The following is a 72,089-nucleotide window of genomic DNA, read 5'->3' on the forward strand; positions in this document are numbered from 1 at the left end:
AACATGTTGCCAAACAAATGTGTTATCAGCTATTTGCCGTTACTGAACTCGATTTGCACGACATCCGTGATCACAATGCCTAAGGCCTCCGTTTCATATCAAAGATGCCAAACTTCAGAGGATGTTACTGAAGAAAACATCACACATGTTTAAGATCTGTCCCTGCAGCAGGCCATATGTGCCGCAGCATACAGACGCATATCTAGACAGGAAATTGAGAGGCAGATGAGAAATCCTGCCATTTCTGTGAATGTGTATGATTATGGCCACAGACAAACACAGCGATGGATGTGGCTGACTAAATAGCTTCTTCCATTTTTAGATCTAGCCACAAAAATGTTGCAAAGTAGATGAATGTGAAAATGAACTGGGCTATAGAATGTGACTTAAAATAGCATTGTGTGGGCAGAAATTCTCCCACCCAATGTAATTAAGACTCAAATTATGTAACATTTCTAGAGGTCTAAACACACCAATTGAATAAAAAAAGAAAACTTTTAGAACATTGGTTTTTACAATCAAATATTTTCCAATGTCCATGGTTCTTACTCTTAAATTGCTAATCAGAAGCTAATCTTGCTAATACACTTATGCGTCTCAATCAGCTCCCTAGTTCAACAGTCGGGGCACTAATCAGGGAGTCGGACATTTTAAGGCCGGTCTAAACGGCAAAATCCGTACAGTGAGCGGATACATTCGCTCCCTTAAAAATCTCACAATCCACCCTAAAAATGAGAGAGTAGATGCTCACTATGTTCCCTTAACTGAAATTCTGAAGTACAAAACAAATCAAGTGAACCAACTCAAAAGGTAGTGTAACTAAAATGTATAATTAATTTACAGCTGACATATTGCAGGGATATGTAACAACCAAATTATTTATCAATGTACTTTAATTAGCTTTTTTTTTTTTTTTTTTTTTATGTGAGAAAGATATAAGTGCTGCTGTTGTTCATAAATACCAGCTGTACATCAAAGGTGTTGTAAAGGTGCTGAAAATAGTCATCAGTGTCCCAGTGTGTAGAGATCCAGGGTCCTTACGAGTGCCTAAATATGTGTGTACATGATATACGATTCACAACCTAGCTAGTGAGCTGATTGAGATGCGCCCTAATCATTTAGCAGTGTGGGATGCTTTAAAGTGCTGCGTAAAATCTGTGGTATGCTGGTTTCTCCATCACTCATTGTTTTGAGAAAGGCAGAGGCTTGGTTACAAGCTAATAACCAGCAGACCACCTGCACAGTGAAGACACATGGGCAAAGGTCACCAGAACACCATGAAAGGCCTCTGTGCATGCTCATGTCAGCGTCAGTGAAATATATAACCCTGAGATAAGAATCCAAGAACAAAAAAGAGCTGTATTGTTGACAACCAGCCAGAGGAGGTGGGGTTACACAGGCATACACTGGAGAAAAATCTAGTTTAAGATGATGTTGTTTTGGAACATGGTAGCTAGTTTCTAACGGGTCTAAGATGGTAATTTGCTAGTTGTTAACAAGCGGACCATTGACCACATTCCAAAAATACAGCTTGACCACCTTAAGTTGGTCTAGGAAACCAGCTATCATGTTCCAAATCTTAGGATTCCCAGCAGTGTAAATACTGACACAAGTACCTGAGTTTACCGCTCATCTAAACACATAGTAGCACCTCTAACGGCATCAACATCAGTGATTATTCAGTCATCAACAATATAAGTGGGCACTGGGGAGATCACACTAGAAGATGTCCCTAAACAGTACAGAGGAAACATGACAAACAGGATGGCAGTAGAGGAGGACCACTGCTGCGTGTTGAGTCTATATGTAGACTTCCTATCGGATAGAGAGTTTCCTGTGGGATGAGGCAGTCAGAGAATGGCACATCGCTCCATGTCTTCTCACAGAGGCAGAGACCAAATGTCAAACAATTTCAAAAATCTTCAAAGGAAATAGTTTAATCTTTTTTTGCTTGTAAATTCATAAAACCAAATAGAATGGCAAAAATAATGATTGTTCGTAACAGGTCTTAAACACTTTATCTTGTCTTCCACTAGTTGAACAAAGTAATTTGACTATTTTTTAAAGTCACTATGCAGAATTTCCCCTCAAATCAGCAAAGAAAATGTGTATTAAATTAATAGATGATTTCTGGACCTACTCATAACTCGAAATACAAAAAGCACAATAATTTAGAAGCATTTTCTACAAGGTTGGAAGCCAGTTTCACTATTGCAGAACTGAAAGCCACATTACAAAATTTAAGGTATGAGATATAGTAGTATTTGATGTATAAAGTTGTAAGCAATAAAGTCACAATTGCAAAATTGAAAGCCACATTATATAAAGTTACATAATGAGCACTGCAATTCTGAGATTATTAATTCATTAATTTCTGAGATTATAAATCACAATTATTTTAGGCAAAAATAGCATACCTTAAAGAGTGTTTTTTTTTTTTTTAGCACACACTGACTTTCAGTTGCAAATAACGCATCATCAGACTAATAATTTCCTGGCTTGAAGGCTACTATTGAGAGTGAGTCACTCTTTCTCTGGTCTGTTGAGGGGGCTGCGCAGGGCAGGGGCTCAAGTGAACACAATATTCCAACAGGCACTTGCTCAAATGTTCCGTTGACTTTGGCTGTTTGTTTCCTAAAGACACTGGGCTCAACAGGCATTCCAGTGCAGCCGGCACAAAGAGTTCTTTTCACCGTTTAATCCTTGCAGAGGAGTGGCGAAGGGGCCTGGCTCTCCTCCACAGGGGACCACAGGACCCAAACTCCAAATTCATAGACACAAGCACCTACGCAGAGCAAAAAGCATACAGAAAAGCCCTGTTTAACAGGGTCAGTGTTCAAGACCTAATTCTGTATTTTCATACTCAAAATAATTGCTTTACCTTTGTAGAGATGTTGATTTTGATCTTAAGCAATGAAGCTAGCACATTACACATGCTTGTATCCTAAACAGAAGCTCCAAAGCCATGATCAGCTCTTCAAAATATCCAATGCCTAGTCCAAAGCCTAATGCCACCCAATCCAGTTCAAAAGCTTTGTTTTGTACTTGTATCATTTAAAATCCTTGGATCAGAAAGAGATTCACATGACTATAATGTCAGACCTTGATCAGGTGCGTGAGGCATTGCCAATGCCCTCGGTGCCAGTGTCCAGCCCTAAACTCCTTGGCAAAACTGCTCAGATCACCTCTTTAATCTCCATCCAAAAATGTGAGAAGCTCAAAGCCAAGAATTTCACCTCAGCTGGAAAGTGGCAGAAAGTGGCTAACATGCAGGGCCTCAATGCTTCAAGGCAGAAGGAGAATGACGTCAACACCTCCTTTTGCTGTGCTATTAAAAGCTGTTGAGATACAATGGGTTGCTGCCAAAGCAAGCGTCCCAGACTCACCCCTCTCCTCCTGACTCTGGGTCCCGTCTCTCCACACTCTCCCAGACATCAGATGATCTATGCACAAGAACTATGCATAGAAACCGTGATGTCAACCAAAGCTGGTCTACAGTGTGTATTCCCAGAGTTCTTTCCAGAGAGTAACTGAAGGAGGGCTGTGAGTTAGTGAATGGGAGGAGGTGGACGTAGAGTAAAAGGAAACAGCTATGGAAATCTCTTGGCCTAATGGAAATATTGTCAACAACCTCCTTCCTCCAGTCCTTCTTTTGTCTCAGACTCACTATATCTCAATAAGAATGGAATACACTAGTTGCTGAAAGTCCAAGCCAATCTGCAGATAATGGATAGTCAGAGTTGACCAATTTTGCAGAAAATATCGTAGTCTATTGCTTGCCTGATTTTGCTGAGTTAGACGCGTTCCTGGGTCAACATATTTTGCTAGAACATTCCTGTCTGGAAATGTAGTCCTACCCCTAAACCTAACACTACCCATAACTTATCTCTAAAATCAGAGGGAAATAATAACTAAATAACAATGATATAGAAGCACCTAACCCTGGTTGTAAGCCTAAACTTGACATAAACTGTAAACTTGTCCCTCAAATCTGATTTGTTGATTGGAATGTTGTTCCTGGATCAACAAAGATGTTGATCCAGGATCATGTTGTACTTGGTGAAATCAGGTTCTGCTAGTGTATGATGGGCACAGACTCAGATTTTTTAGCTTCAGCTTAGATTTTAAAAGTTGTGAGGTGTATTCCAGCCTTAAAGGGATAGTTCGGCCAAAAATGATATTTAACCCATGATTTACTCACCCTCAAGCCGTTCGAGATGCATATGTCAATCTTTTTTCAGACGAACACATTTTCAGTTATTTTAGAAAATGTCTTAGATCTTTCAGTGGTTATAGTGTGAAGCTATGGGGTCCACCTCCTTCAAGTCCCAAAATGTGCATGCATCCTTCACAAAAGTAATCCATCCGGCTCCAGGGGGATAAACGAAGGCCTTCTGAGGGTAATCCGTGCGGTTTTGTCGTAAAAATATACATATTTAAAACTTTATAAATGAAAATAACTGGCTTCCGGTAGCGGTCGACGCGCGTTCACGGAGATGGATGCTGGCGTATGACGTAGCACGAACGTAGAGTTTTGTTTTGCTCTGCTCTCTGGCTGTGCTATCACGTTCGTTCTACGTCACGACGCTTCCTACGTATATTTTTACGACAAAACCGCACGGATTACCCTCGGAAGGCCTTCGTTTATCCCCCTGGAGCCGGATGGATTACTTTTGTGAAGGATGCATGCACATTTTGGGACTTGAAGGAGGTGGACCCCATAGCTTCACACTATAACCACTGAAAGATCTAAGACATTTTCTAAAATAACTGAAAATGTGTTCGTCTGAAAAAAGATTTACATATGCATCTCGAACGGCTTGAGGGTGAGTAAATCATGGGTTAAATATCATTTTTGGCCGAACTATCCCTTTAAGTCACAATTTTGCTGTTTTAGTGTAAATGCATGAGGTAGACAGTGAGAAAAAAGGATGACATCACCCAAATTACACAGCTTTTCCAGCCACCACCTTTTAACCGCAGCTGGAGCCATTCTTACTCTTATTCTGACCTGCTCCGATAACAAATACATTTCACAAAATGACCCTGGCTCCATCTCCATGAGAGCTCTTTCAAATCCCAAATGAAATTCCACACAGGGCTGCTGAGCACAGGAGTGTTAGCAGTGAATAATGATGCTCAGGAAAATGTGTTTAAGTGTCTGGAGGATATCTCAGACAGAGAGAGGAAGAGCGAGAGCAGGACATGGGAAAGAACATCTTGGAAAATCGATCATGAAGTGCAGATGTTGTCGTGGGGCCACACGCATGCACATGCGGCTGCTACAGTGCTCTGAGATATTTCTAAGCGGTTGATTACCTGTTCTGAAAGTAATACCACACAGTGTTGTGCTGCAGACATGATGATGCACAATTTGATGTAACCTATAATTTACAATTAAAGGGTCGTTCACAGAGCACGCTTTGCATTCCATTGTGCTGCTATTCTATAGTTTTTCTATGTAAAAATGCTTAGATTAACACACGGCAAGCGCCAAGTGCAAGTAGAAATCGGCGTTGGCGAGTATTTGAAACCAATCACCAGTTGGCCAGTAACATTTTTATGAATTCTAACAATGCAATGTTATTGGAACATGAACAACGCTGGGACAGTTGACGAGCCAGTGCTGTGTCGTCAAGAAACGTTTGAGCCTTGATCATTTAAATATTCAAGCGCAAGAAGACACGAAAGGGAACTCAATCGGTTACTCGCTCACTGTGGGAAGTTTTCTGTGCGCAAACATCTGAGCACGTGCCGAGAAAGCTATGACTCAGACGGCGCGTGAATATTAAATTTAGCTCTCTTTCACGTCTTCTTGTGCTCGAAAGAACAAATTCACACAAGGTAGTTACCATAGTCGGTTATGTCTTAAGTGAACGTAAATAGTTGAGAAAGAAAACGTGTTAAGTATCAGTTTATTGGATCCATACAAGTCTTAAAGTGACAGCAGCCTAATATTCCTACTGCTGTCTGTGTCGCTAATGTTAATAAAACAACAAAAGACAGATAAAATCACTCGTCTGAATAACTTTTTGAACTTTAATAACAATTAATCTATGTTTAATTTATACAGTGAAGACTATGCAGTGTGATTTTACATTTGATTACTTTATTACATTTCTGTACCTAAAAACTACTGTGCTATTACTGACTGTTTATTGGTCTTTAATAATGTTTTAAATGTATAGTAGTTTTAGCTGTGGTATCAAAATTGGAATAGAGAGTTGTGAATTATCACTGGTATCTAAAAATTGGGTGTCATTACTGTCTGTTTTTGCCAAATCATGCATGTTTCATGGTCTGTAAATTCACCAGCCACTGGCAGGTGTGGCAAAAAAGTTAGTTTATAGGCCCTGGCTAGGAGGACATGTTTAACTGTTGTGCTCACGTCTTGTGTCTTTTCCAGTATTTTGCTAATGACACAGCGCTCAAGATAAAAGAAATATATATATTTTTTAAATCTCGCGTTTTCTGTGTGAATGGCCCCTTATGTGCTTCAGTTAAATAAGCAAGCCCCTAACCGTAGTGAGCAATAGCAATAGTTCTGCTTGCCTTAGCAAACACGACTAATGAACGTGTCTGTATTCCACTTCCAAGCAAATCAATTCCAATAAAACACACGGTCAATGACAGGGACTGTGATTTCAGCCCTCATTTTCATTTTTTTTTTTTGGAAACAGAGATGACCTGGACAACAGAGGCTTGATTATCAAAACCAGTGAAGCATTTTTCACTCACCACTGACCCTCTAAAGTGATCATGGAAAGACCCCACTCTCCCCCTCTGCCTGTGTCTCTGTGGCTCAATGGACTGCTCTGTTTTGGGTGGGAGATCAGGATGAGAGAGAGCTACTAACGTGGCACTTCCAGTGTGGTGCCTCTGGACTCTTTCTATCTGTTTTCCTCTTAGTAAATGAAAGGTCAGGCACAGTTCTTGTCACCTCCTTGTTTTCTTACTATTTCTGTTGTTTTCCCGAGGCCAGTGGCTATAGTCTTGAGATTCTCACAATGTGGGCTACGTTGTGTCTTCAGCTCTGATAAAAACAAGGACACGGCTCATTTCTTTTGCCTGCATTTGGCAGTGAAAAACTTTCAGGACCTCATGCTATATCTGCTATGCAAAACATCATTCAACATGGACTGATAATTTTATTTTTATTTTTAAACGGCAATGATTTCTAAAACTAACAACCTATGTTTGGATCACAGCTGATTTGACTGGACCAGATTTCTGGATCAGAATCTCACAAATCCTGCCAAGAACATTTCCAGGTCATTTCAACTCAACATTAGGACAAAATTAGTAATTATATCACTCTTAAAAAATGCTGGGTTATTTGAAATATGGACAAACCAACAGTTACATTTTTAAACCCAACGATTGTGTTTGTCCATATTTGACACATTATGTATACAATCACCCAAAAGTGATTGTATACATAAAATGAAGCCTATATTTTAAGATTTTGTTTGCATTAAGACATTATTTTAATGACAGCTATTCAAATGTCCCCTGCCATTTTAAATTGTCATTCCTGTAATGTCAAAAATACTTATTATTAAAATGCAAATTTAACTGAGAATATTACTACTTAATGTTAGTATTTGCTGATGTCTTTAGTTCAATGTCTTTAGTAATTAAATAAAAAAACATTGCATTACAGTATCTCTTATTGCAATACAGGAAAAAATGTATGATATTAAAATGTCCACTAAGAATAATGAAAATAACAACAACAAAAAAATTATAAAAAAATTAGTATTTGCTGAAAATTGAAGGAAAAATGTAAATAAAAATGTGATAAGTTGAACTCTTCACTAAAAAAACCCGTCTTAACAGGCCTAAAATATCAGCTTATTTTTAATAAATAAAAAAACAATATATAACAAATAATAATAATAATAATAATAATAATATTTATATATATATATATATATACATACATTTATTTCTTTTTCCTTTTGACTGTGGAGAAATTGGACTTTGCATATGTTATTGACAGGTTTCATAAGATTCAACATTTTTAATATCTTGAAAAAGTAGATTGTGTTACATGGACACAAGTTCTTAATATCCAACAACAGACACATTTTGAAGTTCAAAACATTAAAAAAATAAACAAAATAGTTGCACTTGAGCAGTTATTATAAAGCTGTCATCCACCAAGTAAACTTATTTAAACAGTCTAAAAAGTAAAGTTTCTTATAAGTCGTACAGGAGACCTTACCTGTAAGAACTTTCTGGCAGCCTATGAAACAAGACCCTCAGTAGGCAAACACATGGTTCCTCATGGACAAGACATTATGAAGATGGATAGAGTCTTGAGGATAGTAGAGGGCTGTGAGGTTCTTCCTGACACACCAACATCACAGACACACAGCAGATTCTCCTTCCCAGCACGGGACAAAAGTCGTCTCCCTCAGTGACTGTCTCTCTTCCCCTCTCACTCGTTCTCTGCCTTCCTGTTCTGCCAACCACTCCTAGCCTGACACAAGGCACTCATTCTTTCAGTCAAAGAACTTCTCACTTGTTCACTAACCTTGCAGAGACCCCTGCTGCAGAAATAAGTCCATTTCAGGAAAGGCTGAAACTCACTTTTCTGCAGAAGGTGCACAAAAAGACAGTGGCATCCGTCCACAATGCTGTTCCTCTTTCTGAGGGTTTCTTGGGAAGGTGCCAGAGCACTGGAGACCTGAGGTCAGTCCGGCTTTTGTCACTGTTTGTATAGTCCTGTGTCAGTCCTGACTCTTACTGGCACTACACCAAAGAAAAGCATGCTCTTGCAGGATCAGGTGCTTCTCTCCAATGGGACACACTAGTCCTCTTCCAGCTGATGTCTCTAACTGAGTGCGCTCTATTTCTCATCGGTTTGAATTTGTAAGCTTGACTCTATTCCTTTCTCTGTTTCGATTCACAGCATAATTTATCCCCTTTGCAATAGGAGGGGCACGTCAAGTGTTTTGAAGTGGTCTGCTGGCTCTAAGCCAGCCAATAAGAGCTTGATGTTTAAAGATTATGAGGAATGCTTTTGTCTCACTTGTTTATTTATCACTTTGGATGAAGATTAAGTAATTCAAATGTATGGGTTTTGTTGTGTCATCTGAATTTACTCTGAACTTCTGAAGAGTTCTTGAAAATGACTTTTCATGCTTTCATAATTCTTTATGGTGTTCTAATTATAATTATGAGATAAAAAGTTGAAATTATGACATATAAAGACAATTATGACAAAAAAATGAAATATAGCCTAGTCATAATAATGCAAGTCATGATGACTTAGTATATGATCATTTTAACTTTTAATCTTTGGCTAATTATGACTTAGTATCTCATAATTTCTACATTTATGTCATAATTATGATTTATCCAGATTTCTTTTTTCTTATGTGGTGTACTAAATTGGCTTTTAGGCTAACCTACACAACAGCATATATTTACAAATTAAGAAATATTATATGCGGTAAGGTCCCTGGGGAAACAATATTTATTTGAACTTAGGTACTGTGAAAGTGAACTTATTAGGAGGAGGAGGAGGAGGAGGAGGGGGTTAATTAGGCTAAGGCTTGAAATATCCAAATGTAAAGTGTTTTTCTTTTCTTTTCTTTTTTGGTAAAAAGTAGGCTAATCGTTAACTGCATTTGCAAACATTTCAATAAACACGAAAGTTAGATAAAAAAAAGAAAAAAAAGATGCTCACAGATAATGGTAGGTAGACTAAGTCGGATAATTGGAAAAACACACGAGTAGTTATTTTGTCAGTTCTGATAGATTTAGAAATCTTCACAAAAACGTCTTTAACATAGGCTATTAGTTGGCGGTTAGCTAACTGCTTGGAAAGAAATTTGACAGAAAAGGTAAGCCTTTTGAAAGTCACTGAATGAAACTGTTGATGTAGCCTACCAAGAAAAGTACCGCGCTAAAAAGATCTTAACAATTGACAAATCAGCAGGTTAAGTTGCTTATATTTGATAAGAACACGAAAACTTGAAAGAGATTGACTGTTACGCAGAAAAACAATTTCGCTTTTGAGCAATTTTAGGCCTATTGAGTTCACTAATAAACATCTGTGAGACTCATTTTGAGCAATTTCCCTTTGAGACTTAGATTGTTTTTAATTAGTGAAATAATATGAGACACTCTGCCCTAGATGATTGAACAATTCAAAATACACATTTTCACAATCAAAAGCGATGCAAACTGTGTCAGCATACAATTTTGAATGATGTGACAACAGTGCCCTCTAGTGACTGATCACCTATAAATCACATAATACCAATACATGGACCTGGTAAGTACAACATATCTCTTATCAAATCCATACGGAAATCTTAATGCAAGTAATCTAGAAAGTAACATTAGCCTATTCTGAACTTTTAAATACAGCTTAAATGTGGGCCAACTTTACTCTTCCCCCTATCCTTACATAACATGTAAGTGTCAAATAAACCTGTAAGAGAAGCACCCATGCAACTCCTAGGACAGTAAGACTGCTGTTTGTTCTGTTTCTTCCTAAGGAAATTCCTCATGCTCACTCAGAATGCATCTAATTTCCTCCTGTGTTTCACATGTTAAAGGTCCAGCTCAAAGGCTTGTCACCACGGTGGGGGGAAAGCAGGGCAGCTGGAGGGTCTTATGACAGGTGTGGAAGATTTTAACTCTCGCTCTCACTTTTACTGCGGGAAAACATCCCTGAGATGGCCTCTGTAAGAATGGGATTATTTAGTCAGCACCTTAAGGCCCTAAAAACTGTAAATCAGCTTCTGGCTTTTAAAGTATTTTTCAGCAGAAGACACTATTGTGAATAGTGACAAATTATGCTGTTAATTATAATGCTAATGTAAGGTTACACTTTATTTTAGTGCTTACTCAAATAAGTACAGAGTAATATTAATTAACTACATGTACTTACTGTAGAGTTAGGGTTTGGTTTAGGGTTAGTTACTTGTAATTATGCAAAAATCATGCATTTAATATTATTACTATAGTAAGTAGTACATGTAGTAACAACTACTTCACCTTAAAATAAAGTGTAAATTAATGTAATAATAATAATAGTTATATATAAGTATACATTAGTTATATTTTTATGTATTATATAATTTGTAATATATTTATGTATATTACATAAAATGCAAATACACATATATATATACATACATATACACACACACACACACACATATATATATATATATATATATATATATATATATATACACACATGCATACATACACACAAACACATATATATACATATATATATATATATATATATATATATATATATATATATATATATATATATATATGTATATATACACACACACACACACACATACACACATTTTTGTATTCAGATTTTAAGCCGGGACAGTTACCCGGAATGACATTTTGGGACATTTGAGCTCAATAGTTCCTTAAAGATTAATTATTTATAATGAATTCTCACATGAGTAATTAAAGAGGGGGAAGTTGAGTCACTTTATGAAGTGCATTTTTAATATTATGAATATGCTTTGGACACCAGAATTGACACGCCATGTCATTGACCCATACACATATATATACACATACATATATATACACACACATATATGTGTGTTTATGCATATGTATGTATATATATATATATATATATATAGGCAAATCACATCACTTCATTATCCTGTCTGAAATTCCAAATATATAAATATTTAAAGATGCTAGAAATTGAGGAAACCATACTTTAACTAGATCTAGAAAACAGAAACCACGCATTCAGATTCACACATCACATCATACATAAACCTAAAAGCACGTGTCCGGGTATTGACATCACTGTTAAGAGTTTGTGACTAGGTTTCAGAAATATAATGGAACTAACCTGAAATCGGACCTTCTTGAGCAACATGTTAGAATCCTGGATGGTGAAGGCTTTACTGCTGTCTGTTGGGATCCTGAACGTTCAGAACATGTCGTATTCCATATTAGCCAACCTGGAAGAATGGCCTATTTCAGACCGAGACAAATCACCAACCCCCAGAAAACTCATAAATCATTAACTCCAAAAACTTAATCCTTTGTAAATAATTAAAATAAAGTTTTTAATGAATCTCAGATTGATAGCAAAATCCCATGTGACCATGTAAGTTCTTCACCCATGCTAGTCCCTCTGCCCCCACTCACTCTTTCATGTGACCCTTTAACAAAGCCTGGCTCAGTACTTATCTGTTTGTTCATTCATCCGAAATAAAGACCCGCCCTCTTTTATGACCGGGATAGTGGTCATTAACACCCCTCCTCTTTTTTCTCTACCCCAAACAGGGATACACCCCCTCTTCTCCTCTCAAGGAAACCATATGGTCACCTACTGATTTAACTGTGACAGTGTGAGAACTACTGTCTGTATATCAACCTTTACTCCCTCCTCCATCACAATCACTGTCCACGCATCTCTCCCCCCAGACTTCACCTCGTTTTTTTTCCTCCATTGCGAGCAATCATATAGGAAATTAGGTCAGCACAGATATGATCCCTATTCTTTGAGCCTACACCCTTCCTTCAGTCCCTTCATCAAACCCACAAATCAGATGTTAAATCTGCTTTCTCAGCCTGCCCTAAACTTTCCTCGTGGATTAGAGTCAACATCAAACATAGAGGCAGATTCTACCAGATAAGACTGTGTTTCACATTCAGATCATCCCCTGTAGATATGGGTCACATATTTCACGGACTTAAGCTGTGGTCAGTGACCATGACTTTGCCTTTGTAAAGTAAAAATGATTCTGACCCCTTGTAAATGTTACATGTTTTTATCTGGTTAATTTCGCTGAATATAATGTGTTATTTAATCCTACTTATTTTTTATTATTAATTTTCAAATTCACTGCTCTTGTTTAAAACAAGTTAATTTCATTCAATTAAAAGTAATTAGAAAAAAATAAGTTTAATTTAATTTCCATATTCACTGTAAAATGAATACGCTATATCTACTCAATAAAATTGTGCAGATTACAAGCAATATTATTAATTAAATTTAACACATTAGAATTGAGTAATAATATCTGTATAACAGACAGACGTCAAAGATGAATTAAGAACTCTTTATTTTTTATTGCCAACATTTGAGAAACCTGATGGTAACAAGCAGAATCACTGAAGGAGAAACTGTAATGTTACAACCGTAATTTTAAGTTACCATCATGGGAATCAGTGGGTGTTTAAGTTGGGCTCTTTACCCTGAAACCAATAACTTAACACTTTGTTCGACGACTGCACGTGAGTTGTAACAGTCAGTTGAACTAATGTGTAAGGAGATCTGATGATATTGGTTTTGTTTAACATAATCATTGTTTCACAATCATCTGACCTGATACAGATCACCTTCGAGCATAAGCTCATTATTTATTCATGCAGCAATGCATAGTGGGAGCAATGAATGAGTTTTGATTGGTGGCACCCAGAATTCACTGCAACATGCTTTATAATTGTCACCATTATTGAGATTCACAGGCTGGTTCTTGAAAAAATTTAGTAAATTCAACTTAAAATAGTTTAGCTAAAATTATGAATATTATTAATCTGAAATTACTTATAAAATATAAGTACAACCAATTTACAAAATATAAGTACACTCAACTTAAAAAATATATCTGGATTTAGATAAATTTATTTCGTGCAACCCCTTGACGTAATAAAATTAAGTAAATTCAACATAACATTTTTTTCAGTGCAGAGAGACAAATTTATGATAGTCAACAAGGAAAGATTGTATAAAGTCATACATTTAAAGACATTATAAAAGCAACAAAGAACAGTTAACCTGGCGCTATCATAGGGATGCACCGATATTCGAAGTCTGTTGTTGCAAAGTTTTTTTTTTACCAATAAATATATTAAAATTCTCTACTATTTTGTCTAAATAAACTAATATAAATTAAACAATATCAAGGGTTTAAATGCTACAAAGGAAAGTGTCACAACCATTGTTATTCTATTATTTATTTAATTTTATAGTTCCGGATTCATTTAAAAAAAAAAATATATATATATATATATATATATATATTTGGTTTCTCATTTTTATTAGATTGTTTTCTATTTAGCTTTATTTTTATTTCAGTTTTTAGTCATTTTAGTTTGACTGCTCATCATCCCTCTCAATACACAATTACCTAAAATATAAATACATGAACATAAAAAAGATTATGTTGAAATTATTTAAAGGGACATGGTAATAGGAAAAAATATGAGATGGGAGGAAAAATATACGGAGGAAAAATTGTATGTCAATGCTTTAGCGTTCTCTCTAGGGCTGTCAAATCGATTAATCGCATCTAACACAAATGTTTGTGTTTTTATATTACACACACAATATACACAGTGTGTGTGTGTGTATTATATATATATATATATATATATATATATATATATATATATATATAATACACACACATTCTCCAAAACACGTCAGCCACAATTATTGGCACCCCTAGAATTTTTTATGAGAAAAATATCTCTGAAGTATATTCTCATTAATATTTACCTTTATTTAGCACACCAGGGTGACTAGGAACATGAAATTGTCCAGCTATAACTTCTTGTTTGACAGGAGTTTAAATATGTAAAAGTATACAACCCCTACATCACCACATGTTGTTTGGGAGGGTTTCAAGAAAAATCCTCCTCGATCCTCCAAAAATAAACTCCAGCATATTCAGTTGTCAGACACGACTGGATCTTCAAAAGGGACTGGATTCTGTGGTAAGATGAAACAAAAAAAAGGGCTTTTTGGCAGCAAACCCAGCAGATGTGTTTGGTGCAAACATGGATGAAGAGTACCCCATGCCTACGGTTAAATATACTGCTGGATCTTATATGTTGTGGGCCTATTATTTTGCTGGAGGTCCTGGACATCTTGTTCAGATACATGGTATTATGGATTCTAGCAAATACCAACAAAATCTGCCTCTGCTAGAAATCTTATAATGGGCCGTGGTTGGATCTTCCATCAGGACAACAGTCCAAAACAAACATCAAAATCAACACAAAAATGGGTAACTTCTGCCATGACCGTCCCAGTCCCCTAAACTGAACCATATAGAAAATGAGTGGGCTGAACTGAAGAGAAGAATCCCCAACATGAAATTGTGAATCTGAAGGATCTGGAGAGATTCTGTATGGAGGAATGGTCTCTGATCTCTTGTCAGTTATTCTCCAAACTCATCAGGCATTATAGGAGAAAACTCAGAGCTGTTATCTTGGCAAAAGGAGGTTGCAAAAAGTATTTAATAACAGGGTGCCAACAACTGTGGCGTGTTTTGGAGTTTTTTTTTTTATATATATATAATGTGATTTACCCCCCACTTTCAATTCTTTTACTTCAATGAAAGGTTTGATTTTTGCGAATTTTTTGAATGAAAGATCAAAAGGACAAACAATGCAGGTTTACTTTTTACAGCCATTTTTTATATTTACCAGGGGTGCCATTAATTCTGACCACCACTGTACGTATATATATATATACACACACAAACATTATATTAACACAAACTGTTAGATGCTATTATTTGATTTGACAGCACTCTCTCACAAATATTTTGCGTTCCCCAGAGAAACTTTGCATTTGCTCTCAAAACTTTTCGCGTTACCCAGAGAAACTCTTCATTCACTTGCAAAGAACTTACAAGTTTTGCGAGCGAACGTAAATTTTCACGGTGGAATGCAAACATTTTGCTGACAAACTCAAGTTTCTCAGGGGAACGCAAAATATTTTTGAGATAACGCAATAGCTTTGACATAAATTTTTTCCTCCCATCTCATATTTTTGTCCATCATCGTGTCACTTTAGGGGCTCCATAACTACAAAGCTATGAAGTTTTAAGTCTCTCAAAGCACAAAGTAAAATATACAGTTTAGCATCATTATATCCAAAAATATTAGTCAGAGTCAAGTATTAAAAAAAGCCACGTCAGACTCAGAGCAGATGGAAATGATTTCTCTTAATCGTAATTCTCGTAATTTGCTGAGGAAGTGATTCATTGGCAGGAATCTCCTCTACTCAAGCATACCTAATGCATTATCAATGCTGAATGCCATTGCCTTGTCTCTGAGATTCCTCACATGCTTGTATAATCCAGAACAAACTCCCAGTCCACTAGCTAATGAAGTCCACCAAGCCAGGGCTGGGCAGTCAATTTATCATTACAAATAATACTCACAAATCTTACACCAAAACAATCAACCATCTGAGAGGTTTTGAATTGTTTCTTGCTATTCGGTTGCTGGGGTGTTCTAGGTGCTTAAACACACCACTACTCAACAAGTCACATGATTTGAGGCATAATTCATGTCTGGTGCGGGTTGATTTAAATGTAATACAAAGGGTTAGGGATTTAAACAAAGCTTAACTCTAAGCATAAGCAATAGTGAAGCCTGCCTTAGCATGAACCACCAATACATATACCATGCACAGTATTCAAAAACACATATTGAGGCAGGAAGAGCTCAGAAAATACACTTTAATTTAAATTTGACTTTATTATTGATTAAAGGTATTCATAAGTATCTTACAGCAGAATGGAATGTCGCAATCCTCCCCTTGGCGTTCCGTAATCATCACTGAGTGTGCGCTGATAAATGTATTTTACGTTATGGAAATACAAAAAAAATAAATCTGTTCTTAATAACATCTGGGAAGCCAGGGAGAATATATTTTCCTGTTTAGCCAAATAAATGCAGCAATGAATAAAAAGCCAGACACATTTAAACAGATTATGTGTAACATTACTTACAAAACAACCGAGAATGAAAAATCTTCCTGTTTAAGATTAATATTCAAACTAATGATTACATAAATATAACAGAACAAAAAAAAGGGCAGATACTAAAAGGCAAATAGCGTTTGCGCTTTGCGTTGATGTACAGTTAAATCAATGCCATTTTAAAGAGATGAATTGTGTGAATTTGGAGTATGCACATTTAATGCAGTGTCAGTTCTAATTGCACAAGCACAGCTATGATCATCATCCACATATTTTTGGGTACTACAATATTAGGTCTGTTTCCATATTAGAAAACCTTGATAATTAGAAATAAATCCAAATTGCTAATGGGCAGATCACATGGTTTGAAAAAAAGAAAAAAGAAAAGTCAATTATATCGCAATTCTATACAAAACCTATGCGACAAGTACGTAATTTTCCAATTTCATTCTGTTTCTTTGAAGGGTCAGAAGGGTTCATATGGGCTTATAATACATCTGCTGTAGGATGACACTGATCTTCCCTTGATGTCTTCAGGTGCAGTGCTGCATTTTACTCTTTTGTCTTTCCTGGCAGGTGTGTCTGACTGCACTCAGTACTGAGCAGCTGAAAGTCCAGTTTATATAAAAGTAGATTATTTTCTTTTAAGACAAACAAACACAGAAGTACTGCAGCCCATGTCAGAGAATGTTTTGAGCGCTCTGTTAACGTACGGCACGCTCTCTGATCCGTTAAAACGATCCTCCACCAGGAAACATTTACAGGATCTCATACTTATCCACAACAAATGATGTCTCTAAGGAGAATTTGACTGGACTGCCTCCCCCTACGTATGTCACCTTGGCCACCTGTGGAAACAATCGATATGTAGTCATTTCCTTTCTCACTAGGACTCAATTTTTGTTGCATTATTTCATAGATAAACCAGCATAACTTGCCTGAATGTCACAAAAGTTACGCTTGGAGACAAAAGACACGTTGATTGGGAAGAAGTCGTTGGGTTTTCCATCTATACTGAACTCCAGGCTGCCACTCTTGTTCTTCTCATCGATAACGGGCAGTGACCATTCCAATAAGTTTTTCCTGCTGTCGTGGTTATACTGCCCATCCAGATCACCGACCACAGGAGCACCAACACCTGACCTGCATAATCGCAGGAGCCAGAGTTTATGGTAGATAGAATGACATCCTTTTACAAAGTTGACGTCCTAAATCAGTCTAAAATAGATTATATTTTAAATATATTCTAAAATATATTTTTATTATTATGCATAGCTTTAATAAATAAATAAAATAAATAAAGAGATGCACCAATACTAAATTTCTCCGCCGATAGCGATATCCGATTATTCATATTTCATAAGTAGGTTTCATAAACACTTCTTCATGACAAATTTATTCAAACACACATATATTATTAACATTAAAAAACCTCCTCTCTTGCTAAATAATCAACTGTAAACACCGGATAACTTTAAATAATCAACTGTAAACACCGGATAACTTTACTGAGACAAATGCAGCATTAAGTGACAAACTGTTTTATTGACTTCTTTCTGCGGTTGAAACACAGCTTGAGCGATTACATGAGACATTATACATTTTGATAAGTTGTACCTGTTGATATTTTTGCATGTTTTTTCAGGCTATGACTCCTATTAAAGTGGAAGAAAAGAACTGAGGCGCTACAGTGATCTGTCATGTCACATTTAAGAGCGTCAAAACACCATTTATGTTTTGAATTTTGTGATAAAATGGAAAGAATTTGAAAGCTGAGACTTTGTTTCTTATGAGAAGTAACAAAGCACAAAGCTCTTAGTGATTATTGGATAGAAGGCATTAGGCCTGGCGGTATGACGATATATATCGTTACCGTGGTATAAAATGTCTATCGTTAAAGATTTTGCTGTATCGTGTATATCACGGTATGTAAATATATAGCACTATTTACACTTCAGAGAGATGAAATACGTTTGCAATTTGCTTCTTTTTTCAGAAACAGAAATTAGATAAAATAACTAAATCGTGATATACATCTCATATCGTGAAACAAGAATTTGGTCATATCGCCCCATGGGAGGCGTGCTACAAATAATGTTTGGTATATGGAAAAAAAGCGGACCTGGCTTGAACTTACCATAGGGTCAAATATAGCCTGCTTTAACTTTTTTTTTTTTTTTTTTTAAGGTCCTATGACATGCTGCTTTTTGGATGCTTTTATATAGGCCTTAGTCGTCCCCTAATACTGTATCTGAAGTCTCTTTCCCGAAATTCATCCTCGGTGCAGAATTACAGCCACTACGAGCCAATCCCACAATGAGCTTTCCTTAGGACGTGCCATTTCTGTGTCTGTAGCTTTAAATGCTAATGATGAGGAGAGAGGCGGGCAAGGTGGAGGGTGTGGGTGTGGGCTTGACCAGCTTGCCCAGGGTACCATGCGCTAATGTTTACAGTGGATGTATCGCAATGGCTCGTAGACACGCTCATTTTGACCCAGAATCTGATCCGGATGGAGAAGCACCTGAAGAAGTTGCAACTCAGCGGCTACAGAGGGACGTCTCCGAATGGTTAGTTTAAAATATTGTGTCTGGATACGGTACTTTAGTTGGTTTATGTTTATGCTGTTACAGTTATTATCATGTAGCTAACGCTAGCCTACGTTGTTGGCTTTTCATGTTGCTCTGATTTGCTATCGTTCTAAGGCTGTATTAGCATCTATATCAGTCATCTTTGCAGTTTAGAGAAGACTACTCTGGCTATTTTTTTTAATGACAAAGTTCTCCATGTCCACGTATATTGAAGTCATGTTACACATAACCCATGATTTACTCCTGAAGATTAACCTCTACTCGACACCTACTTGTCCACTCTGTCATGTATGTATGTATGTATACATGATGATATAATGATATAAAATATCAGCTATAGATACTAACCAGTGCCACTATATTAGTCAGACCTCTGCCATTATTACATGAAGGAACTAAAAAAATACTTTTGTATTCATTTGTACATCCAAACACTGAGCAACTGCCAACTCGTTTGCAAGCCATGATGTCTCTCGAGGAAAAAAACAATATCGCGCTAGCACGGTCGTAGCTCATTTTCTCATGGGCGGGCAAAGCAGAGAAAGGGGAGGCAACCTTTCCCCATATGACGACATATAGGGAAGATTCCAGATTGGCCCATATGAGCTTTCATTTTCTCAAAGGCGGAGCAGGATACCCAGGGCTTAGTTTACACCTATCGCCATTTCTAGCCACTGGGGGACCATAGGCAGGCATATTAATGTTAAAAAACCTCATAAAGTGAAATTTTCATGTCATGGGACCAGGGCTCGAGACTAACGGCGTCCTATCGTCCTGGGGACGATAGAAAATGTGTTTAGGACGAACAGAAATATTCTCCAGGACGCCTAAAGGACGAAAGACATTTTTGTATGTGTGTTCATTTATTACTAGCCTATTAGGGTAACTTACTTAGAAAATGTCAAAATGAACCGACCAAGCGCTGACTACAACGGAGCGCGTCTTCTCATGCTGTTACTATAGTTAGGCTACTATCACTGGCCGGCTACTCACCCGGAGACTTGTTTCGCGGTACATCTATCACATGGCTTATTTTCACAGACAAAAACGAGACGATAACTAAATAAAAACTAGTTTTGAATGACAAAAACCATGACGAAAATCTATTGACATTTTCGTCAATGAATAAAAACTAGACAAAAATGTTAGATAGTGACGATTTGGGAAGCGATCCAGTCAGAACTGATGGTCCTGCGTTTGTGGTAGATGCGCACATTTGTACTGTAACGTGCTGATCTACCCAGCGCCACACGGGTTGACATGCGCTGCATGTCTCATAAAACGTTAAAAAATGTAAACGCCTGGGAGAATGAGTAGAGCAGACATATAGATCTGAATAAGAGTGACGACGCAAAAAAAGAGCTGTATTCAGTACGGTTTTCTGTGCGCACACACCCGACCCAAGGCGTGCAGCCATGCACATAGACACATTCAGCGCGTGAGTACTGAATTGAGCTCTCTTTCGTGTCTGAATGGACAAAAACACACAACATGATGTTGAAATGTCCGTTTTGGAGAGTATTCACGTAAACTATGTTGGTTATGTCTTAAACAGTTTTGAGTGTATCGGATGTGCATCAGCGCACGTCACTGGCACATGATCCGATGTCTTAAAGTGACAGTGGGTAATAAACCTAATGCGGTCTGTGTATTGATCAAGCAACAAAAGAAAAAGAGAAAAGCATTCACTGCTCGTTAATAGCTTTAATAATAATTCATTATATTTAATTCATACAAATAAATATGTCTGCTGCTTGAAAGAATAAAGAATGATGATATTTTTGAGATATGTTGTCACCAGTATTTATTTGTTATTTTTTAATCCAACCAACTCCAAAACGTTTTGAGCTGTATGTATTTTTATCTTAATTTTCGTATATGTAAAAAAAAAAAAAAAAAAAAAATCTGAATGAATACAAAAAAGCATACACTCCTGTTATTTTTTATTAAATCTGTTTTTTACCTGTTTACAGATAATTACTTTGAATGGAGCTAAATAAATATAATACTATATATCATAAACATTTTAATGGTGTTTTTGTTATGTGACTAACAACTAACAGCTATAGATGATAATAACAAAGTACAGAAACAACATGTTTATTTTGGGACGGTTGACATTCACTTTAGGACGGTTCAAATCGTTTTTCAGGACGGTTCCAGGACGGAGGTGAAAAAAGTTAGTCTGGAGCCCTGCATGGGACCTTTAAGTGCTAATGCGTTATTGTCACGTTAACTTCGACAGTCTTAAATTCAACACAAGATACATTTTCTTCACACACAGTATCAGTTGCAGTTTGACACGTTTTTCTGCCCCCTTTTGATTGGCCCTGATCATCGGCTGTTTTTAAACAATCGGCCACTGGCCAATAAGTGAAAAAAATTGCTTTATCTGCAAATTATTGGTCGATACACTGGTGCATAATTAAATGTTTACACAATAAAAACAAAAACATATATAACAATATTAAAAGGGAAACAGAAAATATCTTGATTGAATGATTCATAATGCACTTACGGCACAGGAATAGTAATGATAACATCATTGAGTTCGAGTCCCTCGTCCTGAAGTTCATACTCAATGTTGACGTCACAGCCACTTCCACTTTCTGATGGCCAACAGTTAACTGAGAGGACAACATGGGATGCATGCATGATTGACATGTTCATGAAAGTGCTGCCATACAAAATCCTTGAGTATGAAAATAAGACTCACTAGTTAAAGGAATGAGGGACTCATCTGTGCTCTGTATCCTCCATTTCAGCACCCCCAAATCACTGTTGAGAGGGAAGGACTTATCCTGGTTTTTCAGACCAAGCAGGGACTCAGTGGTGAACAGCTTTTTATCAACATGAGGGTGAGTCTGAAGGATAAATGAAACAATATGAGTCAAATCTAAATCAGTGGGAAAACTGAGTGAGAACATAGTGTCCTTTCTAAAATCCCATACTGTCCACAACTTCCCCTTCAAAATACATGCTGAGACCATGACATGCTGTGTTGTGTCTCACACACCTGTAGTTGTGCTCCTTTCTTGTCATTGTTGTTGAGGAGTATAGAAATACGGCCATTTTTTTCATCTGTGACTCTCAGAGTGATCATGCCCAGAACCTCCATGTTCTGCAGTCCACCATCCCGACCACAGGTCAGAGACATCTTCTCTTCCACCCTCAGGTGTACACTGGGAAACAGAGTTCATAAACTGCCATCAACAACAGACATAAGCTGAAAATAATACACTACTGTGCAAAAGTGTGGGGTTGATAAGATTTCAATGATTTAAATAAATGTTTTTGAAAGGAGTCCCTTATGCTCACCAAGGTTGGATTTATTAGATTTAAAAATACATTAATATTGTGAAATACTATTATAATTTAAAATCACTGTTTTGTAGTTTAATATATTTTAAAAAGCAGTTTATTCCTATGATGGCAAAGCTGAATTTTCAGCATCATTACTCCAGTCTTCAGTGTCACATGATCCTTCAGAAATCATTCTAATATGCTGATTATTTTTATTATCAATGTTGAAAATAGCTGTGCTGAAGATTTTTTGATGACCAAAGTAAAAAAGAAAGAAAGAAAAGAAATTAAGTTGTAACATTATACTTTCACTTTCGATGAACTAAATTTACTTTAAAATTACAAATGTACAAAAATTAACTTAATTATCTTAAAAATCTTACTGACTGCAAACTTTTGAACGGTAGTGCGCATAACAATATAGGGAGTGAATGTGTCAAATACTGAAATAAACTCAGTAAGCAATACCTCTCTATATTCACTGGAGGCTGAAGGACTTTAGATGCCTCTGATGCCTTCCTTCCTGCACTGGATGTGACAATATTTTCTCCTTCTGACTTTAGTTTGTCCACAAAGTTATCCACCTCTTTCCCCTTGACACCCAGCTTCAGTGCTTTGCTTGAACCACTTGGCCTACAAGAAGAACCGGGCAGATTAACTTCTGTACACTTATATATTTCCATGTATCATGGCCCACAGGTAAAGCTCATACCTGACTGTAGCAGGAGACACTTTGGGCTTCTCTGGCTCTATTGTATCCGTGATGATGGTGGCTGATGTGAAGCTGCTCATTCCTGAATTTCCAAAACCTCCGAAGCCTGGCGATTTCCTCCCAGCACGTTCAGCATCTTGTCTTGCTCGCTGCAGCTCTTTGGCCTTGCGTTTCATCTCGGCCTTTGCTTCTCTTTCTTGGGTCTTTTTGAAGTGGAGAATTGAGAGAAACGCAGAAAATTAGAGTTAGTGTTTGATTTAAACTTAAAACAGAGAGTAATATTTCCCTGGATGTTTCATCAAATATCAGACCTCTCTGACAGCCCTGAAGACTTTCTCTTCATGCGAATCCATCTCAGTAAAAGTGCGAATCTGTGCCAGGTTAACATTCTCCCGGTAGCCCAGAGCTACGATCTCATCAAATGCAAATATGAGATCAAAACAGTGCTCAGAGATCTCGCTTTCCTCCAATACTCTGCAATATTCAGGGATCTGAAAAAATATGGAAACCCATCACTTATTCAAGATACATCAAAGAAGCGCAATAATTGGTAGGATTAAAAAAAGCAAGCTTTACCACTCGGGAGAAAAGCCTTAGTGTCTCCAAGTCCTCCAGGATGTTGCTGTTTTTTGTAGTGATCAGAACCATGTAGAGCTTCTCCAGGGGCTGGTAGACGTAGCGCACGCTGTCTGTTTCCACAAAAGTGTGCTGCTTGCCTGTATTCATCAGTTTGGGAAAGGCAGCCAGAAGGCCCTCGACGCGGGTTCGCGTCATCTCCACGAACTGTCGTGACACTATGGCTTTTCCTGCCTTAGTGCAAACCGCCGCTGCCAAGAGCACCTGCAAAGATTTCATGGACATTCAAAACTTAATCGGACAAAGGACAATTAAAAAGAAAACTGGGATCATTATGATGATTACTGCATTCAGAAATTAGACTTCAGCACAACATTTCTTTCAGAAATGATCAACTTGCATTACTAGTGAAAGTAATAAAATGACACAAAAGGAGCATCAAAACATTTAAGATGAAGTGATCAAAGTTTTGACTTGAGAGTTAAGTTCAATGTATAGAATAGACCAATTATTCTACTTAATTGATTATTCTTCAGTATTGGGCAGACAGATAAATGGCATGCACTCAATAGTACAGAAACGTAATTTGTGTGTGTGTAAACATTAAATGCTATTAAAATAAATCAATAAAAAATAGTTTTTATTAATTGATTTAAGCTTATATAAAATATTAATATTAGATGCATAAAAAACAAACAAACAAAAATGTTGCCTCGGAAACTAACTGAAATAAATCAAGTTTAATATAAAGAATTAAAATCACAAAACCTGGGAAAAAAGCTAAATAGAAATGTTAAAATGACATAAAAAAAGTCACTAAAACAAAAGCTTTTATTTATATATATTAAGTTAATTCCAAATATGATTAAATACTATAATAGTATATAATACTAAAGTTCTTAAATGAGAAATATTTAAAGTTGTATGCTTAACTGTAAGACATGGGACAAAACAAAGACAAAATATATTTGCAATAAATCAATTAGATTTGCCTAATTAATTGTGAATAAATAATATTACACACAAATGCATGCAGTGTTTTATTGTATAGTGATTTTTGATTGTCAAACACCAAAAATAAAACTAAATAAAAAAACGGTTCTGCATATCAGCTATAAGATATGAAAAAGCATTAAAATTATCTGCATTGGTTGACATGATACAGTAAAAATGACTAAAAAATATTTTTCTTAATGTTAATAAAGATAATAAAGGTCTGCCATATATAAAAAAATTAATTTGTATACATTTTATATATAATATATAATAATAATATATAATTATTTATGTTTTTTATGTTTCATGATCCACAGGTCATTTATATTAAGTCAACATTTGGATTGTCAAAGTCAGTTAGATACAACCTGTTATCTGCATAGACATTCAATATCTAGGCTAAATGATAAAACAATACAAAAAATAGCAATTTATTATATCAATATTATATCATATAAACAATAACTGCTATTTACTTTCGTTAATTAATGTTACTTTAACTGTTATTAATACTGAAGGCAATAGTTAGCTGGCTAACCTTTAGCTGGCTAGCTGTATCAGATATCATAACCTAGCAAAGTTTCCTTACGTTTAAGTTAATGTTTTTAAAAGAAAAAAACAGATGGAATAGACACTTTTTAGTAATTGACACTAAGAAACGAAGAGAGTTTCAGACTGTGTGAACGATGAGCTACATCGCTAGCTGCTAGCCCCATCATGCTAAATGCACAAAACAAACCAGTCATACCATTTCTGTTCCCTTTCACACGAGGATCCGTCAGCGGACTCGGTCACGGACACTGTCTGTCCAACTGTTTCAAAAACAGAAAATGTCAAAGTGTTGACTAATGCTCTGTTTTAACAGTAGCATATAGCTTGACTCGTAATATTGAAGAAACAGAGCCACGTCTCCAGAGTCCAACCGGAAAAAGTTGCGCCGTGTCAGAAGCAGATGAGAGTTGATGCAGGAGAGATGGCGACATCTAACGGCGGAGAACAGTTACTGCGCATGAAAACAATACACTTTACTCACACTTGTAGAGATGTTAGTGATTTCATGATAAGAGAGAAGAAAATACTCTACCGTTCAGAAGAGTATCTATTTAATTGACCAAAAAGGACGGTAAATACATCTATAATGTTATTTAAATTTCAAATAAAGGCTGTTTTTATCTTTCTAATCATCAAAAAATACTGGAAAATGTATCATGGTTTCCACAAAAATATTAAGCAGCCTGCACAACTGTTATCAACACTGATAATAATAAGAAGTGTTTCTTGAACAGCAAATCAGCATATTAGATTATGATTTCTGAAGCATCAAGTGACTGTAATGATGCTGAAAATCAGCTTTGCCATCATGAATAAATTATATTTTAAAATATATTAAAATAGAAAACAGTTATTTTAAATTGTAATAATATTTCACATACAGCTTTGGTGAGAATAAGAGAGTTCTTAAAAAAACTTAAGAAACAACAACCCTAAACTTTTTTTTAAATGTCTGTGAAATTCACATCTTGTTGTAATATATATATACATATAATTTTTTTTTATTATTTTTTTTCTGAAGTGAAATACAACAGGGGGAAAAATATACACTTTATATTTGTATATAGATAAATTCATCCTCAAAGTATTGTATTTTTTTATTTTATTGTTATTATTTATTATTAAAGGTGCATTGCGCAACATTTCATGTTAAAAATACCCGTTTTTCTAACCCATACATGCTTAAACAATTGCCTGATGGGCTGAATGAGCCATTCTATGATCACTGCGATTGCCTCTATAATCCTGTACAGTAAAATAAATAAGAGGGATTCGGGTCGGAATCGACTGGGCGTGACGTCATGCGCGTTCACGCTCACCTGGCTATGTCTGGCAGGTTTGTGTATTCGCCGCCATTATCCGCATCAGCAAAGACAACTCAAGCAACTTTTGCAAAAGTAGAAGAGATTTTAAAAGATTCAAAGAGACCGGCTTCTAGTTCATCACAAACCCCAACGCAAACTCCACGTAACCGCGTGCACAACTCTGGTTGCAGTTTCGCGTGTCGCCAGAAGGGGGCATAGTTCCGCAAAAACTCAGAGACTTGCGCAATGCACCTTTAACACCTCACTCTTGTCTAATTTCTGTACTTTCTATTTTCTATTTCAATACCTTCATTTCAGTTAAAATCTATAGTTGAACCTTGCTTAATGTGTCCTTGTGGATTTTGGGAACTCTGGTTCTTCACAAAAAAAAAAAAAACACCTTGTTGAGGGGGTGTATTAGCTTGTTTTAAATCTTATTTAGGCCTACTCTTATATTTTTAAGTCATTATGAGGCCCTTTTGTACGGTGACGCATTGCTGCCACATATTATTTTTTCCACTCAATTAAGTCGTAATAATGAGATCTTATGTCGTAATAACGAGATGTTATGTCGTTAAAACGACATCTTTTTCTCGTAATAACGAGATGCTATGTCGTCACAATGACATATTTTCTTGGCCTTATAAGGACATGTGTAGTCATGTACAAAATATGCCTTTATCCACATAAAATTGATAGCCAGTCATGTCTTTATCATACATCTATGTTCAAAAAGCTGAAGAAATAGCAGCCCCCAATGGACATTCATGTTAAAGGTGCTATAAGCGATCTCACGCGTTTTTTAGGCTAAAAAATTTTTTTTCACATACCGCTAACATCTCCTCACTATCCGCTCGCTGCCTGTCCCCTGAACACACTGTAAAAAAACACGGTCTCTGCAGACAGCCCACGCTCCACAAACTGCAGCAAAAACAAACTGAGCAACAAACAGAGCGACCCGCACCACGAAACATAACAAACTGTTCCAGCCAATAACCGACAAGAATGATGTGGGGGTGGGGTTCGGGGGTTAGTGCGTGGATGAGGAGGAGGGAGGGTCTAGCTAGCCTCCGTTTTGTTTGATAATAATTCAAACATCAACAAAAGGGTTACGCCAACCGAGATCGCTTATAGCACCTTTAAAAGATCAAATTCTGTACACACCTTATTAATAGCAAATGAGCCCAGAATACGAACATTGCGTTTAATTGCACATTAGGTTAAGCGTTTTCCTCCCATAGAAAACCCTTATAATAAAGAAAAAGCTTAATGTGGCTTAATAGGCTACTTCAGTGATAAAGATCAAATGCTGTAGGCTACACACCTTATTAATAAACCATACTATCCAAAAGAAAAGCAGATGAGCCCAGAATATGAACGCAATGCATTTAATTACATGTTAAGCGTTTTCCTCCCATAGAAACCCTTTATTATAAAGAAAATAAAGGTGGCTCTTAACGTGTCTTTCTATGGGAGGATGGCATTGCGGTGCACAGCAAATCCTTTAAATGGTTTTCAATGCAAAACAAAAATGAAAAATATAAGTGGCCAATAAAATAAACAAATTCTTGTGGCATTAATTAGCCCACAAACAATATTTATAAATGCTTAAAATGCTTCGTTATTTTTTTCAGAAATATTTATTATCATTAGCCTACTTTTGTCAGTGCTTTGCGGCAGGTTTTATGCATGCTCTTGAGCGTGGAATATAGGCTATAGCCTATTGGGTTTAGTAATTAGCAGCAATGTGATAAATATTATTTCATTGTGTAAGAAACATAGGGGGAACAGAATCCGACGGCAAATAGTTCAGCTGTCGAAATCCGTTCCCCCACTTCCATTATGAGAGGTGTTGATGTAATGGCTTAAAAAATGCTGATTTTATTTTTGTGTGTGGATGGAGCTTAACTTGCATCAGTTTAAAGAATATATTTTTTTGCCTTTTATTATGATAGGACAGTATAGTATAAAGAAAGTTTGACGAACCGGGACTTGAACTCGGGTCGCAATAAGCTGAAAAGCAATGAATGTCAGTGCTGAGTGTACTGAGCACTAGGCTATTGGGTATAGTAATTAGTTGCAATGTGATACATATAGAACCTTATTGTCTAAGAAACATAGGTGGAACAGAATCCGACGGCAAAAAAAACAGCTGTCGGAATCCGTTCCCCCACTCCCATTATGAGAGGTGTTGTTGTAATGGCTTAAAATATGCTTATTCTAATCTGTGTGTGGATGGATCTTAAAAAGCATCAGTTTAGAGAATATATTTTTTTGCCTTTGAATGTACGACAAAAAAAAAAAAACAGCTGTCGGAATCCGTTCCCCCACTCCCATTATGAGAGGTGTTGATGTAATGGCTTAAAAAATGCTGATTTTATTTTTGTGTGTGGATGGAGCTTAACTTGCATCAGTTTAAAGAATATATTTTTTTGCCTTTTATTATGATAGGACCGTATAGTATAAAGAAAGTTTGACAAACCGGGACTTGAACTCGGGTCGCAATAAGCTGAAACACAACGGATATCAGTGCAGAGTGTACTGACCACTAGGATATTGGGTATAGTAATTCACTTTAATGTGATACATATTAGAACCTCATTGTGTAAGAAACATAAGGGGAACAGAATCCGACGGCAAATAGTTCAGCTGTCGAAATCCTTTCCCCCACCCCAATGATGAGAGATGTTGATGTATCGGCTTAAAATATGCTTATTCTAATCTGTGTGTGGATGGATCTTAAACAGCATCAATTTGACAAATATTAGAACCTCAGTGTGTCAGAAATATGGGGGGAACAGAATCCGACAGCAAAAAGAAAAACAGTTGTCAGAATCCGTTCCCCCACTCCCATTATGAGAGGTGTTGATGTAATGGCTTAAAAAATGCTGATTCTATTTTGTGTGTGGATGGAGCTTAACTTGCAGCAGTTTAAAGAATATATTTTTTGCCTTTTATTATGATAGGAAAGTATAGTATCAAGAAAGTTCGATGACCCGGGACTTGAACTCGGGACGCCATAAGCTGAAAAGCAACGAATGACAGTGCAAAGTGTTCTGACCACTAGGCTATTGGGAATAGTAATTGACTTCAATGTGATACATATTAGATCCTCATTGTGTAAGAAACATAGGGGGAACAGAATCCGTCGGCAAATAGTTCAGCTGTTGAAATCCGTTCCCCCACCCCAATGATGAGAGATGTTGATGTATCGGCTTAAAATATGCTTATTCTAATCTGTGTGTGGATGGATCTTAAAAAGCATCAGTTTAGAGAATATATTTTTTTGCCTTTGAATGTACGGCAAAAAACCCCAGCTGTCGGAATCCGTTCCCCCACTCCCATTATGAGAGGTGTTGATGTAATGGCTTAAAAAATGCTGATTTTATTTTTGTGTGAAGATGGAGCTTAACTTGCATCAGTTTAGAGAATATATATTTTTTGCCTTTAATTATGATAGGGAAGTATAGTATCAAGACAATTGGACAAACCAGGATTTGAACTTGGGTCGCAATAAGCTGAAAGGAATCTAATGTCAGCACAGAGTGTACTGACCACTATGCTATTGGGTTTTGTAGCTAGCTGCAATGTGATAAATATTAGAACCGCATTGTGTAAGAAACATAGGGGGAACAGAATCCGACGGCAAATAGTTCAGTTGTCGAAATCCGTTCCCCCACCCCAATGATGAGAGATGTTGATGTATCGGCTTAAAATATGCTTATTCTAATCTGTGTGTGGATGGATCTTAAACAGCATCAGTTTGATAAACATTAGAACCTCAGTCTGTCAGAAATATGGGGGGAACAGAATCCGACGGCAAAAAAAAACAGCTGTCGGAATCCGTTCCCCCACTCCCATTATGAGAGGTGTTGATGTAATGGCTTAAAAATGCTGATTTTATTTTTGTGTGTGGATGGATCTTAACTTGCATCAGTTTAAAGAATATATTTTTTTGCCTTTTATTATGATAGGACCGTATAGTATAAAAAAAGTTTGACGAACCGGGACTGGAACTCGGGTCACAATAAGCTGAAAAGCAATGAACATTAGTGCTGAGTGTACTGACCACTAGGCTACTGGGTATGGCATTTAGTTGCAATGTGATATAGATTAGAACCGCAATGTGTAAGAAACATAGAGGGAACAGAATCCGACGGCAAATAGTTCAGCTGTCGAAATCCGTTCCCCCACCCCAATGATGAGAGATGTTGATGTATCGGCTTAAAATATGCTTATTCTAATCTGTGTGTGGATGGATCTTAAAAAGCATCAGTTTAGAGAATATATTTTTTTGCCTTTGAATGTACGGCAAAAAAACCCAGCTGTCGGAATCCGTTCCCCCACCCCCATGATGAGAGGTGTTGATGTAATGGCTTAAGAAATGCTGATTCTATTTTTTGAGTGTATGGAGATTAAACAGCATCAATTTGATAAATATAAGAACCTCAGTGTGTCAGAAATATGGGGATAACAGAATCCGACGTCAAAAAGAAAAACAGTTGTCAGAATCCGTTCCCCCACTCCCATTATGAGAGGTGTTGATGTAATGGCTTAAAAAATGCTGATTCTATTTGGTGTGTGGATGGAGCTTAACTTGCAACAGTTTAAAGAATATATTTTTTGCCTTTTATTATGATAGGAAAGTATAGTATCAAGAAAGTTCGATGACCCTGGACTTGAACTCGGGTCGCCCCAAAGCTAAAAAAAAATATTGTCAGGGGACTGACCACTAGACTATTGAGGCTAGATAAATGTAACAATTTAATAAATATTAGAACCTTATTGTGTAAGAAACATAGGGGGAACGGAATCCGACGGCAAAAAAACAGCTGTCGGAATCCGTTCCCCCACTCCCATTATGAGAGGTGTTGATGTAAAGACTTAAAAAATGCTGATTCTATTTTGTGTGTGGATGGAGCTTAACTTGCATCAGTTTAAAGAATATATTTTTTGCCTTTTATTATGATAGGAAAGTATAGTATCAAGAAAGTTCGACGACCCTGGACTTGAACTCGGGTTGCCCAAAGCTAAAAAAAATATTGTCAGGGTACTGACAACTAGGCTATTGAGACTTGTAACTTCCTTCAATTTGATAAATATTAGAACCTTATTGTGTAAGAAACATAGGGGGAACGGAATCCGACGGCAAATAGTTCAGCTGTCGAAATCCGTTCCCCCACTCCCATTATGAGAGGTGTTGATGTAATGGCTTAAAAAATGCTGATTCTATTTTTGTGAGTGTATGGAGCTTAAACAGCATCAATTTGATAAATATAAGAACCTCAGTGTGTCAGAAATATGGGGGGAACAGAATCCGACGGCAAAAAGAAAAACAGTTGTCAGAATCCGTTCCCCCACTCCCATTATGAGAGGTGTTGATGTAATGGCTTAAAAAATGCTGATTCTATTTTGTGTGTGGATGGAGCTTAACTTGCAACAGTTTAAAGAATATATTTTTTGCCTTTAATTATGATAGGAAAGTATAGTATCAAGAAAGTTCAATGACCCGGGACTTGAACTCGGGTCGCCCCAAAGCTAAAAAAAAATATTGTCAGGGGACTGACCACTAGGCTGTTGAGGCTAGCTAAATGTTATAATTTAATAAATATTAGAACCTTATTGTGTACGAAACATAGGGGGAACGGAATCCGACGGCAAATAGTTCAACTGTCGAAATCCGTTCCCCCACTCCCATTATGAGAGGTGTTGATGTAATGGCTTAAAAAATGCTGATTTTATTTTTGTGAGTGTATGGAGCTTAAACAGCATCAATTTGATAAATATAAGAACCTCAGTGTGTAAGAAATATGGGGGGAACAGAATCCGACGGCAAAAAGAAAAACAGTTGTCAGAATCTGTTCCCCCACTCCCATTATGAGAGGTGTTGATGTAATGGCTTAAAAAATGCTGATTCTATTTTGTGTGTGGATGCAGCTTAACTTGCAACAGTTTAAAGAATATATTTTTTGCCTTTTATTATGATAGGAAAGTATAGTATCAAGAAAGTTCGATGACCCGGGACTTGAACTCGGGTCGCCCCAAAGCTAAAAAAAAATATTGTCAGGGGACTGACCACTAGGCTATTGAGGCTAGCTAAATGTTACAATTTAATAAATATTAGAACCTTATTGTGTAAGAAACATAGGGGGAACGGAATCCGACGGCAAAAAAACAGCTGTCGGAATCCGTTCCCCCACTCAAATTATGAGAGGTGTTGATGTAATGGCTTAAAAAATGCTGATTCTATTTTGTGTGTGGATGGAGCTTAACTTGCAACAGTTTAAAGAATTTTTTTTTTGCCTTTTATTATGATAGGAAAGTATAGTATCAAGAAAGTTCGATGACCCGGGACTTGAACTCGGGTCGCCCCAAAGCTAAAAAAAATATTGTCAGGGGACTGACCACTAGGCTATTGAGGCTAGATAAATGTTACAATTTAATAAATATTAGAACCTTATTGTGTAAGAAACATAGGGGGAACGGAATCCGACGGCAAAAACACAGCTGTCGGAATCCGTTCCCCCACTCCCATTATGAGAGGTGTTGATGTAATGGCTTAAAAAATGCTGATTCTATTTTGTGTGTGGATGGAGCTTAACTTGCAACAGTTTAAAGAATATATTTTTTGCCTTTTATTATGATAGGAAAGTATAGTATCAAGAAAGTTCGATGACCCGGGACTTGAACTCGGGTCGCCCCAAAGCTAAAAAAAATATTGTCAGGGGACTGACCACTAGGCTATTGAGGCTAGATAAATGTTACAATTTAATAAATATTAGAACCTTATTGTGTAAGAAACATAGGGGGAACGGAATCCGACTGCAAAAAAACAGCTGTCGGAATCCGTTCCCCCACTTCCATTATGAGAGGTGTTGATGTAAAGACTTAAAAAATGCTGATTCTATTTTGTGTGTGGATGGAGCTTAACTTGCATCAGTTTAAAGAATATATTTTTTGCCTTTTATTATGATAGGAAAGTATAGTATCAAGAAAGTTCGACGACCCTGGACTTGAACTCGGGTTGCCCAAAGCTAAAAAAAATATTGTCAGGGTACTGACAACTAGGCTATTGAGACTTGTAACTTCCTTCAATTTGATAAATATTAGAACCTTATTGTGTAAGAAACATAGGGGGAACGGAATCCGACGGCAAATAGTTCAGCTGACGAAATCCGTTCCCCCACTCCCATTATGAGAGGTGTTGATGTAATGGCTTAAAAAATGCTGATTTTATTTTTGTGAGTGTATGGAGCTTAAACAGCATCAATTTGATAAATATAAGAACCTCAGTGTGTCAGAAATATGGGGGGAACAGAATCCGACGGCAAAAAGAAAAACAGTTGTCAGAATCCGTTCCCCCACTCCCATTATGAGAGGTGTTGATGTAATGGCTTAAAAAATGCTGATTCTATTTTGTGTGTGGATGGAGCTTAACTTGCAACAGTTTAAAGAATATATTTTTTGCCTTTTATTATGATAGGAAAGTATAGTATCAAGAAAGTTCGATGACCCGGGACTTGAACTCGGGTCGCCCCAAAGCTAAAAAAAAATATTGTCAGGGGACTGACCACTAGGCTATTGAGGCTAGATAAATGTTACAATTTAATAAATATTAGAACCTTATTGTGTAAGAAACATAGGGGGAACGGAATCCGACGGCAAAAACACAGCTGTCGGAATCCGTTCCCCCACTCCCATTATGAGAGGTGTTGATGTAATGGCTTAAAAAATGCTGATTCTATTTTGTGTGTGGATGGAGCTTAACTTGCAACAGTTTAAAGAATATATTTTTTGCCTTTTATTATGATAGGAAAGTATAGTATCAAGAAAGTTCGATGACCCGGGACTTGAACTCGGGTCGCCCCAAAGCTAAAAAAAAATATTGTCAGGGGACTGACCACTAGACTATTGAGGCTAGATAAATGTAACAATTTAATAAATATTAGAACCTTATTGTGTAAGAAACATAGGGGGAACGGAATCCGACGGCAAAAAAACAGCTGTCGGAATCCGTTCCCCCACTCCCATTATGAGAGGTGTTGATGTAAAGACTTAAAAAATGCTGATTCTATTTTGTGTGTGGATGGAGCTTAACTTGCATCAGTTTAAAGAATATATTTTTTGCCTTTTATTATGATAGGAAAGTATAGTATCAAGAAAGTTCGACGACCCTGGACTTGAACTCGGGTTGCCCAAAGCTAAAAAAAATATTGTCAGGGTACTGACAACTAGGCTATTGAGACTTGTAACTTCCTTCAATTTGATAAATATTAGAACCTTATTGTGTAAGAAACATAGGGGGAACGGAATCCGACGGCAAATAGTTCAGCTGTCGAAATCCGTTCCCCCACTCCCATTATGAGAGGTGTTGATGTAATGGCTTAAAAAATGCTGATTCTATTTTTGTGAGTGTATGGAGCTTAAACAGCATCAATTTGATAAATATAAGAACCTCAGTGTGTCAGAAATATGGGGGGAACAGAATCCGACGGCAAAAAGAAAAACAGTTGTCAGAATCCGTTCCCCCACTCCCATTATGAGAGGTGTTGATGTAATGGCTTAAAAAATGCTGATTCTATTTTGTGTGTGGATGGAGCTTAACTTGCAACAGTTTAAAGAATATATTTTTTGCCTTTAATTATGATAGGAAAGTATAGTATCAAGAAAGTTCGATGACCCGGGACTTGAACTCGGGTCGCCCCAAAGCTAAAAAAAAATATTGTCAGGGGACTGACCACTAGGCTGTTGAGGCTAGCTAAATGTTATAATTTAATAAATATTAGAACCTTATTGTGTACGAAACATAGGGGGAACGGAATCCGACGGCAAATAGTTCAACTGTCGAAATCCGTTCCCCCACTCCCATTATGAGAGGTGTTGATGTAATGGCTTAAAAAATGCTGATTCTATTTTGTGTGTGGATGGAGCTTAACTTGCAACAGTTTAAAGAATATATTTTTTGCCTTTTATTATGATAGGAAAGTATAGTATCAAGAAAGTTCGATGACCCGGGACTTGAACTCGGGTCGCCCCAAAGCTAAAAAAAAATATTGTCAGGGGACTGACCACTAGGCTATTGAGGCTAGATAAATGTTACAATTTAATAAATATTAGAACCTTATTGTGTAAGAAACATAGGGGGAACGGAATCCGACGGCAAAAAAACAGCTGTCGGAATCCGTTCCCCCACTCCCATTATGAGAGGTGTTGATGTAATGGCTTAAAAAATGCTGATTCTATTTTGTGTGTGGATGGAGCTTAACTTGCAACAGTTTAAAGAATATATTTTTTGCCTTTTATTATGATAGGAAAGTATAGTATCAAGAAAGTATAACCCGGGTCGCCCCAAAGCTAAAAAAAAATATTGTCAGGGGACTGACCATTAGACTATTGAGGCTAGATAAATGCTACAATTTAATAAATATTAGAGCCTTATTGTGTAAGAAACATAGGGGGAACGGAATCCGACGGCAAAAAAACAGCTGTCGGAATCCGTTCCCCCACTCCCATTATGAGAGGTGTTGATGTAATGGCTTAAAAAATGCTGATTCTATTTTGTGTGTGGATGGAGCTTAACTTGCAACAGTTTAAAGAATATATTTTTTGCCTTTTATTATGATAGGAAAGTATAGTATCAAGAAAGTTCGATGACCCGGGACTTGAACTCGGGTTGCCCCAAAGCTAAAAAAAATATTGTAAGGGGATTGACCACTTGGCTATTGAAGTTAGATAAATGTTACCATTTAATAAATATTAGAACCTTATTGTGTAAGAAACATAGGGGGAACGGAATCCGACGGCAAAAAGAAAAACAGTTGTCAGAATCCGTTCCCCCACTCCCATTATGAGAGGTGTTGATGTAATGGCTTAAAAAATGCTGATTCTATTTTGTGTGTGGATGGAGCTTAACTTGCAACAGTTTAAAGAATATATTTTTTGTCTTTTATTATGATAGGAAAGTATAGTATCAAGAAAGTTCGATGACCCGGGACTAGAACTTGGGTCGCCCCAAAGCTAAAAAAAAATATTGTCAGGGGACTGACCACTAGTCTACTGAGGCTAGCAAAATGCTACAATTTAATAAATATTAGAACCTTATTGTGTAAGAAACATTGGGGGAACGGAATCCGACGGCAAAAAAACAGCTGTCGGAATCCGTTCCCCCACTCCCATTATGAGAGGTGTTGATGTAATGGCTTAAAAAATGCTGATTCTATTTTGTGTGTGGATGGAGCTTAACTTGCAACAGTTTAAAGAATATATTTTTTGCCTTTTATTATGATAGGAAAGTATAGTATCAAGAAAGTTCGATGACCCGGGACTTGAACTCGGGTCGCCCCAAAGCTAAAAAAAAATATTGTCAGGGGACTGACCACTAGGCTATTGAAGCTAGATAAATGTTACAATTTAATAAATATTAGAACCTTATTGTGTAAGAAACATAGGGGGAACGGAATCCGACGGCAAAAAAACAGCTGTCGGAATCCGTTCCCCCACTTCCATTATGAGAGGTGTTGATGTAATGGCTTAAAAAATGCTGATTCTATTTTGTGTGTGGATGGAGCTTAACTAGCAACAGTTTAAAGAATATATTTTTTGCCTTTTATTATGATAGGAAAGTATAGTATCAAGAAAGTTCGATGACCCGGGACTTGAACTCGGGTCGCCCCAAAGCTAAAAAATAATATTGTCAGGGGACTGACCACTAGGCTATTGAGGTTACATAAATGTTACAATTTAATAAATATTAGAAACTTATTGTGTAAGAAACATAGGGGGAACGGAATCCGACGGCAAAAAAACAGCTGTCGGAATCCGTTCCCCCACTCCCATTATGAGAGGTGTTGATGTAATGGCTTAAAAAATGCTGATTCTATTTTGTGTGTGGATGGAGCTTAACTTGCAACAGTTTAAAGAATATATTTTTTGCCTTTTATTATGATAGGAAAGTATAGTATCAAGAAAGTTCGATGACCCGGGACTTGAACTCGGGTCGCCCCAAAGCTAAAAAAAAATATTGTCAGGGGACTGACCACTAGGCTATTGAGGCTAGATAAACATTACAATTTAATAAATATTAGAACCTTATTGTGTAAGAAACATAGGGGAACGGAATCCGACGGCAAAAAAACAGCTGTCGGAATCCGTTCCCCCACTCCCATTATGAGAGGTGTTGATGTAATGGCTTAAAAAATGCTGATTCTATTTTGTGTGTGGATGGAGCTTAACTTGCAACAGTTTAAAGAATATATTTTTTGCCTTTTATTATGATAGGAAAGTATAGTATCAAGAAAGTTCGATGACCCGGGACTTGAACTCGGGTCGCCCCAAATCTAAAAAAAAATATTGTCAGGGGACTGACCACTAGGCTATTGAGGTTACATAAATGTTACAATTTAATAAATATTAGAACCTTATTGTGTAAGAAACATAGGGGGAACGGAATCCGACGGCAAAAAAACAGCTGTCGGAATCCGTTCCCCCACTCCCATTATGAGAGGTGTTGATGTAATGGCTTAAAAAATGCTGATTCTTTATTGTGTGTGGATGGAGCTTAACTTGCAACAGTTTAAAGAATATATTTTTTGCCTTTTATTATGATAGGAAAGTATAGTATCAAGAAAGTTCGATGACCCGGGACTTGAACTCGGGTCGCCCCAAAGCTAAAAAAAAATATTGTCAGGGGACTGACCACTAGGCTATTGAAGCTAGATAAATGTTACAATTTAATAAATATTAGAACCTTATTGTGTAAGAAACATAGGGGGAACGGAATCCGACGGCAAAAAAACAGCTGTCGGAATCCGTTCCCCCACTTCCATTATGAGAGGTGTTGATGTAATGGCTTAAAAAATGCTGATTCTATTTTGTGTGTGGATGGAGCTTAACTAGCAACAGTTTAAAGAATATATTTTTTGCCTTTTATTATGATAGGAAAGTATAGTATCAAGAAAGTTCGATGACCCGGGACTTGAACTCGGGTCGCCCCAAAGCTAAAAAATAATATTGTCAGGGGACTGACCACTAGGCTATTGAGGTTACATAAATGTTACAATTTAATAAATATTAGAAACTTATTGTGTAAGAAACATAGGGGGAACGGAATCCGACGGCAAAAAAACAGCTGTCGGAATCCGTTCCCCCACTCCCATTATGAGAGGTGTTGATGTAATGGCTTAAAAAATGCTGATTCTATTTTGTGTGTGGATGGAGCTTAACTTGCAACAGTTTAAAGAATATATTTTTTGCCTTTTATTATGATAGGAAAGTATAGTATCAAGAAAGTTCGATGACCCGGGACTTGAACTCGGGTCGCCCCAAAGCTAAAAAAAAATATTGTCAGGGGACTGACCACTAGGCTATTGAGGCTAGATAAACATTACAATTTAATAAATATTAGAACCTTATTGTGTAAGAAACATAGGGGAACGGAATCCGACGGCAAAAAAACAGCTGTCGGAATCCGTTCCCCCACTCCCATTATGAGAGGTGTTGATGTAATGGCTTAAAAAATGCTGATTCTATTTTGTGTGTGGATGGAGCTTAACTTGCAACAGTTTAAAGAATATATTTTTTGCCTTTTATTATGATAGGAAAGTATAGTATCAAGAAAGTTCGATGACCCGGGACTTGAACTCGGGTCGCCCCAAATCTAAAAAAAAATATTGTCAGGGGACTGACCACTAGGCTATTGAGGTTACATAAATGTTACAATTTAATAAATATTAGAACCTTATTGTGTAAGAAACATAGGGGGAACGGAATCCGACGGCAAAAAAACAGCTGTCGGAATCCGTTCCCCCACTCCCATTATGAGAGGTGTTGATGTAATGGCTTAAAAAATGCTGATTCTTTATTGTGTGTGGATGGAGCTTAACTTGCAACAGTTTAAAGAATATATTTTTTGCCTTTTATTATGATAGGAAAGTATAGTATCAAGAAAGTTCGATGACCCGGGACTTGAACTCGGGTCGCCCCAAAGCTAAAAAAAAATATTGTCAGGGGACTGACCACTAGGCTATTGAGGCTACATAAATGTTATAATTTAATAAATATTAGAACCTTATTGTGTAAGAAACATAGGGGGAACGGAATCCGACGGCAAAAAAACAGCTGTCGGAATCCGTTCCCCCACTCCCATTATGAGAGGTGTTGATGTAATGGCTTAAAAAATGCTGATTCTATTTTGTGTGTGGATGGAGCTTAACTTGCAACAGTTTAAAGAATATATTTTTTGCCTTTTATTATGATAGGAAAGTATAGTATCAAGAAAGTTCGATGACCCGGGACTTGAACTCGGGTCGCCCCAAAGCTAAAAAAAAATATTGTCAGGGGACTGACCACTAGGCTATTGAGGCTAGATAAACATTACAATTTAATAAATATTAGAACCTTATTGTGTAAGAAACATAGGGGAACGGAATCCGACGGCAAAAAAACAGCTGTCGGAATCCGTTCCCCCACTCCCATTATGAGAGGTGTTGATGTAATGGCTTAAAAAATGCTGATTCTATTTTGTGTGTGGATGGAGCTTAACTTGCAACAGTTTAAAGAATATATTTTTTGCCTTTTATTATGATAGGAAAGTATAGTATCAAGAAAGTTCGATGACCCGGGACTTGAACTCGGGTCGCCCCAAATCTAAAAAAAAATATTGTCAGGGGACTGACCACTAGGCTATTGAGGTTACATAAATGTTACAATTTAATAAATATTAGAACCTTATTGTGTAAGAAACATAGGGGGAACGGAATCCGACGGCAAAAAAACAGCTGTCGGAATCCGTTCCCCCACTCCCATTATGAGAGGTGTTGATGTAATGGCTTAAAAAATGCTGATTCTTTATTGTGTGTGGATGGAGCTTAACTTGCAACAGTTTAAAGAATATATTTTTTGCCTTTTATTATGATAGGAAAGTATAGTATCAAGAAAGTTCGATGACCCGGGACTTGAACTCGGGTCGCCCCAAAGCTAAAAAAAAATATTGTCAGGGGACTGACCACTAGGCTATTGAGGCTACATAAATGTTATAATTTAATAAATATTAGAACCTTATTGTGTAAGAAACATAGGGGGAACGGAATCCGACGGCAAAAAAACAGCTGTCGGAATCCGTTCCCCCACTCCCATTATGAGAGGTGTTGATGTAATGGCTTAAAAAATGCTGATTCTATTTTGTGTGTGGATGGAGCTTAACTTGCAACAGTTTAAAGAATATATTTTTTGCCTTTTATTATGATAGGAAAGTATAGTATCAAGAAAGTTCGATGACCCGGGACTTGAACTCGGGTCGCCCCAAAGCAAAAAAAAAATATTGTCAGGGGACTGACCACTAGGCTATTGAGGCTAGGTAAATGCTACAATTTAATAAATATTAGAACCTTATTGTGTAAGAAACATAGGGGGAACGGAATCCGACGGCAAAAAAACAGCTGTCGGAATCCGTTCCCCCACTCCCATTATGAGAGGTGTTGATGTAATGGCTTAAAAAATGCTGATTCTATTTTGTGTGTGGATGGAGCTTAACTTGCAACAGTTTAAAGAATATATTTTTTGCCTTTTATTATGATAGGAAAGTATAGTATCAAGAAAGTTCGATGACCCGGGACTTGAACTCGGGTCGCCCCAAAGCTAAAAAAAAATATTGTCAGGGGACTGACCACTAGGCTATTGAGGTTACATAAATGTAACAATTTAATAAATATTAGAACCTTATTGTGTAAGAAACATAGGGGGAACGGAATCCGACGGCAAAAAAACAGCTGTCAGAATCCGTTCCCCCACTCCCATTATGAGAGGTGTTGATGTAATGGCTTAAAAAATGCTGATTCTTTATTGTGTGTGGATGGAGCTTAACTTGCAACAGTTTAAAGAATATATTTTTTGCCTTTTATTATGATAGGAAAGTATAGTATCAAGAAAGTTCGATGACCCGGGACTTGAACTCGGGTCGCCCCAAAGCTAAAAAAAAAATATTGTCAGGGGACTGACCACTAGTCTACTAAGGCCAGCAAAATGCTACAATTTAATAAATATTAGAACCTTATTGTGTATGAAACATAGGGGGAACGGAATCCGACGGCAAAAAAACAGCTGTCGGAATCCGTTCCCCCACTCCCATTATGAGAGGTTTTGATGTAATGGCTTAAAAAATGCTGATTCTATTTTGTGTGTGGATGGAGCTTAACTTGCAACAGTTTAAAGAATATATTTTTTGCCTTTTATTATGATAGGAAAGTATAGTATCAAGAAAGTTCGATGACCCGGGACTTGAACTCGGGTCGCCCCAAAGCTAAAAAAAAATATTGTCAGGGGATTGACCACTAGGCTATTGAGGATAGATAAATGTTACAATTTAATAAATATTAGAACCTTATTGTGTAAGAAACATAGGGGGAACGGAATCCGACGGCAAAAAAACAGCTGTCGGAATCCGTTCCCCCACTCCCATTATGAGAGGTGTTGATGTAATGGCTTAAAAAATGCTGATTCTATTTTGTGTGTGGATGGAGCTTAACTTGCAACAGTTTAAAGAATATATTTTTTGTCTTTTATTATGATAGGAAAGTATCAAGAAAGTTCGATGACCCGGGACTTGAACTTGGGTCGCCCCAAAGCTAAAAAAAAATATTGTCAGGGGACTGACCACTAGTCTAATGAGGCTAGCAAAATGCTACAATTTAATAAATATTAGAACCTTATTGTGTAAGAAACATAGGGGGAACGGAATCCGACGGCAAAAAAACAGCTGTCGGAATCCGTTCCCCCACTCCCATTATGAGAGGTGTTGATGTAATGGCTTAAAAAAGGCTGATTCTATTTTGTGTGTGGATGGAGCTTAACTTGCAGCAGTTTAAAGAATATATTTTTTGCCTTTTATTATGATAGGAAAGTATAGTATCAAGAAAGTTCGATGACCCGGGACTTGAACTCGGGTCGCCCCAAAGCTAAAAAAAAATATTGTCAGGGGACTGACCACTAGGCTACTGAGGCTAGCAAAATGTTATTATTTAATAAATATTAGAACCTTATTGTGTAAGAAACATAGGGGGAACGGAATCCGACGGCAAAAAAACAGCTGTCGGAATCCGTTCCCCCACTCCCATTATGAGAGGTGTTGATGTAATGGCTTAAAAAATGCTGATTCTATTTTGTGTGTGGATGGAGCTTAACTTGCAACAGTTTAAAGAATATATTTTTTGTCTTTTATTATGATAGGAAAGTATAGTATCAAGAAAGTTCGATGACCCGGGACTTGAACTTGGGTCGCCCCAAAGCTAAAAAAAAATATTGTCAGGGGACTGACCACTAGGCTATATAAATGTTACAATTTAATAAATATTAGAACCTTATTGTGTAAGAAACATAGGGGGAACGGAATCCGACGCCAAAAAAACAGCTGTCGGAATCCGTTCCCCCACTCCCATTATGAGAGGTGTTGATGTAATGGCTTAAAAAATGCTGATTCTATTTTGTGTGTGGATGGAGCTTAACTTGCAACAGTTTAAAGAATATATTTTTTGCCTTTTATTATGATAGGAAAGTATAGTATCAAGAAAGTTCGATGACCCGGGACTTGAACTCGGGTCGCCCCAAAGCTAAAAAAAAATATTGTCAGGGGATTGACCACTAGGCTATTGAGGCTAGATAAATGTTACAATTTAATAAATATTAGAACCTTATTGTGTAAGAAACATAGGGGGAACGGAATCCGACGGCAAAAAAACAGCTGTCGAAATCCGTCCCCCCACTCCCATTATGAGAGGTGTTGATGTAAAGACTTAAAAAATGCTGATTCGATTTTGTGTGTGGATGGAGCTTAACTTGCAGCAGTTTAAAGAATATATTTTTTGCCTTTTATTATGATAGGAAAGTATAGTATCAAGAAAGTTCGATGACCCGGGACTTGAACTTGGGTCACCCCAAAGCTAAAAAAAAATATTGTCAGGGGACTGACCACTAGGCTATATAAATGTTACAATTTAATAAATATTAGAACCTTATTGTGTAAGAAACATAGGGGGAACGGAATCCGACGGCAAAAAAACAGCTGTCGGAATCCGTTCCCCCTTTCCCATTATGAGAGGTGTTGATGTAATGGCTTAAAAAATGCTGATTCTATTTTGTGTGTGGATGGAGCTTAACTTGCAACAGTTTAAAGAATATATTTTTTGCCTTTTATTATGATAGGAAAGTATAGTATCAAGAAAGTTCGATGACCCGGGACTTGAACTCGGGTCGCCCCAAAGCTAAAAAAAAATATTGTCAGGGGACTGACCACTAGGCTATTGAGGTTACATAAATGTTACAATTTAATAAATATTAGAACCTTATTGTGTAAGAAACATAGGGGGAACGGAATCCGACGGCAAAAAAACAGCTGTCGGAATCCGTTTCCCCACTCCCATTATGAGAGGTGTTGATGTAATGGCTTAAAAAATGCTGATTCTATTTTGTGTGTGGATGGAGCTTAACTTGCAACAGTTTAAAGAATATATTTTTTGCCTTTTATTATGATAGGAAAGTATAGTATCAAGAAAGTTCGAAGACCCGGGACTTGAACTTGGGTCGCCCCAAAGCTAAAAAAAAATATTGTCAGGGGACTGACCACTAGTCTACTAAGGCTAGCAAAATGCTACAATTTAATAAATATTAGAACCTTATTGTGTAAGAAACATAGGGGGAACGGAATCCGACGGCAAAAAAACAGCTGTCGGAATCCGTTCCCCCACTCCCATTATGAGAGGTGTTGATGTAATGGCTTAAAAAATGCTGATTCTATTTTGTGTGTGGATGGAGCTTAACTTGCAACAGTTTAAAGAATATATTTTTTGTCTTTTATTATGATAGGAAAGTATCAAGAAAGTTCGATGACCCGGGACTTGATCTTGGGTCGCCCCAAAGCTAAAAAAAAATATTGTCAGGGGACTGACCACTAGTCTAATGAGGCTAGCAAAATGCTACAATTTAATAAATATTAGAACCTTATTGTGTAAGAAACATAGGGGGAACGGAATCCGACGGCAAAAAAACAGCTGTCGGAATCCGTTCCCCCACTCCCATTATGAGAGGTGTTGATGTAATGGCTTAAAAAATGCTGATTCTATTTTGTGTGTGGATGGAGCTTAACTTGCAACAGTTTAAAGAATATATTTTTTGCCTTTTATTATGATAGGAAAGTATAGTATCAAGAAAGTATTAACCCGGGTCGCCCCAAAGCTAAAAAAAAATATTGTCAGGGGACTGACCACTAGACTATTGAGGCTAGATAAATGCTACAATTTAATAAATATTAGAACCTTATTGTGTAAGAAACATAGGGGGAACGGAATCCGACGGCAAAAAAACAGCTGTCGGAATCCGTTCCCCCACTCCCATTATGAGAGGTGTTGATGTAAAGACTTAAAAAATGCTGATTCTATTTTGTGTGTGGATGGAGCTTAACTTGCAGCATTTTAAAGAATATATTTTTTGCCTTTTATTATGATAGGAAAGTATAGTATCAAGAAAGTTCGACGACCCTGGACTTGAACTCGGGTCGCCCCAAAGCAAAAAAAAAATATTGTCAGGGGACTGACCACTAGGCTATTGAGGCTAGGTAAATGCTACAATTTAATAAATATTAGAACCTTATTGTGTAAGAAACATAGGGGGAACGGAATCTGACGGCAAAAAAACAGCTGTCGGAATCCGTTCCCCCACTCCCATTATGAGAGGTGTTGATGTAATGGCTTAAAAAATGCTGATTCTATTTTGTGTGTGGATGGAGCTTAACTTGCAACAGTTTAAAGAATATATTTTTTGCCTTTTATTATGATAGGAAAGTATAGTATCAAGAAAGTTCGATGACCCGGGACTTGAACTCGGGTCGCCCCAAAGCTAAAAAAAAATATTGTCAGGGGACTGACCACTAGGCTATTGAGGTTACATAAATGTAACAATTTAATAAATATTAGAACCTTATTGTGTAAGAAACATAGGGGGAACGGAATCCGACGGCAAAAAAACAGCTGTCAGAATCCGTTCCCCCACTCCCATTATGAGAGGTGTTGATGTAATGGCTTAAAAAATGCTGATTCTTTATTGTGTGTGGATGGAGCTTAACTTGCAACAGTTTAAAGAATATATTTTTTGCCTTTTATTATGATAGGAAAGTATAGTATCAAGAAAGTTCGATGACCCGGGACTTGAACTCGGGTCGCCCCAAAGCTAAAAAAAAAATATTGTCAGGGGACTGACCACTAGTCTACTAAGGCCAGCAAAATGCTACAATTTAATAAATATTAGAACCTTATTGTGTATGAAACATAGGGGGAACGGAATCCGACGGCAAAAAAACAGCTGTCGGAATCCGTTCCCCCACTCCCATTATGAGAGGTTTTGATGTAATGGCTTAAAAAATGCTGATTCTATTTTGTGTGTGGATGGAGCTTAACTTGCAACAGTTTAAAGAATATATTTTTTGCCTTTTATTATGATAGGAAAGTATAGTATCAAGAAAGTTCGATGACCCGGGACTTGAACTCGGGTCGCCCCAAAGCTAAAAAAAAATATTGTCAGGGGATTGACCACTAGGCTATTGAGGATAGATAAATGTTACAATTTAATAAATATTAGAACCTTATTGTGTAAGAAACATAGGGGGAACGGAATCCGACGGCAAAAAAACAGCTGTCGGAATCCGTTCCCCCACTCCCATTATGAGAGGTGTTGATGTAATGGCTTAAAAAATGCTGATTCTATTTTGTGTGTGGATGGAGCTTAACTTGCAACAGTTTAAAGAATATATTTTTTGTCTTTTATTATGATAGGAAAGTATCAAGAAAGTTCGATGACCCGGGACTTGAACTTGGGTCGCCCCAAAGCTAAAAAAAAATATTGTCAGGGGACTGACCACTAGTCTAATGAGGCTAGCAAAATGCTACAATTTAATAAATATTAGAACCTTATTGTGTAAGAAACATAGGGGGAACGGAATCCGACGGCAAAAAAACAGCTGTCGGAATCCGTTCCCCCACTCCCATTATGAGAGGTGTTGATGTAATGGCTTAAAAAAGGCTGATTCTATTTTGTGTGTGGATGGAGCTTAACTTGCAGCAGTTTAAAGAATATATTTTTTGCCTTTTATTATGATAGGAAAGTATAGTATCAAGAAAGTTCGATGACCCGGGACTTGAACTCGGGTCGCCCCAAAGCTAAAAAAAAATATTGTCAGGGGACTGACCACTAGGCTACTGAGGCTAGCAAAATGTTATTATTTAATAAATATTAGAACCTTATTGTGTAAGAAACATAGGGGGAACGGAATCCGACGGCAAAAAAACAGCTGTCGGAATCCGTTCCCCCACTCCCATTATGAGAGGTGTTGATGTAATGGCTTAAAAAATGCTGATTCTATTTTGTGTGTGGATGGAGCTTAACTTGCAACAGTTTAAAGAATATATTTTTTGTCTTTTATTATGATAGGAAAGTATAGTATCAAGAAAGTTCGATGACCCGGGACTTGAACTTGGGTCGCCCCAAAGCTAAAAAAAAATATTGTCAGGGGACTGACCACTAGGCTATATAAATGTTACAATTTAATAAATATTAGAACCTTATTGTGTAAGAAACATAGGGGGAACGGAATCCGACGCCAAAAAAACAGCTGTCGGAATCCGTTCCCCCACTCCCATTATGAGAGGTGTTGATGTAATGGCTTAAAAAATGCTGATTCTATTTTGTGTGTGGATGGAGCTTAACTTGCAACAGTTTAAAGAATATATTTTTTGCCTTTTATTATGATAGGAAAGTATAGTATCAAGAAAGTTCGATGACCCGGGACTTGAACTCGGGTCGCCCCAAAGCTAAAAAAAAATATTGTCAGGGGATTGACCACTAGGCTATTGAGGCTAGATAAATGTTACAATTTAATAAATATTAGAACCTTATTGTGTAAGAAACATAGGGGGAACGGAATCCGACGGCAAAAAAACAGCTGTCGAAATCCGTCCCCCCACTCCCATTATGAGAGGTGTTGATGTAAAGACTTAAAAAATGCTGATTCGATTTTGTGTGTGGATGGAGCTTAACTTGCAGCAGTTTAAAGAATATATTTTTTGCCTTTTATTATGATAGGAAAGTATAGTATCAAGAAAGTTCGATGACCCGGGACTTGAACTTGGGTCACCCCAAAGCTAAAAAAAAATATTGTCAGGGGACTGACCACTAGGCTATATAAATGTTACAATTTAATAAATATTAGAACCTTATTGTGTAAGAAACATAGGGGGAACGGAATCCGACGGCAAAAAAACAGCTGTCGGAATCCGTTCCCCCTTTCCCATTATGAGAGGTGTTGATGTAATGGCTTAAAAAATGCTGATTCTATTTTGTGTGTGGATGGAGCTTAACTTGCAACAGTTTAAAGAATATATTTTTTGCCTTTTATTATGATAGGAAAGTATAGTATCAAGAAAGTTCGATGACCCGGGACTTGAACTCGGGTCGCCCCAAAGCTAAAAAAAAATATTGTCAGGGGACTGACCACTAGGCTATTGAGGTTACATAAATGTTACAATTTAATAAATATTAGAACCTTATTGTGTAAGAAACATAGGGGGAACGGAATCCGACGGCAAAAAAACAGCTGTCGGAATCCGTTTCCCCACTCCCATTATGAGAGGTGTTGATGTAATGGCTTAAAAAATGCTGATTCTATTTTGTGTGTGGATGGAGCTTAACTTGCAACAGTTTAAAGAATATATTTTTTGCCTTTTATTATGATAGGAAAGTATAGTATCAAGAAAGTTCGAAGACCCGGGACTTGAACTTGGGTCGCCCCAAAGCTAAAAAAAAATATTGTCAGGGGACTGACCACTAGTCTACTAAGGCTAGCAAAATGCTACAATTTAATAAATATTAGAACCTTATTGTGTAAGAAACATAGGGGGAACGGAATCCGACGGCAAAAAAACAGCTGTCGGAATCCGTTCCCCCACTCCCATTATGAGAGGTGTTGATGTAATGGCTTAAAAAATGCTGATTCTATTTTGTGTGTGGATGGAGCTTAACTTGCAACAGTTTAAAGAATATATTTTTTGTCTTTTATTATGATAGGAAAGTATCAAGAAAGTTCGATGACCCGGGACTTGATCTTGGGTCGCCCCAAAGCTAAAAAAAAATATTGTCAGGGGACTGACCACTAGTCTAATGAGGCTAGCAAAATGCTACAATTTAATAAATATTAGAACCTTATTGTGTAAGAAACATAGGGGGAACGGAATCCGACGGCAAAAAAACAGCTGTCGGAATCCGTTCCCCCACTCCCATTATGAGAGGTGTTGATGTAATGGCTTAAAAAATGCTGATTCTATTTTGTGTGTGGATGGAGCTTAACTTGCAACAGTTTAAAGAATATATTTTTTGCCTTTTATTATGATAGGAAAGTATAGTATCAAGAAAGTATTAACCCGGGTCGCCCCAAAGCTAAAAAAAAATATTGTCAGGGGACTGACCACTAGACTATTGAGGCTAGATAAATGCTACAATTTAATAAATATTAGAACCTTATTGTGTAAGAAACATAGGGGGAACGGAATCCGACGGCAAAAAAACAGCTGTCGGAATCCGTTCCCCCACTCCCATTATGAGAGGTGTTGATGTAAAGACTTAAAAAATGCTGATTCTATTTTGTGTGTGGATGGAGCTTAACTTGCAGCATTTTAAAGAATATATTTTTTGCCTTTTATTATGATAGGAAAGTATAGTATCAAGAAAGTTCGACGACCCTGGACTTGAACTCGGGTCGCCCCAAAGCTAAAAAAAAATATTGTCAGGGGACTGACCACTAGTCTACTGAGGTTAGAAAAATACTACAATTTAATAAATATTAGAACCTTATTGTGTAAGAAACATAGGGGGAACGGAATCTGACGGCAAAAAAACAGCTGTCGGAATCCGTTCCCCCACTCCCATTATGAGAGGTGTTGATGTAATGGCTTAAAAAATGCTGATTCTATTTTGTGTGTGGATGGAGCTTAACTTGCAACAGTTTAAAGAATATATTTTTTGCCTTTTATTATGATAGGAAAGTATAGTATCAAGAAAGTTCGATGACCCGGGACTTGAACTCGGGTCGCCCCAAAGCTAAAAAAAAATATTGTCAGGGGACTGACCACTAGGCTATTGAGGTTACATAAATGTTACAATTTAATAAATATTAGAACCTTATTGTGTAAGAAACATAGGGGGAACGGAATCCGACGGCAAAAAAACAGCTGTCGGAATCCGTTTCCCCACTCCCATTATGAGAGGTGTTGATGTAATGGCTTAAAAAATGCTGATTCTATTTTGTGTGTGGATGGAGCTTAACTTGCAACAGTTTAAAGAATATATTTTTTGCCTTTTATTATGATAGGAAAGTATAGTATCAAGAAAGTTCGAAGACCCGGGACTTGAACTTGGGTCGCCCCAAAGCTAAAAAAAAATATTGTCAGGGGACTGACCACTAGTCTACTAAGGCTAGCAAAATGCTACAATTTAATAAATATTAGAACCTTATTGTGTAAGAAACATAGGGGGAACGGAATCCGACGGCAAAAAAACAGCTGTCGGAATCCGTTCCCCCACTCCCATTATGAGAGGTGTTGATGTAATGGCTTAAAAAATGCTGATTCTATTTTGTGTGTGGATGGAGCTTAACTTGCAACAGTTTAAAGAATATATTTTTTGTCTTTTATTATGATAGGAAAGTATCAAGAAAGTTCGATGACCCGGGACTTGATCTTGGGTCGCCCCAAAGCTAAAAAAAAATATTGTCAGGGGACTGACCACTAGTCTAATGAGGCTAGCAAAATGCTACAATTTAATAAATATTAGAACCTTATTGTGTAAGAAACATAGGGGGAACGGAATCCGACGGCAAAAAAACAGCTGTCGGAATCCGTTCCCCCACTCCCATTATGAGAGGTGTTGATGTAATGGCTTAAAAAATGCTGATTCTATTTTGTGTGTGGATGGAGCTTAACTTGCAACAGTTTAAAGAATATATTTTTTGCCTTTTATTATGATAGGAAAGTATAGTATCAAGAAAGTATTAACCCGGGTCGCCCCAAAGCTAAAAAAAAATATTGTCAGGGGACTGACCACTAGACTATTGAGGCTAGATAAATGCTACAATTTAATAAATATTAGAACCTTATTGTGTAAGAAACATAGGGGGAACGGAATCCGACGGCAAAAAAACAGCTGTCGGAATCCGTTCCCCCACTCCCATTATGAGAGGTGTTGATGTAAAGACTTAAAAAATGCTGATTCTATTTTGTGTGTGGATGGAGCTTAACTTGCAGCATTTTAAAGAATATATTTTTTGCCTTTTATTATGATAGGAAAGTATAGTATCAAGAAAGTTCGACGACCCTGGACTTGAACTCGGGTCGCCCCAAAGCTAAAAAAAAATATTGTCAGGGGACTGACCACTAGTCTACTGAGGTTAGAAAAATACTACAATTTAATAAATATTAGAACCTTATTGTGTAAGAAACATAGGGGGAACGGAATCTGACGGCAAAAAAACAGCTGTCGGAATCCGTTCCCCCACTCCCATTATGAGAGGTGTTGATGTAATGGCTTAAAAAATGCTGATTCTATTTTGTGTGTGGATGGAGCTTAACTTGCAACAGTTTAAAGAATATATTTTTTGCCTTTTATTATGATAGGAAAGTATAGTATCAAGAAAGTTCGATGACCCGGGACTTGAACTCGGGTCGCCCCAAAGCTAAAAAAAAATATTGTCAGGGGATTGACCACTAGGCTATTGAGGCTAGATAAATGTTACAATTTAATAAATATTAGAACCTTATTGTGTAAGAAACATAGGGGGAACGGAATCCGACGGCAAAAAAACAGCTGTCGGAATCCGTTCCCCCACTCCCATTATGAGAGGTGTTGATGTAAAGACTTAAAAAATGCTGATTCTATTTTGTGTGTGGATGGAGCTTAACTTGCAGCAGTTTAAAGAATATATTTTTTGCCTTTTATTATGATAGGAAAGTATAGTATCAAGAAAGTTCGATGACCCGGGACTTGAACTCGGTTCGCCCCAAAGCTAAAAAAAAATATTGTCAGGGGACTGACCACTAGGCTACTGAGGCTAGCAAAATGCTACAATTTAATAAATATTAGAACCTTATTGTGTAAGAAACATAGGGGGAACGGAATCCGACGGCAAAAAAACAGCTGTCGGAATCCGTTCCCCCACTCCCATTATGAGAGGTGTTGATGTAATGGCTTAAAAAATGCTGATTCTATTTTGTGTGTGGATGGAGCTTAACTTGCAACAGTTTAAAGAATATATTTTTTGCCTTTTATTATGATAGGAAAGTATAGTATCAAGAAAGTTCGATGACCCGGGACTTGAACTCGGGTCGCCCCAAAGCTAAAAAAAAATATTGTCAGGGGATTGACCACTAGGCTATTGAGGCTAGATAAATGTTACAATTTAATAAATATTAGAACCTTATTGTGTAAGAAACATAGGGGGAACGGAATCCGACGGCAAAAAAACAGCTGTCGGAATCCGTTCCCCCACTCCCATTATGAGAGGTGTTGATGTAAAGACTTAAAAAATGCTGATTCTATTTTGTGTGTGGATGGAGCTTAACTTGCAGCATTTTAAAGAATATATTTTTTGCCTTTTATTATGATAGGAAAGTATAGTATCAAGAAAGTTCGACGACCCTGGACTTGAACTCGGGTCGCCCCAAAGCTAAAAAAAAATATTGTCAGGGGACTGACCACTAGTCTACTGAGGTTAGAAAAATACTACAATTTAATAAATATTAGAACCTTATTGTGTAAGAAACATAGGGGGAACGGAATCTGACGGCAAAAAAACAGCTGTCGGAATCCGTTCCCCCACTCCCATTATGAGAGGTGTTGATGTAATGGCTTAAAAAATGCTGATTCTATTTTGTGTGTGGATGGAGCTTAACTTGCAACAGTTTAAAGAATATATTTTTTGCCTTTTATTATGATAGGAAAGTATAGTATCAAGAAAGTTCGATGACCCGGGACTTGAACTCGGGTCGCCCCAAAGCTAAAAAAAAATATTGTCAGGGGATTGACCACTAGGCTATTGAGGCTAGATAAATGTTACAATTTAATAAATATTAGAACCTTATTGTGTAAGAAACATAGGGGGAACGGAATCCGACGGCAAAAAAACAGCTGTCGGAATCCGTTCCCCCACTCCCATTATGAGAGGTGTTGATGTAAAGACTTAAAAAATGCTGATTCTATTTTGTGTGTGGATGGAGCTTAACTTGCAGCAGTTTAAAGAATATATTTTTTGCCTTTTATTATGATAGGAAAGTATAGTATCAAGAAAGTTCGATGACCCGGGACTTGAACTCGGTTCGCCCCAAAGCTAAAAAAAAATATTGTCAGAGGACTGACCACTAGGCTACTGAGGCTAGCAAAATGCTACAATTTAATAAATATTAGAACCTTATTGTGTAAGAAACATAGGGGGAACGGAATCCGACGGCAAAAAAACAGCTGTCGGAATCCGTTCCCCCACTCCCATTATGAGAGGTGTTGATGTAATGGCTTAAAAAATGCTGATTCTATTTTGTGTGTGGATGGAGCTTAACTTGCAACAGTTTAAAGAATATATTTTTTGCCTTTTATTATGATAGGAAAGTATAGTATCAAGAAAGTTCGATGACCCGGGACTTGAACTCGGGTCGCCCCAAAGCTAAAAAAAAATATTGTCAGGGGATTGACCACTAGGCTATTGAGGCTAGATAAATGTTACAATTTAATAAATATTAGAACCTTATTGTGTAAGAAACATAGGGGGAACGGAATCCGACGGCAATAAAACAGCTGTCGGAATCCGTTCCCCCACTCCCATTATGAGAGGTGTTGATGTAAAGACTTAAAAAATGCTGATTCTATTTTGTGTGTGGATGGAGCTTAACTTGCAGCAGTTTAAAGAATATATTTTTTGCCTTTTATTATGATAGGAAAGTATAGTATCAAGAAAGTTCGATGACCCGGGACTTGAAATTGGGTCACCCCAAAGCTAAAAAAAAGTATTGTCAGGGGACTGACCACTAGGCTAGCAAAATGCTACAATTTAATAAATATTAGAACCTTTTTGTGTAAGAAACATAGGGGGAACGGAATCCGACGGCAAAAAAACAGCTGTCGGAATCCGTTCCCCCACTCCCATTATGAGAGGTGTTGATGTAATGGCTTAAAAAATGCTGATTCTATTTTGTGTGTGGATGGAGCTTAACTTGCAGCAGTTTAAAGAATATATTTTTTGTCTTTTATTATGATAGGAAAGTATAGTATCAAGAAAGTTCGATGACCCGGGACTTGAACTCGGGTCGCCCCAAAGCTAAAAAAAAGTATTGTCAGGGGACTGACCACTAGGCTACTGAGGCTAGCAACATGCTACAATTTAATAAATATTAGAACCTTATTGTGTAAGAAACATAGGGGGAACGGAATCCGACGGCAAAAAAACAGCTGTCGGAATCCGTTCCCCCACTCCCATTATGAGAGGTGTTGATGTAATGGCTTAAAAAATGCTGATTCTATTTTGTGTGTGGATGGAGCTTAACTTGCAACAGTTTAAAGAATATATTTTTTGCCTTTTATTATGATAGGAAAGTATAGTATCAAGAAAGTTCGATGACCCGGGACTTGAACTCGGGTCGCACCAAAGCTAAAAAAAAATATTGTCAGGGGATTGACCACTAGGCTATTGAGGCTAGATAAATGTTACAATTTAATAAATATTAGAACCTTATTGTGTAAGAAACATAGGGGGAACGGAATCCGACGGCAATAAAACAGCTGTCGGAATCCGTTCCCCCACTCCCATTATGAGAGGTGTTGATGTAAAGACTTAAAAAATGCTGATTCTATTTTGTGTGTGGATGGAGCTTAACTTGCAGCAGTTTAAAGAATATATTTTTTGCCTTTTATTATGATAGGAAAGTATAGTATCAAGAAAGTTCGATGACCCGGGACTTGAAATTGGGTCACCCCAAAGCTAAAAAAAAGTATTGTCAGGGGACTGACCACTAGGCTATATAAAAGTTACAATTTAATAAATATTAGAACCTTATTGTGTAAGAAACATAGGGGAACGGAATCCGACGGCAAAAAAACAGCTGTCGGAATCCGTTCCCCCACTCCCATTATGAGAGGTGTTGATGTAATGGCTTAAAAAATGCTGATTCTATTTTGTGTGTGGATGGAGCTTAACTTGCAACAGTTTAAAGAATATATTTTTTGTCTTTTATTATGATAAGAAAGTATAGTATCAAGAAAGTTCGATGACCCGGGACTTGAACTTGGGTCGCCCCAAAGCTAAAAAAAAATATTGTCAGGGGACTGACCACTAGGCTACTGAGGCTAGCAAAATGCTACAATTTAATAAATATTAGAACCTTTTTGTGTAAGAAACATAGGGGGAACGGAATCCGACGGCAAAAAAACAGCTGTCGGAATCCGTTCCCCCACTCCCATTATGAGAGGTGTTGATGTAATGGCTTAAAAAATGCTGATTCTATTTTGTGTGTGGATGGAGCTTAACTTGCAGCAGTTTAAAGAATATATTTTTTGCCTTTTATTATGATAGGAAAGTATAGTATCAAGAAAGTTCGATGACCCGGGACTTGAACTCGGGTCGCCCCAAAGCTAAAAAAAAATATTGTCAGGGGACTGACCACTAGGCTACTGAGGCTAGCAAAATGTTACAATTTAATAAATATTAGAACCTTATTGTGTAAGAAACATAGGGGGAACGGAATCCGACGGCATAAAAACAGCTGTCGGAATCCGTTCCCCCACTCCCATTATGAGAGGTGTTGATGTAATGGCTTAAAAAATGCTGATTCTATTTTGTGTGTGGATGGAGCTTAACTTGCAACAGTTTAAAGAATATATTTTTTGCCTTTTATTATGATAGGAAAGTATAGTATCAAGAAAGTTCGATGACCCGGGAATTGAACTTGGGTCGCCCCAAAGTTAAAAAAAATATTGTCAGGGGACTGACCACTAGGCTATATAAATGTTACAATTTAATAAATATTAGAACCTTATTGTGTAAGAAACATAGGGGGAACGGAATCCGACGGCAAAAAAACAGCTGTCGGAATCCGTTCCCCCACTCCCATTATGAGAGGTGTTGATGTAATGGCTTAAAAAATGCTGATTCTATTTTGTGTGTGGATGGAGCTTAACTTGCAACAGTTTAAAGAATATATTTTTTGTCTTTTATTATGATAGGAAAGTATAGTATCAAGAAAGTTCGATGACCCGGGACTTGAACTTGGGTCGCCCCAAAGCTAAAAAAAAATATTGTCAGGGGACTGACCACTAGTCTACTGAGGCTAGCAAAATGTTACAATTTAATAAATATTAGAACCTTTTTGTGTAAGAAACATAGGGGGAACGGAATCCGACGGCAAAAAAACAGCTGTCGGAATCCGTTCCCCCACTCCCATTATGAGAGGTGTTGATGTAATGGCTTAAAAAATGCTGATTCTATTTTGTGTGTGGATGGAGCTTAACTTGCAGCAGTTTAAAGAATATATTTTTTGCCTTTTATTATGATAGGAAAGTATAGTATCAAGAAAGTTCGATGACCCGGGACTTGAACTCGGGTCGCCCCAAAGCTAAAAAAAAATATTGTCAGGGGACTGACCACTAGGCTACTGAGGCTAGCAAAATGCTACAATTTAATAAATATTAGAACCTTATTGTGTAAGAAACATAGGGGGAACGGAATCCGACGGCATAAAAACAGCTGTCGGAATCCGTTCCCCCACTCCCATTATGAGAGGTGTTGATGTAATGGCTTAAAAAATGCTGATTCTATTTTGTGTGTGGATGGAGCTTAACTTGCAGCAGTTTAAAGAATATATTTTTTGCCTTTTATTATGATAGGAAAGTATAGTATCAAGAAAGTTCGATGACCCGGGACTTGAACTTGGGTCGCCCCAAAGCTAAAAAAAAAATATTGTCAGGGGACTGACCACTAGGCTACTGAGGCTAGCAAAATATTACAATTTAATAAATATTAGAACCTTATTGTGTAAGAAACATAGGGGGAACGGAATCCGACGGCAAAAAAACAGCTGTCGGAATCCGTTCCCCCACTCCCATTATGAGAGGTGTTGATGTAATGGCTTAAAAAATGCTGATTCTATTTTGTGTGTGGATGGAGCTTAACTTGCAGCAGTTTAAAGAATATATTTTTTGCCTTTTATTATGATAGGAAAGTATAGTATCAAGAAAGTTCGATGACCCGGGACTTGAACTCGGGTCGCCCCAAAGCTAAAAAAAAATATTGTCAGGGGACTGACCACTAGTCTACTGAGGCTAACAAAATGCTACAATTTAATAAATATTAGAACCTTATTGTGTAAGAAACATAGGGGGAACGGAATCCGACGGCAAAAAAACAGCTGTCGGAATCCGTTCCCCCACTCCCATTATGAGAGGTGTTGATGTAATGGCTTAAAAAATGCTGATTCTATTTTGTGTGTGGATGGAGCTTAACTTGCAACAGTTTAAATAATATATTTTTTGCCTTTTATTATGATAGGAAAGTATAGTATCAAGAAAGTTCGATGACCCGGGACTTGAACTCGGGTCGCCCCAAAGCTAAAAAAAAATATTGTCAGGGGACTGACCAGTAGGCTATTGAGGCTAGATAAATGTTACAATTTAATAAATATTAGAACCTTATTGTGTAAGAAACATAGGGGGAACGGAATCCGACAGCAAAAAAACAGCTGTCGGAATCCGTTCCCCCACTCCCATTATGAGAGGTGTTGATGTAATGGCTTAAAAAATGCTGATTCTATTTTGTGTGTGGATGGAGCTTAACTTGCAACAGTTTAAAGAATATATTTTTTGTCTTTTATTATGATAGGAAAGTATAGTATCAAGAAAGTTCGATGACCCGGGACTTGAACTTGGGTCGCCCCAAAGCTAAAAAAAAATATTGTCAGGGGACTGACAACTAGTCTAATGAGGCTAGCAAAATGCTACAATTTAATAAATATTAGAACCTTATTGTGTAAGAAACATAGGGGGAACGGAATCCGACGGCAAAAAAACAGCTGTCGGAATCCGTTCCCCCACTCCCATTATGAGAGGTGTTGATGTAATGGCTTAAAAAATGCTGATTCTGTTTTGTGTGTGGATGGAGCTTAACTTGCAGCAGTTTAAAGAATATATTTTTTGCCTTTTATTATGATAGGAAAGTATAGTATCAAGAAAGTTCGACGACCCTGGACTTGAACTCTGGTCGCCCCAAAGCTAAAAAAAAATATTGTCAGGGGATGTGACCACTAGTCTACTGAGGCTAGCAAAATGCTACAATTTAATAAATATTAGAACCTTATTGTGTAAGAAACATAGGGGGAACGGAATCCGACGGCAAAAAAACAGCTGTCGGAATCCGTTCCCCCACTCCCATTATGAGAGGTGTTGATGTAATGGCTTAAAAAATGCTGATTCTATTTTGTGTGTGGATGGAGCTTAACTTGCAGCAGTTTAAAGAATATATTTTTTGCCTTTTATTATGATAGGAAAGTATAGTATCAAGAAAGTTCGATGACCCGGGACTTGAACTCGGGTCGCCCCAAAGCTAAAAAAAAGTATTGTCAGGGGACTGACCACTAGGCTACTGAGGCTAGCAAAATGCTACAATTTAATAAATATTAGAACCTTATTGTGTAAGAAACATAGGGGGAACGGAATCCGACGGCAAAAAAACAGCTGTCGGAATCCGTTCCCCCACTCCCATTATGAGAGGTGTTGATGTAATGGCTTAAAAAATGCTGATTCTATTTTGTGTGTGGATGGAGCTTAACTTGCAACAGTTTAAAGAATATATTTTTTGCCTTTTATTATGATAGGAAAGTATAGTATCAAGAAAGTTCGATGACCCGGGACTTGAACTCGGGTCGCACCAAAGCTAAAAAAAAATATTGTCAGGGGATTGACCACTAGGCTATTGAGGCTAGATAAATGTTACAATTTAATAAATATTAGAACCTTATTGTGTAAGAAACATAGGGGGAACGGAATCCGACGGCAATAAAACAGCTGTCGGAATCCGTTCCCCCACTCCCATTATGAGAGGTGTTGATGTAATGGCTTAAAAAATGCTGATTCTATTTTGTGTGTGGATGGAGCTTAACTTGCAACAGTTTAAAGAATATATTTTTTGTCTTTTTATTATGATAGGAAAGTATAGTATCAAGAAAGTTCGATGACCCGGGACTTGAACTTGGGTCACCCCAAAGCTAAAAAAAAATATTGTCAGGGGACTGACCACTAGGCTATATAAATGTTCCGATTTAATAAATATTAGAACCTTATTGTGTAAGAAACATAGGGGGAACGGAATCCGACGGCAAAAAAACAGCTGTCGGAATCCGTTCCCCCACTCCCATTATGAGAGGTGTTGATGTAATGGCTTAAAAAATGCTGATTCTATTTTGTGTGTGGATGGAGCTTAACTTGCAACAGTTTAAAGAATATATTTTTTGTCTTTTATTATGATAAGAAAGTATAGTATCAAGAAAGTTCGATGACCCGGGACTTGAACTTGGGTCGCCCCAAAGCTAAAAAAAAATATTGTCAGGGGACTGACCACTAGGCTACTGAGGCTAGCAAAATGCTACAATTTAATAAATATTAGAACCTTTTTGTGTAAGAAACATAGGGGGAACGGAATCCGACGGCAAAAAAACAGCTGTCGGAATCCGTTCCCCCACTCCCATTATGAGAGGTGTTGATGTAATGGCTTAAAAAATGCTGATTCTATTTTGTGTGTGGATGGAGCTTAACTTGCAGCAGTTTAAAGAATATATTTTTTGCCTTTTATTATGATAGGAAAGTATAGTATCAAGAAAGTTCGATGACCCGGGACTTGAACTCGGGTCGCCCCAAAGCTAAAAAAAAATATTGTCAGGGGACTGACCACTAGTCTACTGAGGCTAACAAAATGCTACAATTTAATAAATATTAGAACCTTATTGTGTAAGAAACATAGGGGGAACGGAATCCGACGGCAAAAAAACAGCTGTCGGAATCCGTTCCCCCACTCCCATTATGAGAGGTGTTGATGTAATGGCTTAAAAAATGCTGATTCTATTTTGTGTGTGGATGGAGCTTAACTTGCAACAGTTTAAAGAATATATTTTTTGCCTTTTATTATGATAGGAAAGTATAGTATCAAGAAAGTTCGATGACCCGGGACTTGAACTCGGGTCGCCCCAAAGCTAAAAAAAAATATTGTCAGGGGACTGACCAGTAGGCTATTGAGGCTAGATAAATGTTACAATTTAATAAATATTAGAACCTTATTGTGTAAGAAACATAGGGGGAACGGAATCCGACAGCAAAAAAACAGCTGTCGGAATCCGTTCCCCCACTCCCATTATGAGAGGTGTTGATGTAATGGCTTAAAAAATGCTGATTCTATTTTGTGTGTGGATGGAGCTTAACTTGCAACAGTTTAAAGAATATATTTTTTGTCTTTTATTATGATAGGAAAGTATAGTATCAAGAAAGTTCGATGACCCGGGACTTGAACTTGGGTCGCCCCAAAGCTAAAAAAAAATATTGTCAGGGGACTGACAACTAGTCTAATGAGGCTAGCAAAATGCTACAATTTAATAAATATTAGAACCTTATTGTGTAAGAAACATAGGGGGAACGGAATCCGACGGCAAAAAAACAGCTGTCGGAATCCGTTCCCCCACTCCCATTATGAGAGGTGTTGATGTAAAGACTTAAAAAATGCTGATTCTATTTTGTGTGTGGATGGAGCTTAACTTGCAGCAGTTTAAAGAATATATGTTTTGCCTTTTATTATGATAGGAAAGTATAGTATCAAGAAAGTTCGACGACCCTGGACTTGAACTCTGGTCGCCCCAAAGCTAAAAAAAAATATTGTCAGGGGACTGACCACTAGTCTACTGAGGCTAGCAAAATGCTACAATTTAATAAATATTAGAACCTTATTGTGTAAGAAACATAGGGGGAACGGAATCCGACGGCAAAAAAACAGCTGTCGGAATCCGTTCCCCCACTCCCATTATGAGAGGTGTTGATGTAATGGCTTAAAAAATGCTGATTCTGTTTTGTGTGTGGATGGAGCTTAACTTGCAGCAGTTTAAAGAATATATTTTTTGCCTTTTATTATGATAGGAAAGTATAGTATCAAGAAAGTTCGACGACCCTGGACTTGAACTCTGGTCGCCCCAAAGCTAAAAAAAAATATTGTCAGGGGATGTGACCACTAGTCTACTGAGGCTAGCAAAATGCTACAATTTAATAAATATTAGAACCTTATTGTGTAAGAAACATAGGGGGAACGGAATCCGACGGCAAAAAAACAGCTGTCGGAATCCGTTCCCCCACTCCCATTATGAGAGGTGTTGATGTAATGGCTTAAAAAATGCTGATTCTATTTTGTGTGTGGATGGAGCTTAACTTGCAGCAGTTTAAAGAATATATTTTTTGCCTTTTATTATGATAGGAAAGTATAGTATCAAGAAAGTTCGATGACCCGGGACTTGAACTCGGGTCGCCCCAAAGCTAAAAAAAAAATATTGTCAGGGGACTGACCACTAGGCTACTGAGTCTAGCAAAATGCTACAATTTAATAAATATTAGAACCTTATTGTGTAAGAAACATAGGGGGAACGGAATCCGACGGCATAAAAACAGCTGTCGGAATCCGTTCCCCCACTCCCATTATGAGAGGTGTTGATGTAATGGCTTAAAAAATGCTGATTCTATTTTGTGTGTGGATGGAGCTTAACTTGCAACAGTTTAAAGAATATATTTTTTGCCTTTTATTATGATAGGAAAGTATAGTATCAAGAAAGTTCGATGACCCGGGAATTGAACTTGGGTCGCCCCAAAGTTAAAAAAAATATTGTCAGGGGACTGACCACTAGGCTATATAAATGTTACAATTTAATAAATATTAGAACCTTATTGTGTAAGAAACATAGGGGGAACGGAATCCGACGGCAAAAAAACAGCTGTCGGAATCCGTTCCCCCACTCCCATTATGAGAGGTGTTGATGTAATGGCTTAAAAAATGCTGATTCTATTTTGTGTGTGGATGGAGCTTAACTTGCAACAGTTTAAAGAATATATTTTTTGTCTTTTATTATGATAGGAAAGTATAGTATCAAGAAAGTTCGATGACCCGGGACTTGAACTTGGGTCGCCCCAAAGCTAAAAAAAAATATTGTCAGGGGACTGACCACTAGTCTACTGAGGCTAGCAAAATGTTACAATTTAATAAATATTAGAACCTTTTTGTGTAAGAAACATAGGGGGAACGGAATCCGACGGCAAAAAAACAGCTGTCGGAATCCGTTCCCCCACTCCCATTATGAGAGGTGTTGATGTAATGGCTTAAAAAATGCTGATTCTATTTTGTGTGTGGATGGAGCTTAACTTGCAACAGTTTAAAGAATATATTTTATGCCTTTTATTATGATAGGAAAGTATAGTATCAAGAAAGTTCGATGACCCGGGACTTGAACTCGGGTCGCCCCAAAGCTAAAAAAAAATATTGTCAGGGGACTGACCAGTAGGCTATTGAGGCTAGATAAATGTTACAATTTAATAAATATTAGAACCTTATTGTGTAAGAAACATAGGGGGAACGGAATCCGACAGCAAAAAAACAGCTGTCGGAATCCGTTCCCCCACTCCCATTATGAGAGGTGTTGATGTAATGGCTTAAAAAATGCTGATTCTATTTTGTGTGTGGATGGAGCTTAACTTGCAACAGTTTAAAGAATATATTTTTTGTCTTTTATTATGATAGGAAAGTATAGTATCAAGAAAGTTCGATGACCCGGGACTTGAACTTGGGTCGCCCCAAAGCTAAAAAAAAATATTGTCAGGGGACTGACAACTAGTCTAATGAGGCTAGCAAAATGCTACAATTTAATAAATATTAGAACCTTATTGTGTAAGAAACATAGGGGGAACGGAATCCGACGGCAAAAAAACAGCTGTCGGAATCCGTTCCCCCACTCCCATTATGAGAGGTGTTGATGTAATGGCTTAAAAAATGCTGATTCTGTTTTGTGTGTGGATGGAGCTTAATTTGCAGCAGTTTAAAGAATATATTTTTTGCCTTTTATTATGATAGGAAAGTATAGTATCAAGAAAGTTCGACGACCCTGGACTTGAACTCTGGTCGCCCCAAAGCTAAAAAAAAATATTGTCAGGGGATGTGACCACTAGTCTACTGAGGCTAGCAAAATGCTACAATTTAATAAATATTAGAACCTTATTGTGTAAGAAACATAGGGGGAACGGAATCCGACGGCAAAAAAACAGCTGTCGGAATCCGTTCCCCCACTCCCATTATGAGAGGTGTTGATGTAATGGCTTAAAAAATGCTGATTCTATTTTGTGTGTGGATGGAGCTTAACTTGCAGCAGTTTAAAGAATATATTTTTTGCCTTTTATTATGATAGGAAAGTATAGTATCAAGAAAGTTCGATGACCCGGGACTTGAACTCGGGTCGCCCCAAAGCTAAAAAAAAGTATTGTCAGGGGACTGACCACTAGGCTACTGAGGCTAGCGAAATGCTACAATTTAATAAATATTAGAACCTTATTGTGTAAGAAACATAGGGGGAACGGAATCCGACGGCAAAAAAACAGCTGTCGGAATCCGTTCCCCCACTCCCATTATGAGAGGTGTTGATGTAATGGCTTAAAAAATGCTGATTCTATTTTGTGTGTGGATGGAGCTTAACTTGCAACAGTTTAAAGAATATATTTTTTGCCTTTTATTATGATAGGAAAGTATAGTATCAAGAAAGTTCGATGACCCGGGACTTGAACTCGGGTCGCACCAAAGCTAAAAAAAAATATTGTCAGGGGATTGACCACTAGGCTATTGAGGCTAGATAAATGTTACAATTTAATAAATATTAGAACCTTATTGTGTAAGAAACATAGGGGGAACGGAATCCGACGGCAATAAAACAGCTGTCGGAATCCGTTCCCCCACTCCCATTATGAGAGGTGTTGATGTAATGGCTTAAAAAATGCTGATTCTATTTTGTGTGTGGATGGAGCTTAACTTGCAACAGTTTAAAGAATATATTTTTTGTCTTTTTATTATGATAGGAAAGTATAGTATCAAGAAAGTTCGATGACCCGGGACTTGAACTTGGGTCACCCCAAAGCTAAAAAAAAATATTGTCAGGGGACTGACCACTAGGCTATATAAATGTTCCGATTTAATAAATATTAGAACCTTATTGTGTAAGAAACATAGGGGGAACGGAATCCGACGGCAAAAAAACAGCTGTCGGAATCCGTTCCCCCACTCCCATTATGAGAGGTGTTGATGTAATGGCTTAAAAAATGCTGATTCTATTTTGTGTGTGGATGGAGCTTAACTTGCAACAGTTTAAAGAATATATTTTTTGTCTTTTATTATGATAAGAAAGTATAGTATCAAGAAAGTTCGATGACCCGGGACTTGAACTTGGGTCGCCCCAAAGCTAAAAAAAAATATTGTCAGGGGACTGACCACTAGGCTACTGAGGCTAGCAAAATGCTACAATTTAATAAATATTAGAACCTTTTTGTGTAAGAAACATAGGGGGAACGGAATCCGACGGCAAAAAAACAGCTGTCGGAATCCGTTCCCCCACTCCCATTATGAGAGGTGTTGATGTAATGGCTTAAAAAATGCTGATTCTATTTTGTGTGTGGATGGAGCTTAACTTGCAGCAGTTTAAAGAATATATTTTTTGCCTTTTATTATGATAGGAAAGTATAGTATCAAGAAAGTTCGACGACCCTGGACTTGAACTCTGGTCGCCCCAAAGCTAAAAAAAAATATTGTCAGGGGATGTGACCACTAGTCTACTGAGGCTAGCAAAATGCTACAATTTAATAAATATTAGAACCTTATTGTGTAAGAAACATAGGGGGAACGGAATCCGACGGCAAAAAAACAGCTGTCGGAATCCGTTCCCCCACTCCCATTATGAGAGGTGTTGATGTAATGGCTTAAAAAATGCTGATTCTATTTTGTGTGTGGATGGAGCTTAACTTGCAGCAGTTTAAAGAATATATTTTTTGCCTTTTATTATGATAGGAAAGTATAGTATCAAGAAAGTTCGATGACCCGGGACTTGAACTCGGGTCGCCCCAAAGCTAAAAAAAAATATTGTCAGGGGACTGACCACTAGGCTACTGAGTCTAGCAAAATGCTACAATTTAATAAATATTAGAACCTTATTGTGTAAGAAACATAGGGGGAACGGAATCCGACGGCATAAAAACAGCTGTCGGAATCCGTTCCCCCACTCCCATTATGAGAGGTGTTGATGTAATGGCTTAAAAAATGCTGATTCTATTTTGTGTGTGGATGGAGCTTAACTTGCAACAGTTTAAAGAATATATTTTTTGCCTTTTATTATGATAGGAAAGTATAGTATCAAGAAAGTTCGATGACCCGGGAATTGAACTTGGGTCGCCCCAAAGTTAAAAAAAATATTGTCAGGGGACTGACCACTAGGCTATATAAATGTTACAATTTAATAAATATTAGAACCTTATTGTGTAAGAAACATAGGGGGAACGGAATCCGACGGCAAAAAAACAGCTGTCGGAATCCGTTCCCCCACTCCCATTATGAGAGGTGTTGATGTAATGGCTTAAAAAATGCTGATTCTATTTTGTGTGTGGATGGAGCTTAACTTGCAACAGTTTAAAGAATATATTTTTTGTCTTTTATTATGATAGGAAAGTATAGTATCAAGAAAGTTCGATGACCCGGGACTTGAACTTGGGTCGCCCCAAAGCTAAAAAAAAATATTGTCAGGGGACTGACCACTAGTCTACTGAGGCTAGCAAAATGTTACAATTTAATAAATATTAGAACCTTTTTGTGTAAGAAACATAGGGGGAACGGAATCCGACGGCAAAAAAACAGCTGTCGGAATCCGTTCCCCCACTCCCATTATGAGAGGTGTTGATGTAATGGCTTAAAAAATGCTGATTCTATTTTGTGTGTGGATGGAGCTTAACTTGCAACAGTTTAAAGAATATATTTTATGCCTTTTATTATGATAGGAAAGTATAGTATCAAGAAAGTTCGATGACCCGGGACTTGAACTCGGGTCGCCCCAAAGCTAAAAAAAAATATTGTCAGGGGACTGACCAGTAGGCTATTGAGGCTAGATAAATGTTACAATTTAATAAATATTAGAACCTTATTGTGTAAGAAACATAGGGGGAACGGAATCCGACAGCAAAAAAACAGCTGTCGGAATCCGTTCCCCCACTCCCATTATGAGAGGTGTTGATGTAATGGCTTAAAAAATGCTGATTCTATTTTGTGTGTGGATGGAGCTTAACTTGCAACAGTTTAAAGAATATATTTTTTGTCTTTTATTATGATAGGAAAGTATAGTATCAAGAAAGTTCGATGACCCGGGACTTGAACTTGGGTCGCCCCAAAGCTAAAAAAAAATATTGTCAGGGGACTGACAACTAGTCTAATGAGGCTAGCAAAATGCTACAATTTAATAAATATTAGAACCTTATTGTGTAAGAAACATAGGGGGAACGGAATCCGACGGCAAAAAAACAGCTGTCGGAATCCGTTCCCCCACTCCCATTATGAGAGGTGTTGATGTAATGGCTTAAAAAATGCTGATTCTATTTTGTGTGTGGATGGAGCTTAACTTGCAACAGTTTAAAGAATATATTTTTTGTCTTTTTATTATGATAGGAAAGTATAGTATCAAGAAAGTTCGATGACCCGGGACTTGAACTTGGGTCACCCCAAAGCTAAAAAAAAATATTGTCAGGGGACTGACCACTAGGCTATATAAATGTTCCGATTTAATAAATATTAGAACCTTATTGTGTAAGAAACATAGGGGGAACGGAATCCGACGGCAAAAAAACAGCTGTCGGAATCCGTTCCCCCACTCCCATTATGAGAGGTGTTGATGTAATGGCTTAAAAAATGCTGATTCTATTTTGTGTGTGGATGGAGCTTAACTTGCAGCAGTTTAAAGAATATATTTTTTGCCTTTTATTATGATAGGAAAGTATAGTATCAAGAAAGTTCGATGACCCGGGACTTGAACTCGGGTCGCCCCAAAGCTAAAAAAAAATATTGTCAGGGGACTGACCACTAGGCTACTGAGTCTAGCAAAATGCTACAATTTAATAAATATTAGAACCTTATTGTGTAAGAAACATAGGGGGAACGGAATCCGACGGCATAAAAACAGCTGTCGGAATCCGTTCCCCCACTCCCATTATGAGAGGTGTTGATGTAATGGCTTAAAAAATGCTGATTCTATTTTGTGTGTGGATGGAGCTTAACTTGCAACAGTTTAAAGAATATATTTTTTGCCTTTTATTATGATAGGAAAGTATAGTATCAAGAAAGTTCGATGACCCGGGAATTGAACTTGGGTCGCCCCAAAGTTAAAAAAAATATTGTCAGGGGACTGACCACTAGGCTATATAAATGTTACAATTTAATAAATATTAGAACCTTATTGTGTAAGAAACATAGGGGGAACGGAATCCGACGGCAAAAAAACAGCTGTCGGAATCCGTTCCCCCACTCCCATTATGAGAGGTGTTGATGTAATGGCTTAAAAAATGCTGATTCTATTTTGTGTGTGGATGGAGCTTAACTTGCAACAGTTTAAAGAATATATTTTTTGTCTTTTATTATGATAGGAAAGTATAGTATCAAGAAAGTTCGATGACCCGGGACTTGAACTTGGGTCGCCCCAAAGCTAAAAAAAAATATTGTCAGGGGACTGACCACTAGTCTACTGAGGCTAGCAAAATGTTACAATTTAATAAATATTAGAACCTTTTTGTGTAAGAAACATAGGGGGAACGGAATCCGACGGCAAAAAAACAGCTGTCGGAATCCGTTCCCCCACTCCCATTATGAGAGGTGTTGATGTAATGGCTTAAAAAATGCTGATTCTATTTTGTGTGTGGATGGAGCTTAACTTGCAGCAGTTTAAAGAATATATTTTTTGCCTTTTATTATGATAGGAAAGTATAGTATCAAGAAAGTTCGATGACCCGGGACTTGAACTCGGGTCGCCCCAAAGCTAAAAAAAAATATTGTCAGGGGACTGACCAGTAGGCTATTGAGGCTAGATAAATGTTACAATTTAATAAATATTAGAACCTTATTGTGTAAGAAACATAGGGGGAACGGAATCCGACAGCAAAAAAACAGCTGTCGGAATCCGTTCCCCCACTCCCATTATGAGAGGTGTTGATGTAATGGCTTAAAAAATGCTGATTCTATTTTGTGTGTGGATGGAGCTTAACTTGCAACAGTTTAAAGAATATATTTTTTGTCTTTTATTATGATAGGAAAGTATAGTATCAAGAAAGTTCGATGACCCGGGACTTGAACTTGGGTCGCCCCAAAGCTAAAAAAAAATATTGTCAGGGGACTGACAACTAGTCTAATGAGGCTAGCAAAATGCTACAATTTAATAAATATTAGAACCTTATTGTGTAAGAAACATAGGGGGAACGGAATCCGACGGCAAAAAAACAGCTGTCGGAATCCGTTCCCCCACTCCCATTATGAGAGGTGTTGATGTAATGGCTTAAAAAATGCTGATTCTGTTTTGTGTGTGGATGGAGCTTAACTTGCAGCAGTTTAAAGAATATATTTTTTGCCTTTTATTATGATAGGAAAGTATAGTATCAAGAAAGTTCGACGACCCTGGACTTGAACTCTGGTCGCCCCAAAGCTAAAAAAAAATATTGTCAGGGGATGTGACCACTAGGCTACTGAGGCTAGCAAAATGCTACAATTTAATAAATATTAGAACCTTATTGTGTAAGAAACATAGGGGGAACGGAATCCGACGGCAAAAAAACAGCTGTCGGAATCCGTTCCCCCACTCCCATTATGAGAGGTGTTGATGTAATGGCTTAAAAAATGCTGATTCTATTTTGTGTGTGGATGGAGCTTAACTTGCAACAGTTTAAAGAATATATTTTTTGCCTTTTATTATGATAGGAAAGTATAGTATCAAGAAAGTTCGATGACCCGGGACTTGAACTCGGGTCGCACCAAAGCTAAAAAAAAATATTGTCAGGGGATTGACCACTAGGCTATTGAGGCTAGATAAATGTTACAATTTAATAAATATTAGAACCTTATTGTGTAAGAAACATAGGGGGAACGGAATCCGACGGCAATAAAACAGCTGTCGGAATCCGTTCCCCCACTCCCATTATGAGAGGTGTTGATGTAATGGCTTAAAAAATGCTGATTCTATTTTGTGTGTGGATGGAGCTTAACTTGCAACAGTTTAAAGAATATATTTTTTGTCTTTTTATTATGATAGGAAAGTATAGTATCAAGAAAGTTCGATGACCCGGGACTTGAACTTGGGTCACCCCAAAGCTAAAAAAAAATATTGTCAGGGGACTGACCACTAGGCTATATAAATGTTCCGATTTAATAAATATTAGAACCTTATTGTGTAAGAAACATAGGGGGAACGGAATCCGACGGCAAAAAAACAGCTGTCGGAATCCGTTCCCCCACTCCCATTATGAGAGGTGTTGATGTAATGGCTTAAAAAATGCTGATTCTATTTTGTGTGTGGATGGAGCTTAACTTGCAACAGTTTAAAGAATATATTTTTTGTCTTTTATTATGATAAGAAAGTATAGTATCAAGAAAGTTCGATGACCCGGGACTTGAACTTGGGTCGCCCCAAAGCTAAAAAAAAATATTGTCAGGGGACTGACCACTAGGCTACTGAGGCTAGCAAAATGCTACAATTTAATAAATATTAGAACCTTTTTGTGTAAGAAACATAGGGGGAACGGAATCCGACGGCAAAAAAACAGCTGTCGGAATCCGTTCCCCCACTCCCATTATGAGAGGTGTTGATGTAATGGCTTAAAAAATGCTGATTCTATTTTGTGTGTGGATGGAGCTTAACTTGCAGCAGTTTAAAGAATATATTTTTTGCCTTTTATTATGATAGGAAAGTATAGTATCAAGAAAGTTCGATGACCCGGGACTTGAACTCGGGTCGCCCCAAAGCTAAAAAAAAATATTGTCAGGGGACTGACCACTAGTCTACTGAGGCTAACAAAATGCTACAATTTAATAAATATTAGAACCTTATTGTGTAAGAAACATAGGGGGAACGGAATCCGACGGCAAAAAAACAGCTGTCGGAATCCGTTCCCCCACTCCCATTATGAGAGGTGTTGATGTAATGGCTTAAAAAATGCTGATTCTATTTTGTGTGTGGATGGAGCTTAACTTGCAACAGTTTAAAGAATATATTTTTTGCCTTTTATTATGATAGGAAAGTATAGTATCAAGAAAGTTCGATGACCCGGGACTTGAACTCGGGTCGCCCCAAAGCTAAAAAAAAATATTGTCAGGGGACTGACCAGTAGGCTATTGAGGCTAGATAAATGTTACAATTTAATAAATATTAGAACCTTATTGTGTAAGAAACATAGGGGGAACGGAATCCGACAGCAAAAAAACAGCTGTCGGAATCCGTTCCCCCACTCCCATTATGAGAGGTGTTGATGTAATGGCTTAAAAAATGCTGATTCTATTTTGTGTGTGGATGGAGCTTAACTTGCAACAGTTTAAAGAATATATTTTTTGTCTTTTATTATGATAGGAAAGTATAGTATCAAGAAAGTTCGATGACCCGGGACTTGAACTTGGGTCGCCCCAAAGCTAAAAAAAAATATTGTCAGGGGACTGACAACTAGTCTAATGAGGCTAGCAAAATGCTACAATTTAATAAATATTAGAACCTTATTGTGTAAGAAACATAGGGGGAACGGAATCCGACGGCAAAAAAACAGCTGTCGGAATCCGTTCCCCCACTCCCATTATGAGAGGTGTTGATGTAAAGACTTAAAAAATGCTGATTCTATTTTGTGTGTGGATGGAGCTTAACTTGCAGCAGTTTAAAGAATATATTTTTTGCCTTTTATTATGATAGGAAAGTATAGTATCAAGAAAGTTCGACGACCCTGGACTTGAACTCTGGTCGCCCCAAAGCTAAAAAAAAATATTGTCAGGGGACTGACCACTAGTCTACTGAGGCTAGCAAAATGCTACAATTTAATAAATATTAGAACCTTATTGTGTAAGAAACATAGGGGGAACGGAATCCGACGGCAAAAAAACAGCTGTCGGAATCCGTTCCCCCACTCCCATTATGAGAGGTGTTGATGTAATGGCTTAAAAAATGCTGATTCTATTTTGTGTGTGGATGGAGCTTAACTTGCAGCAGTTTAAAGAATATATTTTTTGCCTTTTATTATGATAGGAAAGTATAGTATCAAGAAAGTTCGATGACCCGGGACTTGAACTCGGGTCGCCCCAAAGCTAAAAAAAAGTATTGTCAGGGGACTGACCACTAGGCTACTGAGGCTAGCAAAATGCTACAATTTAATAAATATTAGAACCTTATTGTGTAAGAAACATAGGGGGAACGGAATCCGACGGCAAAAAAACAGCTGTCGGAATCCGTTCCCCCACTCCCATTATGAGAGGTGTTGATGTAATGGCTTAAAAAATGCTGATTCTATTTTGTGTGTGGATGGAGCTTAACTTGCAACAGTTTAAAGAATATATTTTTTGCCTTTTATTATGATAGGAAAGTATAGTATCAAGAAAGTTCGATGACCCGGGACTTGAACTCGGGTCGCACCAAAGCTAAAAAAAAATAGTGTCAGGGGATTGACCACTAGGCTATTGAGGCTAGATAAATGTTACAATTTAATAAATATTAGAACCTTATTGTGTAAGAAACATAGGGGGAACGGAATCCGACGGCAATAAAACAGCTGTCGGAATCCGTTCCCCCACTCCCATTATGAGAGGTGTTGATGTAATGGCTTAAAAAATGCTGATTCTATTTTGTGTGTGGATGGAGCTTAACTTGCAACAGTTTAAAGAATATATTTTTTGTCTTTTTATTATGATAGGAAAGTATAGTATCAAGAAAGTTCGATGACCCGGGACTTGAACTTGGGTCACCCCAAAGCTAAAAAAAAATATTGTCAGGGGACTGACCACTAGGCTATATAAATGTTCCGATTTAATAAATATTAGAACCTTATTGTGTAAGAAACATAGGGGGAACGGAATCCGACGGCAAAAAAACAGCTGTCGGAATCCGTTCCCCCACTCCCATTATGAGAGGTGTTGATGTAATGGCTTAAA

General features: G+C 37.4%; 1 protein-coding gene across 1 annotated transcript; it reads right to left on the reverse strand.

Annotated features, from left to right (window-relative positions):
• Positions 1–16,482: 16,482 nt before the first annotated feature.
• Positions 16,483–25,928, reverse strand: arcn1b (archain 1b). Its single transcript, XM_084419387.1, has 10 exons — positions 25,666–25,928; positions 23,922–24,185; positions 23,657–23,836; positions 23,346–23,548; positions 23,102–23,266; positions 22,347–22,512; positions 22,047–22,194; positions 21,849–21,957; positions 17,681–17,885; positions 16,483–17,590 (listed from the first exon to the last, which is right to left on the reverse strand). Exons 1-10 carry the CDS (start codon positions 25,666–25,668, stop codon positions 17,501–17,503), a joined length of 1,533 nt encoding a protein of 510 aa, XP_084275513.1. The 5' UTR covers positions 25,669–25,928; the 3' UTR covers positions 16,483–17,500.
• Between the last annotated feature and the right edge of the window lie 46,161 nt (positions 25,929–72,089).

The sequence above is a fragment of the Rutilus rutilus genome (genome assembly GCF_951802725.1).
Source record: "Rutilus rutilus genome assembly, chromosome: 9".
Lineage (NCBI taxonomy): Eukaryota > Metazoa > Chordata > Actinopteri > Cypriniformes > Leuciscidae > Rutilus > Rutilus rutilus.

What these genes read in the sequence shown, in the direction of transcription:
- arcn1b (XM_084419387.1), bottom strand. An exon ending in GTGTCTCCTGCTACAGTCAG is followed by an intron (nt 23,267 to 23,345) that starts GTATGAGCTTTA and finishes TTCTTCTTGTAG; the next exon opens with GCCAAGTGGTTCAAGCAAAG. An exon ending in AGAAAGGAGCACAACTACAG is followed by an intron (nt 22,195 to 22,346) that starts GTGTGTGAGACA and finishes TTTATCCTTCAG; the next exon opens with ACTCACCCTCATGTTGATAA.